The sequence below is a fragment of the Gossypium hirsutum genome, chromosome A07, assembly GCF_007990345.1.
Source record: "Gossypium hirsutum isolate 1008001.06 chromosome A07, Gossypium_hirsutum_v2.1, whole genome shotgun sequence".
In the NCBI taxonomy this organism is placed as follows: Eukaryota; Viridiplantae; Streptophyta; class Magnoliopsida; order Malvales; family Malvaceae; genus Gossypium; species Gossypium hirsutum.
In genome coordinates this window covers 7670132-7742220 of record NC_053430.1, presented here as the reverse complement: position 1 = coordinate 7742220, position 72089 = coordinate 7670132, and the positions used below count along the sequence as shown (strand labels likewise).

Sequence of the window (72089 nt, the reverse complement as noted above, 5' to 3'; positions counted from 1 at the left end):
TTCAAACTCATTAGCCGAATACACATATACTTATAATAAGCACATATTACATCTTCTTTAAGACACATTCGGCTATGGCATAATTTCCTTATAAAACCCAATTTATCAATCCACCATCACATGTATCATTACAAAGCTTCACACTTCGCATGCTAATGACATCAAAACAATCCACCTTAACCGAAACTTAACTCATACAAAACCTATCTTCAAACCATAAAATAGGTAGAATTTAAACTAATCATCCAAATGGTGCATAAGTTTTTCCAAGAATGACATTGAACTTACCTTACTTTAGCTATCCACCTTAGCCGAATTTTCTTCCCTAAAGACTTTTCTTCCTCTTCTTTCTCTAGTTACGGCAATGGAGGAGAAAACATAGGCTAACTTTGGTTTCTCCTCCCACTAACTAGTATTTTATTAACCTTATTCATTATTTCATTTTGTAACATAAAATTATTAGCATAAAATAGTTATAATATTCTTTAATCTATAACATGGCCGGCCACTATGTCAAATTTGGCTAATTTGACATGCAAGTACAAGTATTTTCTAACATGTATTAATAAGTCACTTCAACATTTGCCTAACACATTTTTAAATTTCCTCACATAAGTCCTATTTAATAAAATTCACTTACAATTAACAAAATTCAAACATGAAATTTTCACACATGCATATATACATATAATAAGCATCAAATATGACGGTTAATTATTTTTATGACTCGATTTTGTGGTCTCGAAACCATTTTCCGACTAGGGTCACATTAGGGCTGTCACACAATGTCTTATAATGTTCTATTGATGCTGAGGCTAAAGCCATTATTGTATTGATGGAGCTTGTTTTTCACCATCTACGACGAGTGTTTGTTATTATTTTCTCTCTGAATTGTATGATTCTATTCATTAAATAAATTAATGAATTTGCCTTTAAAAAAATTGATTTAGTTTAAATGGTAAAGGAAAAAATTTTATATGCACAATATCTTCGGTTCAAATTTTATTTTGAACATTTTTTATTAATTTATAAAAATATAAATAGATAAAAACACGCACATAAACATATAACTCATTTTGCAAATAAAATAATTTTTGGTTAATGGGTGACACCATCTCAATAAAAGTACATATAATTTTTTTATATAATTATAATAATTATGACAAGAAAATATATTTATTTATTAAATGACCCTTTAGAAATTTTTTTTATCTGTATCAAAATAAAAATAAAAAATATACTAAAAGGTGGTTTAAAAAATTTACACAGATATATAACTTTTTAAAAAAAATGTTTGTATAATTATTTTAATTTTATATTTTATGATATCAACTCAAATTAAAATTTTAATAAATCATATTATTAATATACATGTTAAGTTTGACAAGATACTGATAAATACAAATTTTATTAATATTAGATTACATGACATCCATTGTGTGGGTAAAAGAAAATTTTTTAAATTATATGTGTAACTTGACCATTTTACCAATAAAGGCTCATTTCTTACTTAATTTATGGAAATGGCCCACTTTTTCATTATTTACTGGAATGGCCCGAAATCACTAAAAGCGTCTACGTAGGGGCATTTTAAAGGGAAATTCCAGCAAAACGCGTCCTTGAAGGAGCGATTTTGTCATGTCAACAAAAATGCGTTGACGTGAACGCGCTTTGTTTACATGGCAAAACTTTGATGGTCATTAAACTAACTAAAAATTCGACTTAAGGCAAGTGCACCTATGGAACAGTAGTATAGTTATGGTAAGACCAGAAATATCGTATCCACGAGGACTAAAAGTACTAGTAATTACTATCTTTTTATTATCTAGCCTAAAATTTAAGAGAATATTTTATCTAAAACTAATTATCTAATTAATTAAGATTACGACAGAGATTAAAATTGGAAAATACTTTTTGGAAAACCGATGGAGAAGACAATACCCAAGGAAGAATCCACCTAAACTTCACTTATTACCTTTGAGTTAGACAATTTATTCACTTGACTTAATCCGTAGAAATCTCTGATTTATGTTAATATCTCTCTCGAGACTAAAACAACTGACTCTAGGTTGATTAATCAAAATCTCTTTCTAATTAAAAACCCTATTGTCGCATTAACTCGATTTGTGGATTCCCTTATTCCATTTGACTCTAATCCGACAAATTTAAGTCGTCCTATCTCTAAGATTGCATGCAACTCCGCTTAATTATGAATGATATACTCTTAACAGGGACTTTTGCTCCACTGAATAAGCACATCAAAAACCTGAATTAATATTCTGGAATATTAAAGCAAGGGTTAAATTCACAATTAAGAATAAGAACAAGTATTTATCATATAACTCAAATAATAATAAGATCCGTCTTAGGTTTTATCTCCCTTAGGTATTTAGGGAGTTTAGTTCATAATAATAATGGAAAACATCTCAAAGTTTGGAAAACAACAAAACATAAAAAAACCTAAAGAACTTCTAGGAAATTGGATGGAAATCTTCAGTCTTGATGTAGATCCTGCCTCTGAGGTGATTCTGATGGCTGTCTTTGAGTATTTTTTACTTTCCTCTCTTCCTCCCTCTAATCCTCTTCTAAGGTGTTTATATAGATTTTCGAATGCCCAAAATTAGCCTTTTTCAAGTAGAACTAGAGTTAGGCTCGACAGGGACGCGGCCGTGTGCCATGCCCGTCTCAGGCCGTGTGCAACTCTGACTTGGATTAATGTCGACACGGCCATGACACACGGGCGTGTGGTCTACCCGTGTGTCACGCACGGGCGTGTGGATCACCCGTGTGGAAGTTCCTAGGCCATGTGAAACACTGATTTAGGTCTAATTTGTCCGTTTTTGGCCCATTTCTCATTTTTTTGTTATCCTAAGCTTTATTGAGTATAAAACATGAAATTAAAGGATTATGAGCATCAAATTCAATGAAACCAAGGAAAAATCATCCATAAATATGCCAAGCATGGGGTAAAAAAATATGTATATATTATGGTTTATCAAATATCCCCACACTTAAGCATTTGTTTGTCCTCAAGCAAAATCCTCAACTTACAAATAAAATAGATCCTTCTTAACTTATAATTCTCATTAATAATGTTCGAAATAATCCAGAAGTAATCATACATTAAGAGCTTAATTATAAGAACATTAAGTTTCAAACAATCCAAATTGAGGATTTCAATCATAAAAGCATATCCCCTTTATCTAAGTAATCACCTTTAATTCCAAATTGACAAGGTTGACATCCTCACTAATGATTTACTCAAATCACTCAAAGTGTTTAAGGTTTAATAATTAAGCACTCAATAGTTAAACATGAAAGGTTATTACTATAGGCTTGCATGAAAATCAAATCTCTACCACTATGATGAAATGATACACAAATCAAAAGGTCTTTAACTGGGTTGTAATGGGGCTTCGATTAAAGTTATGGATAAAGGCTGCAAAAGAGGGTTAGAATCGAGATTAATTTAATAGATTACCAAACTTAGAAAAAAAAACAAAGCTAATTATTGAATTACAAACAAGTGCCAGAATTAACACTAACCAAAACTAATGAAGGGAGCTTTTCTCTCAATACAATAACTTATCCAAGCTCTTTAGAACAATATGTAATTTGAATGAATATACGATTTTTCTTTTAAGAATAAGAACAATAATGGAAAATACATAATAAGGAATAATTCAACAACTGGAATGAACGAAGATAATTAGGTAACTAATCAAATTAAATCTTGATAAAAGGGAAGTCAATAAAAAGGGAGAAATTCTTAATGAATCAAAAAGGGATAAGTCGTAGGTTAAAATAAAGGGGTAAAGTCGAGAAATAATAGTTAAGGCTCAAAAGGGTTCACTAGGGGTCAATTATGTTGGTAGGCTTTTTATGGGGTAAATGGGTTAGAACCTAAGTGCCTTTATCATTTTAGTATATCAAATCAAATGTGTGGTCTCGACATGTATAATCAATGCAAGTTCTAGAATAGCAAATCACTGTTGACATACTCATAAAAACAATCAGTGAGCAAGAAAGATATATGCTCTAAAAGGCTCAAAATCTCACGAAATTTGTAGGTATTTGATGTCTATCTTGTAAATTCAAAACTTCAAGATCATACCTCGATTCAGGGAAACAACCTAGAAATTTTAATTCTCAAAAGTCAACTTATCATGCTTGATCCTCTAGTGTCTTAAAGCTTAGACAATCAATGCATAGTTACTTATGATTTAATTCAAAACATATCAAAAAAAATTATAAGTCAATCAAGATTCATTCTAATAGTAATATGAGGAAATTATTTGAGAACAAGATAAAAATTCAGGTCTTTTTCTGATAATCACATAAATAACCTCCCCACACTTAAGATGTACATTGTCCTCAATGTACAGAGATAGATAACAGCAATATAAACATAATATCAGAAGAGAGAGAGAGAAGCAAAACTGCCCTGAATTTGGATGTAATCCTTGAAAGAGAGGAAACAGGTTTAGAGGCATTCAAAGTAATGTGTATGTGACATGTAGATAGAGGTGAAGGTGGTGGTAGAGGTTGGGTTCCACAATCACGGTGCCCAGCGAAGAGGTTGTCGTGGTGGTTGATGTCGTGGTGGCTATGGTCGTGGTCGAGCAGGACATGGCAGTCGTGGAGGATTGTTTGTTTATTCTTTAGTAGTACCCATCAACTGAACCTTTTGAAACTGCGATGCCATCAAGAATTTTTTAAGGATTTATATGTATAGGGTTGTTATGGTTAATAATAATAAAATAACTAGATAAAAGAAAATTCAAATTATACTAATAGAAGTTTTGTAAGGAAATGATAACGAAAGTGCAAGATAAACATAAAAATAAAAATAAAAGAAAAAGAAAAACAATTTGAAAATTAGATGGACTTAATAGTCCTCGTCGACAGCTGGACCGTGAGGTGGTGGTGCTGGAGGCGATATGTGAAAATGTTGGCAAATTTGTTGTAGCGTCACCTCGATGCTGTCGAATCGCTGAGTGCAATATTGCTCAAAGTGACGAAAGTGGTCAGAAACCTCAGACAGTGAAGTAGCCGTATGAACTGGTCGGTGACTCGGTGGTGGCTGTGAAGGTGGGTCCTCCTGAAATGCAAGGATATCATCAGAAATATCCTCGGTGTCCTCCTCATCAGTAGCTCGTGCAATTCGATATTGAAGAAGGTTGAACCCACGATGACGCTCAATCATTCGCATATGGAACATACTTTGGATACCCTATGGGGACATCTGGCCAATGAGAATGAGCAATGAATACTGCGCCACTATATTCAGGAGCCCAAAATATCGCGCTAGACGAGTCACATATGTGCCAATGTTGATGACTCCCTTTCGGTGTCATTCTGTCTGGTGGCGAAAGGCAAGGGCAACAAAGTAAGCGAGATAAAAAATATGCCCATGGCTCATGCTCCACAGGAAGTATGCGTCATGAGTGTTGACGACGCCGGTGCTCTCTCGCTTCTCTGTTAATGTGTGTGCCAAAAGGGCGTGGAGATAGCGCAAAGTTGGAGCTAGAGCCGATGCCTTTGAACGGCTAGGATCATAAATGCCTGTAGCAGGGTGGAGGTCGACCCAATACGATGAAGGTGAATGATGGATGTGGCGGACGTGGGGGAAATGGTCTATCTCTATAAGCTCGTTGGTATAGAGTCCTAAGGCAGCTCCAAATTTGGGGACACTCAACTGTCGTACTAGACCGCCAAGGAGGAATTAAACTGTTCCTGGGTCGTCGTATTCCGCCATCACTGTCTGTAACTGAAAATTTGAACCGAGTTCCAAGGTGAATTCCAAATATGTCGGCTCGATGATATCAAAGAATCTATCCCACGGAGCTGTGGCAAGGAGGGCCCGTACCGAATCAGCTAGGTGGACTTTCTTTAGTACGACCCAACCGATGCAACGCCCCACACCAAGAGGTCGGGCACGTAGAATATGAAATAGTTCTTCTTGAGGACCTGGTGGGAATTGGAGGAATGGGTGTCGTATCTCGGTAGTGGGACCCGAGAAAGATGCCGCTCCTTTTTGTTTTTTCGAGGCAGGAACCGCAGCTTTCTTGCCTTTTGGGTTCGTCATAATGTCTGCAAATAAAAGACTAAGTTATCAATAAAATAATCCCCACACCTGTAAGCCAAAAATCTGGGTAGTCCAAAATAATAAATTGGTCAAAAAATAGCATGGACAAATGATCAAGCATGCCAAAACTAAATAGTGACACTGCATAGGAATCAAAGGACCAAAGGAATAATGATAAATCTTAGTGAGAAAATAGTACTGAAAAATAAACAAATATCAACTAAAAGACAAATCAAGTTATTAGTAATAGAAATATGAGAAATAATGATAAAGAATACCTAGGAACTGACATAGACAACTTATGTTAGACATAGAAGTAGTAAATAGATGAAGAAACAATGAAACAAAGATGAAATCAGATGATAATACAAAATATGGTGTGGTAGAGTAGAAAGAAATGAAATCCATGGAAACACAAAAGACCAAAAATGAGTGAATGTAGTATTATGCATAGGTCAAGCACTATTAGCAGTAAAATGGAAAATCACTAAACAAAAATAAGAATCACAAGCATAAATATTATTAACAGTGTAAAGAATAACCAAAAATAGTCAAATGAAACAAAAAATAAAATAAAGATAGTAAAAGAAATGAAGATAATGGAGAGAAAAGGATGGACAAACGTAGTGGTGCTTGGTGGTGCTCGGTGTGAGAGTGAGGTGGTGCGTGATGAGAGGTGGAAGGGTTGAGGAAGAAGGAGAATGGGGGCTTGTTGAAGAATATGATGAATAGTGAAGGGTAAAGGGAGAATTAGGGTTAGGGGGATTAAAAAAAAGGGGGTCACGGTCGTGTAAGCCCTGTTTTAAGCCACACGGTGGTGGCCCTCGCCCGTTGGTACGCTCTCAGCCCATGTTTTTCGTGAAATTCGTAGTCAGGATTGTACACGGTTGCTTCGACACGCCCGTGTCCTTAGGCCGTGTGGTGCACACGCCTGCATCGCACGGCCGTGTGTACGATCGTTCGCTTCTCCGAAGCTCGTGTTAGGTTCACCACGCCCGTGTTCATGGCTTATGCTTATGGTTTGATGCTTCAAGTCAGTATCGCACACGGCCTACAGAAATGCCCTTGTGTTTATGCCGTGTGACCCACACGACCACATTGTAAGGTAATGTGGTGCTCGCTTCGTTTCTTCGACGCCCGTGTCCAATCCAACACGCCCATGTCAATTAGTCAAGATTGTGCATGGCTTTTGAACATGGCCGTGGCCTACTCTCGTGTTCTATTCTGACTTCGTCTATCGTTTCAAATTTTAGGCAAGTTTTCACATGGCCTCAAGCATACCTGTGGTACAGGCTGTGTGTCACCCACGGCCGCCTCGCACGACCGTAGTGATTTATAGTAGGCCGTGTCTCTGCTGATCTTTTTTGGAAATTAAGATGTAGTTTTACCACGGTCTAGGACACGCCCGTGTCCCTTAGCCGTGTTGTGCATACGGCCATGTCGCACGGCCGTGGCTATTTATCGCAGCCCATGTGTCATCCTATCTTGAGAAAAATATTTGTCCTGTTTTAGCACAGCCATGGCCAAGCCCGTGTCGCTTGCCCGTGGGGATTCCACGGCCAAAAGCATGCCCGTGTGCTAGACCGTGTATGCTGAAAATACCTGCAATCAGATTATAAAACAAAAAGGAAAAAAAACTAAGTTATTTAGTGGGGTTAGTGCTCGGGTTGCCTCCCAAGAAGCGCTTATTTAGAGTTTAAGCTTGACTTTACCTAGTAGGTATGTTTATTCAGGTTCGCAGAACCGTAGCTCCTCTCCCTTCTCTTTGAAATCCTCACCGTTATAAAGTTTAAGTCGATGTCCATTTACCTTAAAAGCGCCTTGAGTTGGGTGACTTACCTCTACTATGCTATATAGAAAGACGGTTTGAACTACAAAAGGACCTGATCATCGTAATTTAAGCTTCCCCAGGGAACAATTTGAACCTTAAGTTTATAACAGGACACGATCTCCAACTTCAAATTGCTTGTTTTGCTTTAAACGAGCATCATGGCGGCGCTTTGTTATTTCCTTGTATATTCGTGAATTCTCATAAGTAGTAGCTCAGCATTCATCTAACTCGTTCAGCTGCATCAATCTCCTTTCACCTGCGAGTTTGGGATCAAATTTTAGAAATTTTATAGCCCAGTATGCTTTATGTTCCAATTCAAACGGTAAATGACAACTCTTCCCATAAACAAGTCTATAAGGGGATGTTCCTATGGGTGTCTTAAAAGCAGTTCTATAGGCCCATAAAGCATCATCTATTTTCTTTTGCCTAATCCTTTCTATTTAACTCTACATTTTTTTTAGAATGCGTTTAAGTTCTCGATTAGCGACTTCGACTTGTCCACTAGTTTGAGGATGGTAAGGGGTAGCAATTTTGTGATAAACTCCATATTTCTTAAGAGTTTTATCAAATTAAGTATTACAGAAATGAGTGCCCCTATCACTGATGATTACTCTAGGTGATCCAAATCGAGAGAAAAGTTTCTTAAGGAACTTCACCACTATTCTAGCATCATTAGTAGGTAAGGCTTGGGCTTCCACCCATTTAGATATATAATCAACGGCTACTAATATGTATTTATTCTCAAATGAGCTAAGGAATGGACCCATGAAATCAATACCCCATACATCAAAGATTTTCACATGAGAGCATGTACGTTTGGGGCATTTCATTACGTTTAGAGATATTACTTGTTCGTTTGCATTTATCGCAAGTAGCAACATACCGGTTGGCGTCTTTGAATAGTGTGGGCCAGTAAAAACCTAATTCGAGTGTTTCATGTGGGTCCTAATTCCACTGTAATGTCCCTCAGTCGGTCCTGAGTGGCAATACTCTAAAATTTTAATCGTTTCTGTCTCTGTAACACATCTTCAAATTACTTGATCTGCACATATATGAAAAAGAAAAGGTTCTTCCCAAAAATAATTTTTCACATCAGTAAAAAATCGCTTCTTTTGCTGATGTGTCAACCTTTTTGGTATAATGTTAGCGGCTAAATAATTTGCAATGTCGGCAAACCAAGGTTTCTTAGAGTCAGAGATAGCAAAAAGTTGTTCTTCAGGGAATGAGACATTTATCTCATGTTCGTTCAGTTCATTGAGATGTGGGTTTTCTAATCTGGATAGATAATCTGCTGCAGGATTTTCTGCTCCTTTCTTATCTTGAATTTTTAAATCGAATTCCTGCAACAATAAAATCCATCTTATTAGTTGAGATTTTGCATCTGTTTTAGTAAGGAGGTATCGAAAAGCTAAGTGGTTAGTGTAAACGACCACTTTAGATAATATTAAATATGGTCTAAATTTATCGAATACAAAAACCACAGCCAATAATTCTTTCTCGGTCATCGTATAATTTTCTTGTGCAGCTGTCAATGTTTTGCTAGCATAATAAATCGGTTGAAAGTGCTTATCTTTTCGCTGTCCAAAAACCGCTCCTACTGCAAAATCACTCACATCACACATTAGTTCAAAAGGTAAATTCTAATCAGGTGCAACTATAATTGGAGTGTTAATTAATTTATCCTTAAGATTTTGAACGCTTCTAAATAATTCTGACTGAAATTGAAAGGTACATCTTTCTCTAGCAAATTCGTTAAAGGCTTGGCTATTTTAGAAAAGTCTTTAATAAATCGTCTATAAAATCTAGCATGACCTAAAAAACTACGAATAACCTTAACTGAATTAGGGGGAGGTAATTTCTCAATAGTTTCAACTTTTGTTTTATTAACCTCGATTCCCTTACTAGAGATTTTATGGCTTAACACAATTCCTTCACGAACCATGAAGTGACATTTTTCCCAATTCAGTACAAGATTTGTTTTCTCGCATCTAATTAAAACTCGTTTTAAATTTTTAAGGAAAAGATGGAAAGAGTTACCGAATACCGATAAGTCATCCATAAATACCTCCATGACGTCATCACGAATTCATAAAAAATGGCCAACATGCATCGCTGAAAAGTAGCAGGGGCATTACATAATCCACAAGGCATTCGTCGATAAGAAAACGTACCGTACAGACATGTAAATGTCATTTTCTCTTGATCCTCAAGAGCTATCAGGATTTGGAAATAACCATAGAGTCCATCTAGGAAGCAATAATACATATGTCCAGATAATCTTTCCAACATCTGATCAATGAATGGTAGGGGAAAGTGATCTTTTCTTGTGGTATCGTTCAATTTCCTATAGTTGATGCAGACTCTCCATCCCATGACTGTTCGTGTTGGAATTAATTCGTTCTTCTCATTGGCGACGACACTCATGCCTCCTTTCTTAAGAACAACCTGTACAAGACTCACCCAGGAACTGTCAGAGATAGGATAAATAATTCCAGCAGCTAGAAGTTTAATTACCTCAGCTTTTACAACGTCTTTCATGTTAGGATTCAACTGTCTTTGCGCTTGCACACAGGGTTTGAATTTATCTTCCATTGAAATTTTATGGGTGTAAAAAGAAGGGTTAATCCCTAATTGCGTGATATTTGTAACAGGTTTTAAAGATTTATAAATAAAACGTTCTTAAGACTAACTTATTATCATAATTAAGGCAAGTGTACCTATCGAACAGCAGTATAGTTCAGCAAGACGGGATTGTCGAACCCAAAAGAACCACGAGTACTAGTATTTACTTCCTTTTTATTATCTAGCCTAAAAATTAAGAGGTTTGGTTATCTAAACTAATTACTAACTAAGAATGCACAGAAAGAAAACTTGAGAAAATACTTTTGGGAAAATTCGATTGATTGAGACAATACCTAAGGAAAAATCCACCTAGACTTCACTTGTTATTTGACTCTGAATCAGATGATTTATTCATTTGACTTGATCTGTAGAAATCCCTAAATTATATTATTATCTCTCTCGAGACTAATAACATCTAACCCTAAGTTGAATAATTGAAATCTCTTTCTAATTAACACCATAGAATTGTATTAACTCGATCTATGGATTCCCTTATTAGGTTTCACCCTAATCTGGCAAAATCTTGTCACCCTATCTCTAGGCGCGCAATCAACTCCGCTTAATTATAACAAATTTACTCTTAGACAGGGTCTATCCTCCTCTGAATAAGAGCTTAGCTTGAATCAATATCCTGGAATATCAAAACAAGAATTAAGAAACAAAAAATTAAGAACAAGTCAAATATTTATCATACAATTCAGATAATAATAACAAGATCTGTCTTAGGTTTCATTCCTCTTAGGTATTTAGGGGGTTTAGTTCATACTTATGAAAGACAACATCTCAAAAGCATAAAGATAACAAAACATAAGAAAACCCAAAACTCCTGAAGGGACTTGAAGGGAGATTTTCAGTCTTGATGATGAATCCAGCTTCTAAGATGGATCAATCGGCTTTCCTTGAGTGATTCCTTGCTTTCTACTTTGCATCCCCCTTCTAAGTGCCTCATCAGGTGTTTAAATAGGCTTTGGAATGCTTAAGAGCCCTCAAAATTACCCTTTTTCAAATTGGACTAAACTTGGGCTTGGCAAGGACACGCTCGTGTGACACGCCTGTGTGCAATTACTTAAGGTCGTGGTTAAGGCTGTTAAATGGGCGCAGGCGTGTGATCCACCCGCGTAAGTTGAAATTTAATCCTGCCAAAGGGACACGGCCATGTGACACGCCGGTGTGAGAAAGTCCAGGCCGTGTTAATTTTCCACGTGGGTCCATATTCTTCGTTTTCGGCCCGTTTTTCGCTCTTTTTACTCTCCTATGCTCTCCTAAGTATAAAACATGAAGTTAAAGGATTAGGAGTATCGAATTCACCAAGTTTAAGGAGAAACCTTCCATAAATGAGCTAAACATGGGATAAAAATATGTATAAATTATGGTTTATCAATCCCTCTTATGTCAAAAATATTCCAGGCTATGGCTTTTTTATGCTCATTTAAAACTTTGAGTAACTCGTCTTTTTCGGTTGGCTGTAAATCTGATCGCGTGATTCGTAACAAGTAATGAATATTTATAATGAAGATCAAACCTACACTAACTATTATCACGATGAAAAGGCTAGCGCACCTATCGAACAATAGTATAGTAATGGAAAGACCGGGATATCGTACCCAAGGGAACCAAAAGTATTAGTAATAACTATCTTTTTATTATTTAACTTAGAAATAAAGAGGGGTTATTTATTAAACTAATTAACTAAACTAATTAACTAACTAAACTAAAGCAAAGAGAAAATTTCGAAAAAAGACTTTAAGAAAAGTAATTGATAAAGACGACACCCAAGGAGGAATCCACCTAGATTTCACTTGTTATCTGACTCTGAACCAGACGATTTATTCACTTAACTTGATCCGCGAGACTCCCTAACCTATATTATTATCTCTTTCGAGACTAATAACACCTAACCCTCAGTTGAATTAATCAAAATTTCTTTCTTAATTAAAACCCCTAGGGAAGCAGTAAATCAATCTATGGACTCCCATATTAGGTTTTACCCTAATCCGACAAAATCTCGTAACTCTATTTCTAGGCGTTCGATCAACTCTGCTTAATTATGCCAAATCTACTCTTAGACAGAGACTTTTGCTCCTCTGCATAAGCACATCAAATCATGAATTAATACCCAGAATATTAGCTCAAGCATTAAAACACATAATTAAGAACAAATCAAGTATTTATCATACAGTTCAGATAATAATAACAAGATCCATCATAGGTTTCAACCCCCTTAGGTATCTAAGGGGTTTAGTTCATAATAAAATAAGAGTACATCTCAAAAGTATGAAAATAACAAAACATAAAAAAAACTCTAAAACCCCTAAAGGAATTCTGAGAGAGATCGTTAGTCTTGGAGTAGCTCCGACTTTTGGGATGGATCATCTGGTTTCCTTCAAGTAATTCCCGACATGTGGTTTTGTTCTCCAGAAAAGTTCTAGAAGGGAGTGGCCCATTTCTAAGTCATACTTAGGGTGTTTATATAGGCTTTGGATTGGCTTTCTTCCTCCCTAAGTATCTTTTTCCGTGTAAAATACAACTCTTTAAAAAAGGGACACGCCCGTATGCCACAGCCGTGTGACGTGATTGCCAGGTTGTGTTCGATCTGTTAAATTACACACGGTCGTATGGGTCAATGGCCAGTCCGTGTGAATCATGAAAGCCTTGGTCGACACCCTCGAAAGACACGGGCGTGTGAGCTGTCCGTGTGGCAAGGCTTAGGCCGTGTCATCTTCTTGATTTGGTCCGTTTTGTCCCTTTTTGGCTCATTTTGACTTTTGGTGCTCTCTTGAGTACAAAACATGAAATAACTGGATTATGAGTACCAAAATCCATAAATCTAGTAATAAACATCCATAAATATGCTAGGTATTTAGGGTAAAAATATGTATAATTTTGCGTTTATCAAATACCCCCACACTTAAGCATTTGCTTGTCCTCAAGCAAAACTCTTATTTACTGTTAGAATTCATTCCTCTCAATCAAATAGTCATTACTGATAATGTTACAAGTTATTCCACAGAAAATCATACAGTGAGAATTCAACTATAGGGGCATTAAAAGCCTCAAACAATTTAAATCGAATATTTTGATAATAAAATCATAGGTAATCCACTTCCTCTAAGTAATTAACTTTAGTCTTAAATATACAAGAGATGGCATCCTCACTAAAGATTCACTCAAATCACTTAAAGTTTTAAGGTTCAAGATTAAGCAGTCGACTGTCTAACATGAGAAGTTATTACTATAGGCTTGCATGAAAATCAAATCTCCACCACTTGTAAATGATATGATACACAAATCAAAAGGTCTTTGCATGGTTGTAACGGGGTTTAGGTTATGGGTATGGATACAAGCCGAAGAGACAAATGTTAGAATCGAGATAATTTCAATATATTACCCCACTATCAAAAACTTAATTACTGAATCACAAGCAAATATCTAGAACTATATTACATGAGCTTATGACAACTTTAGCTTGCTGAGAATTACAATAATAATACTGAGTTTTTTTTTAAGAACAAATCAAGTCAATACAATATAGAAATCATACTTCCTGATTCAATAACAAAAAATGATGAACATAGTAAGGTAACAATATTAAAAATAATCCCGATAAAAAAGGGAAAATTAAGTAAGAGGATTTCAACAATAATGGGTTAATGGGTTAATGATGAGGGTTAATTAATAAAAAGGGTTAGTAGGCTCAAGGGGGTTTACTAAGGGTTTAATTATGTGGGGAGGCATTTTGTGGAGTAAGTGGGTTAAATCCTAAAAGCCTTTGTTATCTCAGTATATCAAATCATACGTGTGATTTCGACATGTATAATAGAAGTAAGTTCTAGAATAACAGTTCAATGTTGACACACTCAAACCACAAAAGAAGTGAGCAAGAAAGAAAGCTATATGCTCAAAAGGCTCAAAAATCTCACCAAAAATTTGGGTTTTTGATTTCATTCCTGTATACTTAAGATTTCAAGATAATACCTCAATTTAGGAAAATAATCTAAAAATTTTAGTTTTCAAAATATCAATTTATCATGCTCGATTCTCTAATGTCCTATAATCAAATAATCACGCATAATTCCCATGGTCTAATTCATGACATATCAAAAATAGTTATAGATCAATCAGAATTCATTCGATCAATATTATGAGAAAATCACTTAAGCACAAGATTAAATTCAGGGATTTGAGAATAATGCAAAAAGTTACCCCCCACACTTAAGATGTACATTGCCCTCAATGTACAAAGATAGATTATTCAAAATAAAGAAAATCATAAGAGGGAATGAGGTGAAACTCCCTGTTATATGGATGTGGAGCTTGATTCTGAGGCTGGAGTGTTTGGGGAAAGTGGTAGCTCCCACTGTTATTAGCTAGATGAAGAAATTAGGTCGTTGAATATGGCACTCGTGAGGTATTGTTTCCCATTTGTTTCCTAATTCCGTAAAATATTCCTAGCAGCTTTGCTTAGAAGTCTGTAGAATCATAAAGAGCTTATTAAGAGTTGGTGTGGAAGAGAGTGTAGTGGGATTACTTGTTAGAGATACCAGAAAAATGAAGAAAGTAAAATTTACTAATATAGATATGTATTTCAAAAGAAAATAATAAAATTGAAATGAAAATAAAAATAAAAATAAAAAGATAAGAGGATTCAATGATCCTCGTCAGTGGGGCCCTCAGGTGGTGGCGATGGAGTGGCGATGTGGAAGTGCTGGCACAGCTGCTGCATCATGGCCTGCATGTCGTCCATCTACCTGTCACGTCACCGATCTCGCTCGTGAATCATCTCGAACTGTGCTGTGCAATACTGCTCAAACTGAGCGAGTAGGTCAGAAAGGTGTGCCGATGAAGTAGCCGCATGAACTAGTCGCTCCCTTAGTGGCGTGGTAGAAGGCTCCTCGTGCTGTGGAGGGACATCATCAGGAATGTTCTCTAGATCCTCCTCGTCAATGGCATGAGTGAGACGGTATTGGGGAGGATCGGTCCCACAGCGGCGCTCAATCATCCTTATGTGTAACATAGTCGTGATGCCCTGTGGAGACATCTGACCTATCAGTGTAAGCGCTGATGACTGGGCCACGGTGTTGAGGAGGCTGAAGTGTCTGGCAAAGCGCGTTACGTAGGGGCCGATAGAGATTACTCCCTTCCAATATCGCTCGGTCTGATGGCAAATGACGAAAGTGATAAAATATGCCAAGTCAGTCACGTGTGCATTCGTCATACACCATAAATAGTAGGCGTCATGGGTGTTGACGACGCCGGTGCTCTCTCTCCTTCCGGTCAAGATGTGTGCTAATATGGCATGGAGATATCGTAAGGAAGGGGCGAGACCTGAGGCCTTCGAGCGGCTGAGGTCGTAAGTGGAAGAGAGTGGTGCCAAAGCCTTCCAGCACAAGGAGGGATAAATGTGGATATTGCATGGTAGTGCATTCATGTCCTTTTCCTCCATAAACTCATCGGTGTAAAATCCCAGAGCGACTCCAAACTCTAGGACACTCATCGCGCAAACTAGACCGCCTAATCGGAAATGAATGGTGCCAAGGTCATCATTGTTCGTCATCACCACCTGTAAATGAAAAGTAGAGCATAATTCTAAAGTTAGCTATAAATAAGTAGGTTCGGTAATAGTGAAGAACCGCTCCCATGGGTCTGTGGACAGGAAGGCGCGGATGGCATCAGCTAGTTAGACTTGCTTTACGACAACCCAGTCAATGCAGCGACCTGTAGTGAGGGGTCGCGCGCATAGTATATGAAATAGCTCCTCCTGCGAAGCTTGCAAAAACTCAAGGAATGGGTGCCGAACTTCGGCTGTAGCACGTACCGAGGAACAACCCGATCCCCTACGTCTTTTTGAGGATGGGACCGCAGCCTTCTTGCATCTCGAAGATGGCATAATGTACCAAAAATGGCTGTAGGGTGGCGAGCACGGGCGTGTGGTGTGGGTGTTCAGCTGTGTGGAGGAAAAATGAAGGGAAAAGAGAAGGGAAAGTGAAGATTGATGCAGGCGGAGTGGATTTGAGGGTGGTTTGGGGGTTGGGAAATTGAGAATTTGGGGAATGGTGGCCGGAAAAGGGATTAGAGAGTGGGGAGTGGGGAAGGGAAGATTTCGGCTAGGGTTTTGAAATGAAGAAAAAAATGAACAGTGATTTGCTTATATAGGAGAGGTGCACACTGTCTAGGCCCACGCCTGTGTACTCTGAAGGTGAGCCCGTATTTTTTGAATTTTGTAATTTAGGTCGTGCTCGGCTACTATCCCACGCCTGTGTGTCTGGGGCGTGTGTGGTACACGGCTATATTGCACAGCTGTACCTAGCTTTGTTCGCTTCTCCCATGCCCGTGTGTTAGGGTACTATGCCCGTGTATTGTTGTCCACGGCTTATAGGCACAAACGTGTCTTACGCCCGTGTCGAAGAAACAAAATCTAGCCTTGCCCTTGGCATGCCCGTGCTTTTCTATTCCTATGCCTGTGTTCACCTATCAAGTTTACCCACGGCCATGTCGCATGGCTGTGAAGATTTATCACATTCCGTGTTTGGGGGAAATCATGTCCTGCCTCCACACGGCCGTATCGCACAACTGTGTTTCTTCCCCTACTTGGCCACAGCTTTAGGCATGCCCTTATGTCTGGCCGTGTGTGCTAAAAAACTTTGCAATTCAAAGATAAATCTAATTATTTAAAGTGTTAGAAATAAAAAATAAAGAAATCAAAATATGTTAGTGCTCGGGTTGCCTCCTGAGAAGCGCTTATTTATAGTCTAAGCTCGACTTACCTCTCTAGTGAATGGTCAGGGTGGTTCGAGGAGCTCGTACTCCTTATTCCTACTATCAATCTTATCAAAATAAGGTTTTAAATGGGTGTTGTTTACCTTAAAAGTGCCGAACTTTGGGTGACTCACCTACACCATACCGAATGGAAAAATACTAAGTACCATAAGAAGGATTTCCTCATTCAGTGTAGCAGTGACAATATGGGGATCTGCGGCATCTAGTAAGACTTTATAGCCAACCTTAAGTTGATTAGAAGAGGTATCGGGCTTGTTTTGGCGTAGTTTCGGTTTATCATGTGTTCTCGGTTTGTGTTCTCGCCACTCATCTAGCTCCTCTATTCGTAGCCTTCGTTCTCCATGAATGTGCCCTCTATCATTTCTGGAACATGGCTCGTGAACTTCTTTGAACCTTAATTTCTGCAAAGTCATATTGTCAGTTTTAGTAGATTGGTGTGGACTATTACTTTCAATGTTTGATGTGATGCCAGAATTACGAGCTTGAAGGGTGATCGTTTCGTCTCCCACACGAAGTGTAAGCTCACCTGTGCCAACATCAATAATTGTTTTAGCAGTTGCTAAAAAGGGCCTCTCTAAAATCAAAGGGGTTTTATTATCCTCTTCTATGTCTAGAATAACGAAATCAACGAGAAATATGAACTTATCTACTTTCACGAGTACATCTTCAATAATACCCCTAGGGAATCATATAGTTTTATCTGCCAATTGAATGCTCATCCTAGTTTGTTTAGGCTTTCTAAGACCTAGTTGCTTAAACATTTTGTAAGGCATAACGTTAATACTAGCCCCTAAATCAGGTAATGCATACTTATATCTAAACTACCAATTAACAAGGAATTGTAAAACTCCCTGAATCTTTCAATTTGTGGGGTAACTTATTCTGTAGAATAGCTGAACAGACTGCATTTAGCTCCACATGCGACGTTTCGTCCAACTTCCACTTATTTACTAAAACCTCTTTTAAAAATTTCATTGCATTTGGCATCTGTGACAAAGCTTAATAAACGGTAAGTTAATATGTAATTTTTTCAAAAGTTTAAGGAATTTACCGAATTGTTCGTCTGAGCGGTCTTTCCTTGTCACATTAAGGTATGGCACACGAGGTTTATATTCGACAGTCACTGGTTTGTTTGTATTTTGATCTACCTTATCTCTCCCTTTGCTTACCACTGTTTCTTGCCTCGGCTCTGGTTCAGGCTCAACGACTCCTTCGTTATTTTGGATATTAATTGCGTTGAGTTGTTCCCTTAGGTTAGGTTCGGTATTACTTGGAAAACTACCTTGTGGTCGTTTGAAGATTAGTTTGGAAAGTTGGCCTATCTGAGTTTCGAGCCCTTGGATCGATGCTTGTTGATTTTTAAGTGCTGTCTCGGTATTTTAGAAACGGGTTTCTGACATTGATATGAATTTTGAGAGCATCTCCTCAAGGTTTGGTTTCTTCTCTTGTTGATAAGGTGACTATTGAAAACCCTGAGGATTTTGTGGCTTTTGATTCCCTTGACCACCCCAGGAGAAATTTGGGTGGTTCCTCCAACCTACATTATAAGTATTACTGTATGGGTTATTTTGAGATCTAAAGTTATTGTTACCCATATAGTTGACTTGTTCCTCTTCGGTTGTGAGATATTCTGTATGCACACCTCCTCCGCTTGAGTCACACCTTATTACTGGATGTACCTGCGTAGAACTAAAAAAATCATCAATCTTTTTATTGAGAAGTTCTACCTGATTTGATAGCATAGTAACTGAGTCGACGTTCTAAACGCCGACTGTTTTTGTTGGCTTAGTCCTCATGACTTGCCACTGATAGTTATTCAGAGACATTTCTTCAATACATTTATAAGCCTCTTCAGGTATTTTTTTTGTTTATGGTTCTGCCAGCAGCTGCGTCAACCATTTGCCGAGTCGAGGGATTCAGACCATTGTGGAATGTTTGTACTTGCAGCCAAAGCGGTAACCCATGGTGAGGGCACCTTCTCAGTAAGTCCTTGTATCTCTCCTATGTATCGTAAAGTGTTTCTAAATCCATCTGCACAAAAGAAGAGATATCATTGCGTAATTTAGTCATTTTAGCAGGTGGAAAGTATTTTAATAAAAAAATTTCGGTCATTTGCTCGCAAGTAGTAATTGACCATCGTGGTAACGAGTTCAACCACTGTTTAGCTTTGTTCCTTAATGAAAAAGGAAATAACCGAAGACGAATGGCATCATCAGAAACGCCATTGATTTTAGATGTATCGTAAAATTCCAGAAAGTTTGCTAAGTGAGCGTTGGGATCTTCATCCTGCAAACCATCAAACTGAACAAACTGTTGTATCATCTGAATAGTGTTAGGTTTTAATTCAAAAGTATTTGCAGCTATAGTAGGTCTAACTATGCTAGATTCAGTTCCTGTTAGAGAAGGTTTAGCATAATCATACATAGTACGTGGAGCAGGATTTTGATTAACCGCAATTGCAAGAGGTAGCTGATTGCCTTGGTTTTCAGCCATATCTTCGGTTGGGGGTTGAGTATCGTCTTCTTGCTTGTTCTCTGTGTATCGTATGCTGCGTCTTATCTCTCTTTGATTTATACGAACTATACGCTCGATTTCTTCATCAAAAAGTAATGGTCCCGACGGGTTTCTTCTAGTCATAAACTATAAAAACCTACCAAGAGAAAGAAAAAGTAAATTAATAAATAAAAATAATAAAAATTAAATTAAATTCCAAGAAAATAAATGGCTAAAGTAATAAAAATTTAGCGTTCCCAATATTTTAGGTCCCCGGCAACGGCCCCAAAAACTTGACCGCGTGACTCGTAAAGGTAATAAATATTTATAATAAAGATCAAACCTAGACTAACTATTATCACGACGAAAAGGCAAGCGCACATATCGAACAACAGTATAGTAATGGCAAGACTGGGATATCGTACCCAAGGGAACCAAAAGTACTAGTAATAACTATCTTTTTATTATTTAACCTAGAAATAAATAGGGGTTGTTTATTAAACTAATTAACTAAACTAATTAACTAACTAAACTAAAGCAAAGAGAAAATTTGGAAAAAAAGACTTACAGAAAAGTAATTGATAAAGACGACACCCAAGGAGGAATCTACCTAGATTTCACTTGTTATCTGACTCTGAACCAGACGATTTATTCACTTGACTTGATCCATGAGACTCCCTAACTTATATTATTATCTCTTTCGAGACTAATAGCACCTAACCCTCAGTTGAATTAATCAAAATTTCTTTCTTAATTAAAACCCCTAGGGAAGCAGTAAATTGATCTATAGACTCCCATATTAGGTTTCACCCTAATCTAGCAAAATCTCGTAACTCTATTTCTAGGCGTTCGATCAACTCTGCTTAATTATGCCAAATCTATTCTTAGGCATGGACTTTTGCTCATCTGCATATGAACATCAAATCATGAATTAATACCTGGAATATTAACTCAAGCATTAAGACACATAATTAAGAACAAATTAAGTATTTATCATACAGTTCAGATAATAATAACAAGATCCATCATAGATTTCAACCCCCTTAGGTATCTAAGGGGTTTAGTTCATAATAAAATAAGAGTACATCTCAAAAGTATGAAAATAACAAAACATAAAGAAAACTCTAAAACCCTTGAAGGAATTCTGAGAGAGATCTTCAGTCTTGGAGTAGCTTCGGCTTTTGGGATGGATCGTCTGGCTTCCTTCAAGTAATTCCCGACGTGTGGTTTTGTTCTCCAGAAAAGTTCTAGCGGGGAGTGGCCCCTTTCTAAGACATACTTAGGGTGTTTATATAGGCTTTGGATTGGCTTTCTTCCTCCCTAAGTATCATTTTCTGTGTAAAATACAACTCTTTAAAAAAGGGACACGCCCGTGTGCCACGGCCGTGTGACGTGATTGCTAGGCAGTGTTCGATTCATTAAATTGCACACGGTCGTGTGGGTCAATGGCTAGGCCATGTGAATCGTGAAAGCCTTGGTTGACACCCTCGAAAGACACGAGCGTGTGAGCTGCCTGTGCGGCAAGGCTTAGGCCGTATCATCTTCTCGATTTGGTCCATTTTGTCCCCTTTTGGCTCCTTTTGACTCTTGGTGATTTTCTGAGTACAAAACATGAAATAACCGGATTGAGAGCACCAAAATCCATAAATCTAGTAATAAATATCCATAAATATGTTAGGTATTTGGGGTAAAAATATGTATAATTTGGCGTTTATCAAAATTTGAAGCACTAATTACTGGTAATGTGGAATTATCTCTAAGAAACGCATATTCTAAGTGATCTGGTAATTTCTTTAATTCCAATTTAGGCAGTTCTTCAACAGAGGGTTTTAATTTTAATTTATTATTTACCTCAATACCCTCGTAGCTCTTCTGTCTCAATGAAGGTTCATTGGAATTTAGTTCATCTTTTATCTTACCTATCTCAAAATATTCATCATTTACCTCCTCTCATTGGGCAAGACACAGTTCCAACATGTCCTTATGTACGATTTCCTGTAAAAATTCTTGAGTAGCATGATCAATAGAGTCAATAAAATAACATAAGTCATCCTATTCCCTAGAAAGTCTCATAGCATCATAAATTTTAAAAATAATCTCTTCGCCACCTACTCTAAGAAAAATTTTACCATCACCTACATCAATAACAACCCTAGCAGTGGCTAAAAATGGACAACCTAAAATTAAAGGTACCTCAACATCCTTATCCATGTCTAGTACAACAAAATCAACAGGGAATATAAATTTATCTAATTTTACAAGTACGTCATTTATAATACCCCTAAGATATTTAACAGATCTATCAGCTAGTTGAATACTCATCCAACTGGGTTTAGGTTCCCCTAGACCAAGTTGTTTGAACATTTTATATGGCATCAAAGTAATGCTAGCGCCTAAATCAGCTAGTGCATTCTTAACATTCAAACTACCAATTAAGCAAGGAATAGTAAAACTTCCTGGATCTTTCAGTTTGGTTCGCAGTTTATTTTGGAGTATAGCCTAGCATTCCTCGTTGAGTTCCACTGTAGACAAATCTTCAAACTTTCTTTTATTTGGTAGAAGCTCCTTTAAAAATTTTACATATGTAGGCATCTGCGAGATAGCTTGAGCAAAAGGTAAATTAATATGTAATTGTTTAAAAAGTTTGAGAAATTTACTGAATTGTGTATCCATGTGGTCTTTCTTCAACTTCGCTGGGTATGAGATTGGTGGTTTATATTCCCTCAACACTGGTTTTTCATTGTCTTCTGGTTTTTCCTCCTCACCTTCTATTCTGTCAGCTTCTGGTTGCAGCTTCTTTTCCGATTCAGCTAACACCTTCCCACTCATTAATGTAACTGCTTACACATGCACTTTTGGATTAGGTTCGGTATTGATGGGTAGGCTCCTTGGTGGTCTCTCTGAAATCATCTTAGGCAGTTGTTCTATTTGATTCTTGAGCCCTTGAATTGATGCTTGTTGATTTTTAAGTGCAGTTTTAGTATTCAGTATTCTCAAGGTTCGGCTTTTTCTCTGGCTGGTAAGGTTGTTGTTGGAAGCTTGGAAGGCTCCTTGGCCTCCCCATGAGAAATTTGGGTGGTTCCTCCAACCTGCATCGTGAGTGTTACTATAAGGTTATTTTGATGTCGAGGATTATTACCCATATAGTTCAATTGCTCGTTCTCCATGTTGGGACCATAGGGTGGATATTCTGAATTGTTTAATCCATCTCCACTTGCATCGCACTGCCTTACTGGATGTACCTGCGTAGAACGAATAAACCATCAATTTTTCTATTTAAAAGTTGTACCTGATTGAAAAGCATAGCAACTGAATCGACGTTAAAAACACTGGCTGCCTTTGTCCCTATGACTTGCCACTGATAATTATTCAGTGACATCTCTTCTATGAACTCATAAGCCTCTTCAAGTTTTTTGTTATTGATAGTTCCACCAGCAGCTGCGTTGATCATTTGTCTAGTCAAGAGATTTAACCCGTTGTAGAAAGTTTGAACTTGTAGCCAATAGGGTAATCTATGGTGAGGGCACATTCTCAATAGATCTTTGTATCTCTCCCATGCATCATACAGTGTTTCTAAATCCATTTGCACAAAAGAAGAGATATCATTCCATAATTTAGCCGTTTTAGCCGACGAAAAATATTTAAGCAAAAAATTTTCGGTCATTTGCTCCTAAGTGGTGATTGACCCTCGAGGTAACGAGTTCAACCACAGTTTAGCTTTATTCCTTAATGAAAAGGGAAACAACCGAAGCCGAATGATATCGTAAAAAACGCCATTGATCTTAAAGGTGTCGCAGAATTCTAGAAAATTTGCTAAATAAATGTTAGAATCCTCGTCCTGCAAACCATCAAACTGAACAAACTGTTGTATCATTTGGATCGTGTTAGGTTTCAGTTCAAAATTATTTGCAGCAACAGCAGGTCTAACTATACTCGATTCAGTTCCTGTGAAAGTAGGTTTAACATAATCATACATAGTACGAGGAGCAGGATTCTGATTTACTGGATTTGCAGCAACCACAGGAGGTAGCGAATTATTCTAATTTTCAGTCATCTCCTCAGTTATGGTGTGAATATCGTCCTCTTACCCTTCTTCTATGTATTGTAGGTTTCGCCTTATTTCTCTTCGGTTTCTGCAAGCTGTGCTCTTGATCTCACTGTCAAAAAGTAGAGGTCTTGACGGGTTTCTTCTAGTCATAAACTATAAAAACCTACCAGAAGTAAAGAAAAGAAATTTTAGTAAATAAAAACAAAATTAAATTGCAATAAAAATAAAAATGGCTAAAGTAATAAAAATTAAGTGTTCCTAATATCTTAGTCCCTGACAACGGCGCCAAAAACTTGATGGTCATTAAACTAACTAAAAATTAGACTTAAGGCAAACGCACCTATCCAACAGTAGTATAGTTATGGTAAGATCGAAAATATCGTATCCACGAGGACTAAAAGTACTAGTAATTGCTATCTTCTTATGTCTAGCCTAAAATTTAAGAGAATGTTTTATCTAAAACTAATTATCTAATTAACTAAAATTACGACAAAGATTAAAATTGGAAAATACTTTTGGAAAATCGATGGAGAAGGCAATACCCAAGGAAGAATCCACCTAAACTTCACTTATTACCTTTGAGTTAGACGATTTATTCACTTGGCTTAATCCGTAGAAATCCCTGATTTATGTTAATATCTCTCTCGAGACTAAAAACAACTGACTCTAGGTTGATTAATCAAAACCTCTTTCTAATTAAAACCCCTGTTGTTGTATTAACTAAATTTATGGATTCCCTTATTAGATTTAACTCTAATCCGATAGATTTATGTCGTCCTATCTCTGGGATTGCATGCAACTCCGCTTAATTATGAATGATCTATTCTTAAACAAGGACTTTTGCTTCACTGAATAAGGACATCAAAAATCTGAATTAATATCCTAGAATATTAAAGCAAAGGTTAAATTCACAATTAAGAATAAGAACAAGTATTTATCATATAACTCAAATAATAATAAGATCCGTCTTAGGTTTTATCTCCCTTAGGTATTGAGGGAGTTTAGTTCATAATAATAATGGAAAACATCTCAAAGTTTGGAAAACAAGAAAACATAAAGAAACCCAAAGAACTTCTAGGAAATTGGATGGAAATCTTCAGTCTTGATGTAGATCCTGCCTTCGAGGTGATTCTGATGGCTGTCTTTGAGTATTTTCTGCTTTCCTCTCTTCCCCCCCTCTAATCCTCTTCTAGGGTGTTTATATAGACTTTTGAATGCCCAAAAATAGCCCAAAATTAGCCTTTTCTGAGTAGAACTAAGCTTGGGCTAGACAGGGACACGGTCGTGTGAAGGTGCTCAGGCCGTGTGCAATTCTGACTTGGATTAATGTCGACACGGCCATGACACACAGGCGTATGGTCTACCCGTGTGGAAGTGCCTAGGTCGTGTGAAATACTAATTTAGTCCAATTTTTCCGTTTTAGGCCCGTTTCTTGCTCTTTTTGTTATCCTAAGCTTTCCTCAGTATAAAACATGAAATTAAAGGATTAGGAGCACCAAATTCAATGAAACCAAGGAAAAATCATCCATAAATATGCCAAGCATGAGGTAAAAAAATATGTATATATTATGGTTTATCAGCTCCTTCATGGACACGTTTTAGCCCGTGTTTTTTACCCTCAACTATCACCCCAATGATCATTTAAAATTTTGATCGTTGGGGAGTCCAATGTTAAAAAAACCTATAAAACCCCCTCCTATTTTTTCACACAAACATTTCTTACAAAATTCTCGAAAAAGCTCTCAAATTTCTCCCTAAATTTCTCAAAGCTTTCTTTAATTAATTATTTCCTTTAATTTTTTTTCTAAATTAGTATTATTTTTTTATAATTTCAAAGATATTTGATCGTGTTAACAATGACTAGAGAATTAATTCGTCTCAATCATAAACATATCTCAGTCGAACAAATAAAAATGGTAATGGTTAATTTCAATTTTTGAATATTATTTAATATTTTTTTATTTATATAATATTAATTAATTTTTATTTTATAATTTTTTATAACATTCTGTAGATCGGGTGTTACAATGTTATATTCGTAATATGTCTGGTCTTCTATCACCGTTGATAGAAAAATACTTAGGGGAAGCGGGTTTTTGACACGTGGCCAGTATAGGCCGGGGGTGCAAGTTAGACCCGAAACTCATCAGCGCGTTCATAGAGAGGTGGAGACTCGAGATGCACACATTCCATCTTCCATGCGAAGAGTGTACCATCACTTTGGAGGACGTGCAGTTGCAATTGGGATTGTCAGTGGATGGATCCGTACTCACCGGGTCCACTCAATTTGCTAATTGGGGAGCCATATGCTACGATATTTCGGGTGCGATTTTGAATAATATTTATGAATGTCAGATCGAGATGGGCTGGTCACGAGACACATCCTAGAGCCAGGGAATGATTCGACTAACGTAAAAAGAATACGATATACTCGGGCATACATCCTTGAGATCATTGGAGGTTATCTAATGTCGGGCTTGTCACGAAGCCTCATATATATGAGGTGGCCGCTGAAACTCGTTGATTTTAGAGCAGCTGGCAAACTTAGTTGGGGGTCTACCGTGTAACAACCTAGTTTAGACCTTAGTCGGAACAGTGGTTTCGGGACCACTAATTCGAGTCAGAAAAATATTTTAATATTATTTTTGGTGTTTGCAGTATGTGAATTAATATGTGTGAAATATGAAAATTTTGTCGTTAATAGCTCAATTTGATAAAAAAGACTTAATCGCGTAAAACGCAAAAGTTGCATTCTATATGTTAAAAGTGCCAAATTTTTTTGGCTTATTAAATGGGAGGTCCTTATGTTGTAATTATACCATTGATAGTAGAATTTGACAAAAATGACCATTAAATGAATGATTTTAAAAGGTTATAAATAAGGTTAATATGGTAAATAGATTATTAATGTTATATTAAATAAAACTAAAACTAATGCCAAAATTAGTCCATTATCATCTTCTTCACACCAAAAATCAAAAGAAAAGAAAGCTATTGAAGAATTTTAGGGTTCATCTCTCATTTTCTTTGATTAAGGTATGTATTGAGTTCGGTTTTTGATGATTTCTACGTTTTTTGTTATCGTTACTTTGAGTACTAGCTAGCCCATGCCTTAATTTTGGAAATTGTTGATGATTTTGTGAAATTCCATTGATGAATCCATGAGTTTTATGATGTTTGGTGATGAATTATGCAAGTTTGGTGTTTGATATACATGTTTTGTAAAGTGATTTTTGACAAAAATGTCAATTAAGAATTAAATTGGGAAAAGTGTAAATTGATGGGTTAAATTGTGAAATAAATGAGAGTTTTGGGCTGCTAGGGACCTATAGATAATTCGGCTAAGGCATGATTTTGATGAATTTTGTGTATTTGGTGTTTTGTGTAATAAGGACTAAAATGTTAAAATGTGAAATGTTAGGGGCTAAAGTAAAAAAATGACCAAATGTATATTTTTGGATGAAATTGAATGAATAGGTGATTAAATGAGTTAATTTCGAATACATATAGATCAAGAAAAGAGAATCTCGGACTTAGATCGAGGCAAGAACAAAGTACTCGATTAATTGGCTAGTTTCATTATTTTTACGACCGAGGTAAGTTCGTAGATGTTAATTTCATTATAAATAATGTTATATGCATTAATAATTGCATAAAATGTATTTATGAGATTGTGGATAGTGATTTAATTATGAATCCTACTATACGGAAGTGTTCGACAACAAAATAGATAAGCAAAATTTCTCGTTTAAACATTAAGTACAAAAATGATGGCAATGAAATGTCATTAAGTTAATATATTGGCTTCGAGCTATGATATCGGCACTTTGGGAGCGATAAATACCTTAATTTGGCTACGGGCCATGGTATAGGTACTTTGTGAGGAATTACCTTGATTTGGCTATGAGCCATGATATAGGTACTCCGGGATAAGTTACATTGATTTGGCTACGGGCCATGGTATAGGTACTTATTGATTGTGATCCTTAAGTATCCGATTTTTATTCTAAATGATCCAATGGGTAAAAAAATGACTTGTTTGAGAAAAAGGTTAGTACGATGTGGTACAGGTATGTACGAAACCTATTTGAGCATTACAATCAGTAAGTTAAATGAGATGTTAATGAATTATGTTTTGAGACATGATAAGAAGGTTTGTGTAAATGAGATGTTGTTTTTGGTAATGTGTATATTATAGAATTGTATTTATTTGATGAATTGAATTACTTAATTACGAACTTACTAAGCTATGAAGCTTATTGTGTGTTATTTGTCTATGTTTTTTTTATATAGTCAAAGCTAGCTGGAACTCCGGGATCGACAGGAGCATCATCACACTATCGAACAATTGTTGGTACTTTTGAAGCTTGTATATTTGGTATATGGCATGTATAGACTAGTGTCATTTTGATATATTTTGAGCTATGATGTTAGCCAAGTGATTTGGCTTGTTAATGATGTAAATGTTAGTGTGTTTTAGCCATTTAAGTTGGCTTAAGTTATATACTTGATAATTGATATATGTGGTGTTTATAATGCCTTATATATATGTTGGTTTGTTTTGGTATGTTTACTTTATTTATGGATATAGCTAAATGCATATTGTATTGGCATGTTTTAGTTGTTTAAAGACATATTGAAATGATGTTATTTTGGTTGCTATGTTTGCTTGAGATTAGGGTGGCAAATTGGCTTTGCAAATAGCCTATTTTTGTCGACACAAGCAGAGACAAGGGAGTGTGTCTCAACCGTGTGTGACACACGATCATGTTACACGGCCGTGTGTCCCCTGGGGTAGTCTTACAATTTAAAGTCAATCTTGAGCACGGCCTAGACACATAAGCGTGTCTGGTGGCCGTGCGAGGTACACAGCCTTGGTGGTACACGGGCATGTCTCCGACTGTGTGGTACAAGTCAGTATGTATGCCTTGTTTTCACACGACCTATGATACGGGCGTTTTTGGTAACTGTATGAGTCACACGGGCTGTTCAAGCGGGCGTGTGACCTGTGATTGCATAATTTTTCTAAGTGTCCGAAAGCTTTTATATGTGATCGGTTTAGTCCCGAACCACTATTAAGCATGTTTTAAGGTTTCCTATATCTTGAGCACGGCCTAGACACATGGGCGTGTCTGGTGGCCGTGTGAGGTACACAGCCTTGGCACATAGGCGTGTGTGACCATTTCAAAGGGTACGCGGGGTAGACACACGGGCGTGTGGTTAGCCGTGTGACCCAAGTCAGTTTTGACCACGGTCAAGGCACATGGGCATGTCTTCGGCCGTGTGGTACAAGTCAGTATGTATGCCTTGTTTTCACACGGCCTATGACACAAGCGTGTTTGGTATCCGTATGAGTCACACGGCCTGTTCACGCGGGCGTGTGACCTGTGATTGTATAATTTTTCTAAGTGTCTGAAAGCTTTTATGTGTGATCGGTTTAGTCCCGAACCACTATTAAGCGTGTTTTAAGGTTTCGTATAACCTTGTAAGGAACAATGTGAATGTTTGTGAATAGTTTACGATAATGAATGCATAAATTTAGTAATGCCTCGTAACCCTATTCCGGTGACGGATACAGGTTAGGGGTGTTACATACCGTGTTGGAATCATTGTACTAGGAGATGTGCGAGGTGACAAAACCAAATAAAGCCAAAATCGGAGGTTTCCTATCACTACGACAATTATGGGCTCGATTTTATTTTCTATTTTTATGTCCTCAAGTGAGCCACCCATATAATTCTCACTCATAACGGGGTAAAATTTATATTAGATTTTACAATTATTATATAGATTTAAAATATAATTTTATGCTAAAAATTTATTTAATTAGGTGGAACCATTCGGCGAGTTATGTTAAAATACCTACCGCTCTTGAAGATATACGGCTTCTATTAGACTAACAGTCGGAAGCACATGTAAGTATTAAATGAAATATATATACATAACATAGTCATTTCGTATTTAGTATTTAGTATTATATATATAACTAATATTTTTATCACATTCATATAGTTTCAATGGACACCATATGAGGATCCGGCAATTCAGACAGTAATTTTGGATGAATTCTTTCAAAATCCAAACATTTGGCATATTAAGGTCCCATTGGTCAACTATGCTACTGTCGAGATACACTAGACATATAGAGTGTTATGGCAATTAAGATTCTGACAACTAATTCCCGTGACACCTGAGGTGCTCGATAATGAGCATAAAATTGACTTACAGCAATCGAATATGTATTGGCCGGTATTCTTCTTAGAATATATTAAAATTATTGGTATGATCATATACCTACTCGTGAATCGATCATCGTTCTAAATTTAGCGTGCGTGCTAGATTACATGCCATGGTTTAGGATCCATGGCAAGCCATATTTGCTCTCGGAAGAGTAGATGCATTGGCAAATCCGTGTTCAAAAGGAACGACGAGGCCCTTTAAATCTAAGGAGAAGGGATGAAAGGACGTGCCCATCAACAACGCTTACATAATCACCAGGCCCAACGCCTCAAATGACGACCCTCACACCACAGCCTCTTCAAATTATGTCAGGTTCATATCTTAGCCCTTATATGTATCCTAACCCTTATATGTTTCCTTTTCCTAGTCCTATGCCAGTTTGGAATACATGGCCTGATGCATCTCCTTTCCCGATGACTCTAACTCAACCGACGATATATAGGTCATCGTCGTAGAAAGGATCGCACGAGGCACTGTCGGGGAGCTCATCTCATTTCCAATCCCCATCGCCTTATGAGATTCAAACACCTCCGCCGTGGGTGATACAAATGCATTTGTATTCTTTATTCTATCAAGGCAGGTCATCCTCCCAACACCCACAACCCCCCCCGGAAACTGAACCAAGAAGGAATCTAGCATGTAACAGTCGACCAGCCCCATATGGCACTGATTCTGACTGGCACATGCATTGATTTTTTAATATATTTGTACAAACTATTTTTTATTGTTTCATTTAATAAAATAAAAGTTGTTTTGAATATTTTAATAGTAAATTTGTACCATACATAAAGGTACCATCAATTTGTACCAATAGCTTGCAGTACACAAATACGTCCCGATATTACTTAAAGCTCTAGAGCAGATGCTTGAACGCTTGAACACTTCTTCTTTCTCATCTGAACCCCTTCATCGTCTTTAGGTTCGGTAAGAACAGGATTCGGTTTAGAAAATAATACAACTTTTGTACCATCGGGGCCGGGCTCTCGAGGTGGATCCACATAGGACTCATCATCCAACCCACCACCATCTGTAACGTACGAGGTCCCCTCACCGATGGACGTCATAGGGAGTACATCATCCCTTCTTGTGGACATTTTGTAACGTCCCCAATTAGATGTGGATTGCCAACCACTAGAAGTTAATGTCATTTTCCAGTACGTATTTCCAGCATCAAACATCGACCCACTGAGGTGCATATCCCATCCACTAACAGAGTATTATGTAGGAGTTGTGTATTCCATACTGCTACCAAACACGGGCGTTTCGTGTTCTATCTCCCACTAACGAAGTGTCGGGCAAGGGTCGTGTATTCCTCTCGAATAGTAGTAGATGTTGAAGTCGCAAATACTTCATTTGGCAATGAAAATTGTACATATAACTCAAGATAGGGTAATCCACTAGCGAGATGAGTCTGCACTATTGCCTCCAAGCTACGACCACATTTGATATCAAATTAGTCATATCTAACAGGATCAATCGAAACATAAAATCGATACTTAATAGACGAAACTCTCATTAGCGTCATTCCGAAGATTTTGCATCTAATTCTTTTATGAAGTTCTGTTAAATCTATATTCTGGTTAAAAACTAGTTACGCTGTGTTCTTCGATAAAAAAATAATGTCGTTCTCGGTGTCACGGACCTCACCATCATAGTAAATAACAGCACTAATACGTTCACTCATCTTCAATTTCTATTCTGGTTAGCCTTTCTAATTTTTCTTGCTGTAACTTATGTTACATGAGAATGAAATTTGGCTCATTTATAGCCTAAGGCCAAGCACGAACTACTATAGAAAAAGAGCGCCTATGTGGAAGCTTTTTTCAGTAATTTTACTGACAGTGCATCCTGCTTGAAGCGATTTTGACACTATTTTTTCCAAACTATCTTCTCAAAACTATTTTTTCAATAACTACTATAAAAAAAAGTGTTCACGTGAGAGCTTTTTTCAGTAATTTTGCTGACAGTGCATCTGCTTGAAGCATTTTTTACACTATTTTTTCAAAACCGCCTTCTCAAAATTATTTTTTCAAGAACTACTGTAGAAAAAGAGCGTCCACGTGGGAGCTTTTTTCAGTAATTTTACTGACAGTGCATCCTGCTTGAAGCGTTTTTGACACTATTTTTTCAGAACCATCTTCTCAAAATTATTTTTTAAGAACTACTGTAGAAAAAGAGCATCCACGTAGGAGCTTTTTTCAGTACTTATACTGACAGTGCATCCTGCTTGAAGCGTTTTTAACATTATCTTTTTAGAATCATCTTCTCAAAATTAATTTTTTAGAAACTACTGTAGAAAAAAAAACAAAACCCTTCTTGTCAATATAATTTTTTCAAGACTTAACCCTAAACCTTTTTACAAAAACCCTAAAAGCTAAACACAAAATTATTTATTTAAAAACCTAAACCCTAATTTATTTAATTTTCTTAAAAATTTTAAATCCTAATTTAATTAATTTACTTAAAAACCTTAAAACCTAATTTAATTAATTTTTAAAAAAAATCTACACCCTGATTTATTTTTTAAAACTCTTAAACCCTAAAATAAAATCCTAAATTATTTTAACAAACCATTAATCCTAAAATCCTTAAACCCATAAACCCTAGGCAATAAACATGCAAATAGCTCTAACCTTAGAAAAACACGGGTTAAAACACATCCCTTAGGGAGCTTTTCCCATGTCAGCAAAACGCGTCCATGTCAACGCGTTTTTTGCTTACATGGAAAAATCGTTCCCTCAAAAACGCGTTTTGCAGGAATTTTCCCTTAAAACACTCTTACGTGGATGCGTTTTAGTGTTTTCAACCCAATCCAGTAAACAATGAAAAAGGTGGCCCATTTCCATAAATAAAGTAGGAAATGGGCTTTTATTGGTAAAATGGTCTTATAGCTTTACCTTTATGTGAACTATTGAAAAAATATATATCTTTATAACAATATCAATTATGATGTGAGTATGGTCACATCATGTAACTTGACAAGAACGATTCGAGATTGACCTAAACTCGAAGAGTCCAAATGTAAGAAGAAATCGTTCAAAACTCATGCAATGTTTGTCTGTGGGCTTTTTGAGGTCAAATCTTCCATCTCATTTTACTTATAATTCTACATCTTTTATTAATTTTTATTTAGTATGAGTAGTTAATATGTGTCTTAAGTATTTTTAATGCTATTAGCTTTTAATTAAGTTAGTTGTTAGTTTTAATTACGTGTTAAATACATCTTGAGAACTAGTTATGAATTAATGTCTTGCATTATTTATCTGCATCTTTAAATTGCATTATATGTTTTACATTTAATTATGTCATGCATTATGTAAATCATTTGTTTATTTAGTTTGCATATTCATTAAACCTTACATTTAAGCATCTTGTTTGTTCATTTAGTTAAAGCATGAGTTAGTTTCATAAGTGTGTGATAGTTTCATAAGTGTGTGAAGTGTGTTTGTTTTGGCTATTACTTTTTATGCATAAGTTATAGTATGCTAATTTTCATTATAAATAAGATATTTTAAGTTGAATAAGAATATAAAAAGCTGTCAATGCTCAATAACTAATTAATTGTCTTGTACGTGGCTATTCATATGGATCAAGAATGACTCTTCAAGTCTTTTTCGGTTTCAAGCACTTAAAGTTCATTATGGTGGCTGTTCAAATAGACCAAGAGTGGCATTTCAACTTCTTATCAGTTTTGGTGCACTTAAAGCTCAATCATTATAATACCCTAACCCATATCCGTCACCGAAATAGGGTTACAGAGCATTACTAGCAATTTCAAAACAATTACAGATAATTCAGATCAATTACTATTCATTTTTCCAAGATTATTCATAACGTCCCTTAAATGGATTCTCGAGGCATAATATGAGTATTAAAATCGATTCGGGACTAAATCAAGGGCTGAAAGAATTTTTCACGAAATTTTAAAAATTTTTCAAGATACAGGGCTCACACTTCCGTGTAGCCCAAGGGACACGCTCGTGTGACCCTAGGACACGCCCATGCTACAAGCCATACAAAATTATGTAGCTCTCTGTCTTGTGCCACACGCCCGTGTGCTAGGCCGTGTTGTTAATTAAAATTTTCAAAATTAGGTGCAGGTTTCACACGGCCAAGACACACACCCGTGTTCTAGGTCGTGTAGCATGCACAGCTGAGACACACGCCCGTGTCTCTGCCCGCGTGCTCAATTATGAGCATTCTGTTTCTCAAATTTAAGGTGCAGGGGATACACGGCCAGATTACACGCCCACGTGTATGGCCGTGCGTCACACACGGCCATGTCTCCACCCGTGTAGACGAAAATAGGCCATTTCAAGGCCACTTGTCTCACCCTTTCCACAAACAACCTGCACACAATACTTTCACATACCAATATAATCCAACCAAGCCACCAATTCAAGCCAAAATATGTATAAAATATGTTATATCATCCCATACACATCAATATCTAATACATACAAACACATCTAAGTCTCATAATCTCAATTCAAACTACTTCATTATCAAACCAAACCTATACATGCCATATAAACCAAAAATGTATAACAATATCTACCCGAGTAATCTGGATAGTGTGAGTTGATGTGTTGATCCGATCCTCTGAATACACGTTAATCTACAAGAACATTAAACACACAAAGGTAAGCTTATAGAAACTTCGTAAGTTCATAGGCCTAAAATATAAATCTTACCAAACCATTTATAATTAGACATTAAATAGAGCATATTATTAACATTGCTTGCCAACCACAACTTTAATCGATTAATTCACTTATTTGAGCTCAATATCAATAATAACTTAAGTTCTTCTACAATACTTTCATATAAAACTTACCAATTATTGCCAATCAAAGAACGACTTACAGATTTGAGTATATCATAAACAGAAGCCTGAAGGCTACACTAAAACACATAAGTGTTAAACTGAAACCCATAAGGGTTGAACGAAAGCTCATAGGAGTTGAACGGAAACCCATAAGGGTTAAACTGAAGCTCAAAAGAGCTGAACTGAAACCCAATTAGGGTTAAACTGAAACTCATAAGAGTTAACTGAAGCTCATGAGAGCTAAACTGAAAGCAAACACTGAATTTCGCAACAAATGCTGAATCTCGGTTTACTTGGGTAATTTTTCGTCAATTTTTCCTTTACTCAATCTCGCGTTCTATTAATTTGAACTTTTGATCTAAATTTTCATATTTTTATAATAATTGCAATTTAATAATAAACATATGAGGTAATACATTATATCATTTATAAATTAACAAATAATCATGAGAACTCAACCATATGAACTTACCTGGGGTAATATGCAAAAGTTGTAAAAAATTCAGGGACTAATCAGCTATTTTCTCTTTTCCACGACTTTCTTTGAGCTCTTGGTCTAATATAAAATTTTTCGGTCATTAGAATCTAATTCAATTCTAATTCACTTCACAATTTATGTCCTTTAATTTTTAAAATTACACTTTTACCTCAAATTTTATATTTTTTACAATTTAGTCCCTAATCAATTAACCCATCAATTGAACTAATTTTTCACAATTAACACATTATTCCATAATTCTAAACTACTACACAACATTTTGTATTCGAAATTTTAGCACAAAACCCTAATTCTTAACTTTTTCACAATTAGGTCCTAAAAATCAATTTCTATTGAAATCACTTAATAAAATCATCACATAACAAAATTAAAGCTTCAAATCCATGTTTATTCATCATAAAATTTCGGCACTTATCCATGGAAACTTTCAAAATCACTCATAAAATCAAAAACTAATGAATTCAATAGTTAGACCTAATTGTAAAAGTATCAAAATCACAAAAATTACAAGAAATAACCAAGAATTGAACTTACTTGTAGCAAGAATATGAAAAAAACAGCTTAGAGGGACTCTTTAATGGCTGTTTTTTGGTGGAGAAACATGAAGAAATGTCTAGATTTTCAATTTGGTCATTAGTTTTATTTTTAATTCTAACCAAATTATCATTTTGCCCTTAGTTTACACCAAATTTTCTCTATTTCTTCTTTCCACACGCCGTCCAGCCATTGCCCATGTGTCTAATTCCCTATTTGATCCTCCTTTAATTACCACTTATGCTATTTAATCATTATTCCTTAATTGACTAGTTTTGCACCTTTTTCACTTTAGTCCTTTTTGATTAATTAACTATCAAAACGTTAAAATTTTCTAACCAAACTTTAATATTAATTCACTAACACTCCATAAATGTTTATAAAAATATTTATGGCTCGATTTATGAAATTGAGGTCTCGTTTCCTTGTTTTCAACTCAATTTACCTAATAAATTCTTTTAATTCACAAATTTCACTAATTCAAAAATACTTCTAAAATCTCACTTAAATAATAAATATTAAATTATTGAATTTTAAAACTCACTCATCGGATTTAGTAATCTCGAATCACTATTTTCGACAATACTGAAAATTAGGCTGTTACAATCATGGTGTCAATAAAAGAGATGAATACACAAGCATTAAGGCATTTGGTTTTAAAGGAGATGAAAGGACTACAAAACAACACAATTAAGGAACATTAAGCCTTCATCAAAGTGAAGAGACATGACTTTTCAACTACACATGAATCAAGTGAAAAGACATGACTCTTTGGTTGCCCACTATGAGTTATAATTGAAATTAAATGTTTATTTTAATAGCTAGTTGAATGCTTGAAAAGCCCTTTATAGAAATTCTAAAAGTCATTTTGGAGGTCTATAAATTTCGGCCTAAGTTACTTATGTAAGGTTAGACCATAATGAATGAATATACATTTTGTGAGATTTTTCTCTTAAGTTCTTAATAACATACGAACTGAACTTATTAAGGCTTATTGCTTGTGGCGTTCTTCTTTCTTTTCTATACCTTCTGTTCTTGTTTCTTTCATAAACAACGGGTTGGGGTCTATTCGAATTTAATTTCTTGTTTTCAATTGTTTGTCGTATAGAAAACGGGTCACGTTCTATAACGTTGTTTCTTTTCTCGTACAAGCCTTTATTTTCAATATTCTTATTTTATTTCTTTCGAGTGACTTGTAATTTCTAAATCTAAGTTAATTTGTGATACAAATTTGGGCAAAAATCATATTAGTTTATTAGTGTATATATAAACATTAGACCAAATTCAAATATAACCAGGGGTGAAACCATAAATTTTTTTAGGGGATGATATTAAATTGTAATTTTTACGATAGTAAAAATACAATTTCACCATTTTAATAGTATGCATCTTTATAATTTTTAAAAGATAGAAATCAAATTTTTATATTTTTAAGAGAAGTTAAAATGTAATTTTACCTTTATTAATTTAAAATTTTAAAAATTTTAAAAAGATTAAATGGAAAATTTTTCATTTTAAGGATGGCGGGGTCTTTGCCAGCCCCCTAATTTCACCCTTGAATATGGCTCGATAACTTATTTATAGGATTGCTTAATAATTTTATTTTTAATAGATTATTGTGAATCGATGAATGAAAAAATTTATATAATAAATATATTTATAAAAAAGTTTGATGCAAAAAATAAATGATGTTTTAGTTAAAATGATAAATTTGAGATGTTGAAAACTATAGTATTTTATGTTCAAATGCTGTTAAGCGCGTATTTTTTTTTTTGAGATTTTATATAAGAATAATAATATTTCTTACTTTGTAAATGTAATGAATTTTTGATAATTTCACAATTAAGTTAGTATCACCCATCAATCAAGTCAATCAAATATATCTTTATACTTATAAATATATTATATTTGAAACAGTGAAACTCCAAAAAGAATAATAGAATAAATGTTAAAATATAGCATAAGTTTCTGTACTTTCGTTTTCAAAAATTTAATCTAATTAAAATTTCAAGCCCAATTAGTACACTATTAATTTTTTTTTGTTAAATTCATATCTTTACAATATTATTTCTTAATTACATAGCTATTAAATGAATATTTTTTTATTTCAAAATCTGAAAATAATAAATTTAACAATAAATTTAATAGTATTGATGGTTGGATCTAAATTTTGAAATATGAAAAAAATTCCTGAAAATGAAAGTATAAGAAACTAAGGTATTTATGGCATATTTTAAACTAGAATAAAATGAATATCTAAAACAATTTTTTATTTGGAATATTTAATTAATAATACACATTTATATTTATTTATTTAAAAACTAAATAATATATCCAACCCATACCTTCTGCAATTTGCAGCCTGCCAGTCGAAATTTCTATTCTCTGTGGGTCAATCAATCTTCACTGATGCATTATTTTTTAATTAAATTTTACTTTTCTTTTTCAGAAGTAGGAAGCAAACATGATATCGATTTCATAAAATTAAAGTTGAAAATGGCTGTCTCTCTCAATCTCAACCACAGCTCATTTCACCCCATTTGCCAAAATAAAAAATATTCTTTTCAGTTTATCCCTCTTTCTCTTTCAATTTTCTTCGAAAATAAACAAATGGGTCTTTTTGGTTTGCTTAGTTCCATCAACTGGGACTCTGAGTTTTACCCACAGCTCACTGATTTCGTTTACCTCCCTTTCTTTGCTCTTTTCTTCCTTTTTGTCAGGCTTTTCCTAGACAAATTTATCTTTGAGGTATTTCAACTTTTTTTTTTATTTTTCATGTTTTCTTTAACTGTCATCGTTGATCATTTGTAGTTTATGGTGGAATTGCTTTCCATGGAAGAAAAGAACTTGAGTTGACTTTTGGGGGGTTTGACTGTGCTATAGGATTCTTTTTTGTTTGAGTGAATTAGGGTCTTAGGCCATTTTTGGTGCCAACTGATTGTAGTTTGATAATATATGTTTGGCACTTTCCTTAGACTTTGAGCTCTCTGTTAAGAGTCCCATCTTGTGTAGTTCATGTGTGGATTTTCTCGGCTTTATTCGGGTTCGGGTTAGTTGGGTAGTTAATTAATAGTAGAATTATATAATTTAGTGCTTGTAATTATGGATTCTTATTGGAATTGTTAGTTAGTTGTTAACTGGTTGTAGAATTATTTATTTTAGTGCTTGTAATTATTGGTTCTGATTGTAATTGCTAGTTAAGTTAATTAGTTGTAGAGTTATTCAATTTCGTGCTTGTAATTATTGATTCTGATTGGAATTGTCGATTTAAGTTGTAACTTTGAATATATTTCTCTATGTGTGTGTTTGTTTGATGTATAAAAAGAACACTGTTTAGATAATATTGGTTAAAATGACTCTATAACTCTTAACTTTGAGTTGAAACTTAACTTTTGGGAAATCGGGTTTGAACCATAAACTGCAATGATGTTCATAATGTTCTTAGTAGTTCATAAATAATAGAGATTAATGAATGTCCAAAACTTTTACAATCATATTGGGTTTTTCTTATTTTTTTTGTACTTAATAGAAATCACAATTCTGCACATTTCTCAACTTAATAATTTTCTTTTCTAGTTTTAATGGACTTGGAATGACAATCTTTGATTAATTTTTTCAGTTCTGTTCAACTCATGTTCAAAATCAGTTTGATTTTGTTTAATTGTTTCACCTATTTCTTGTAACGGAGTTAGCTTTCTGGGGTTTTAAGTGATAAGCATTGTTTTCCGAATGCTAACATGAAAATTTGATTATAAGAACAAACTTGTCTGTTTCCATATGATCATTAACATTATGGTCTGAACTGCCTTGTTCCAAAGTCCATTCGCCATTCAATTGAAAATGATCGGCAAGGATGATTGCTGTGATACTTAAAAGCATCTAGGCCACATCTAGGAACCTTTTCTGTAATCGGTTTGCTTATGTTTGAATGGTTTTAACAATATCATGAAAGAGTAACAAAATATTACTGGTTCCTGGTAAAAATTATTGAAACCTACATTTGTGAATGATGGTTCTACATCTTATCTTTTGCTATTTACCTTTTCTTTTTCTAAAGTTTGGTTGATGTTAAGTAGCTGTTAATATTTGGTGCAGAATTTAGCTAGGAGACTGGTCCTTGGTAAAGGCCACACCTTACATGATGTTCAGAAGCATGATAACAGGAAGAAACTCAATAAATTCAAAGAGTCAGCATGGAAATGTATCTATTTTTTTTCCTCAGAGTTATTATCTATATATGTTGCCTACGGTGAGCCTTGGCTTACCAATAGCAGGTACTTTTGGGAAGGGCCTGGAAAACAGGTTTGGCCTGATCAAAAAATTAAGTAAGCTCACAAACTCGTGTATAAATCATTTTCTACAAAATCATGTAGTACTAACTTTTGATATTTGACATGTGAGGCTTATGATTTGCTTGTTTTTTATGCTAAGATTGAAGTTAAAAGCATATTACACATATGCTGGCGGGTTCTATATATACGCCCTATTTGCTTTGATTTTTTGGGAGACAAGACGTTCAGACTTTTTGGTGACCATGGTTCACCACATAGCAACTATAATTCTCATTGTTCTATCTTACGTATGCAGGTATTTCTGAGTTGAGTTTATTTATGATTGCTTATCAAGGATTAATCAAATTTCGGCTTAAGTAAATATTCCATCCTTTTTGCCTTTTAACAATTTCATTCTGCCTCTTGCAGGTTTGCTCGTGTAGGTATAGTTACTTTAGCCCTTCATGAAGGGAGTGATGTGTTCCTAGAAACTGCAAAGATGTCAAAATATAGTGGCTTGGAATGGCTTGCTAGTGTTGCATTTGTTCTTTTTGCTCTCTCTTGGACCATTCTACGCGTGTCGTTATTTCCATTCTGGATAATCCGGAGTACAACGTGAGCCTTTGTCTCAGCTTATCTGAAGCTTTTTAAATATTTTTGGGTTTATCTCTGTATTTGGTGCCTTAGTTTATAACATCCTACAGAAAACGTTTAATGATTTGCTTGGTGTGCCGATAATGGAGACCTTTCACTGTCATTGGAAAAGTCCCTAGTTCATCCTCTTCCATATTTAATGTTTTGCTTTCTTTGGTAGGAGGTTAATCCCTTGCTTTTTTATTTCCTTTTCGAATTTACTTTTGACAGCTATGAAGTTCTTTTAACATTGGATAAGGAGAAGCACATGGTGGATGGATCTATATACTACTATTTGTTTAATACTCTTCTTTTCTGCTTGCTTGTTGTTCATATTTATTGGTGGATCTTGATGATACGAGTGATTATGAGACAAGTCAAATCCGGCGGACAGGTTGATGATGTTCGATCAGGTATGAACCTTCTAGCAATGCTTCTAAACTGCCGGTAGGCTTAGAAACACAATTTTAGGTAAAGAAAGAAAATTTAATGAGAATGCACAACTTTTTCTTTCTTTAGCATCGTTAGGGGAAAGGAATAGATATCCAACATCAAGAATAAGGGAAAATGATTTTTAAAGTCTTAAGTAACCTTTTTCTAGGCACATATTTATAGATTCAAATATGTCAGAGGTCCGTGTACTCTTCACAGACAGAATTTAGTCCATGTACTTTTTTTTTCATGAATTTAGTCATCAGCTTTTCAGATTTCAAAATTTAGGTCTAATTTTTAACACTGTAACTTTTTTTTTGTTTGTTTAATTTGTTGGTTGACATTTTGAAATAAAAAAAAATTCACTTTGTAGTAATGTAACTAAAAAAATGGGTTGTAATGAACTCGAATTTAACAAAAACATTTTAACAGTGTTAACAGTTGGACTTGTTTTGAAATCTGAAAAGTAGGACTAAATTCTTAGAAATAAAAGTATAAGGACTAAATTCCAAATTTATGAAGAGTACAAAGACTTATATGGCATATTTTAACCGTATTTATATGTTCAAACTTAATAGGTTAGGGTTATTGTTGTTGGAAAATTGTATGTATTTATATGTTCAAACTTGATAAAAGGTAGAGTTCACCCAAGAAGAGACCGAAGTTTATCTTCGATGGCATGAGATTTGAGAAAAGGGATAATTATTCTGCTGATATTATAAAGCCATTTAAGCAGCTCGTTTTGTTTATATTCCTAGTGAAGTTTGTTTTGGTTGATGAATTAGGACAAGGACATTTATTACATTATCTTATGTTGGAATTCCTTAAATTAAGCAGATTTTCTACCTTAGTTCTAGGAATTTCCTTGTACTAACTGAATGTCCTGGTGTTCTGCAGATTCTGAAGGCGAGGATGAACATGAGGATTGAATATGAAAGCGTGCAAACCACTATATTTACTTGTTCCCCAAGGTATTTAGGAAATCATAATTTTCAATACAAATGTAATTTTCTTTCAATTCTACATATTTCCTATTATTGATGAAATTAATGCAGTGTTGTACCTTTCCTTTTTCTCTTTCATTTTTTTTCCTCGTACACACAAAAGGTGACGAAAGGCATGGTCATCTTTTTATTTATTCATTTATTTCTAGTTGTAAGTTGAATATATGTTCAATCTTGAGGGTTGATGTTGTTTATCCATACTTCTTAGGCGAAGAAAGTATATTGGACTTTACCTTCCATTGTCATCCTAGTTTGAGCTCTCACCATGCCGTAAGTTGCTCGATTCCTTTTCTTTATACATATCTCTTCTTTTGGGGCGTACAAAGAAAAAGGTATTGTAAATTCTAGGATTCTAACTTCAAATTTGCTTGATGCCACCTTTATAAGAATATTCCATGAATCAACTGAGTTAAACCCTGAATTCTTCTATTTGCTTCTGTTGCTGAGATTTGGCATCGTATCATTTTGTTTCTATTGACCTTTCTTGGAGAATACTGGAAGGTCTTCATTTGGTTACTTTGGTGTCTTGGATTGTTGTACTAATGGTTCCGTAGAGTGTTTAAAAAGCACCAAGGCTAGCCAATGGCAGGGCTCAAACTTTTAATCTAGCTAGTTAGATGAATCCATGAATCTTGACGAAAAAATGGGTGAAAGTACCAAGGAGGCCTTTGTATTAAAAGTTAGAATGTCCTTTTACCCTAAAAAATGTTATTTTCATGTCGTATAAGAGGGTATTTCATAACTTATATACTCCCCATTGTCTTCATCAGTCTTTGTTTTCCACTTCTTTCCATGTTCTGGGTAAGTTATTATAGTTTTTGTTTTCCACTTCTTTCCGTGTGCTGGGTAAGTTCCTGTGTCTGTTTTACTATCCATGAAAACCTTTCGAAATTCAGGACTGCATCTTCCAAAACAACCCGTATCTTAAGATTCGAATCTAAATTCTCTCTTTGAAATCATCCCAAAATCAAATTACCTGATTGTCTTAACAAATATATGTTTATGGCAGCATCTCCGTTGAAGCTTGATTATACATTAGAGCATAATATGAAAATATAATCTTTTAACATATATAGAATCAATGTACACGTATCGGATATTCACTCGATATTGCAGAACTAAATGACTAATAGCTTAAAAATTCAGAAAAACACTGGTATATCTGAAACATTAAACTAAATGGAAAACACAAATTATTGAGGTTTTTCTATCAAATCGAATCATGAATGTAGAAATCTGGACGTCAATAAATTACAGAACATGACGTTATATAGTTATCGACACAACTAAGACATCTAAGTCCAAACCATGTAACATTACTAAAGAACTGCTATTGCTTTGATAAACGCTTTTCACTTCCGGAAGTATTTCAATGGACTTAACTTGTATGCATTAATGGCTGGAATGCTCTAATCTTCGCACCCCTATATGGTATCACTGTGAAAACTTTGAGATCAACTTGTCTACATGAATTATGATATCATCTAGCTGTGGGCGAACAGCAGCCTGAGGCTGAAGCATCCATGTCACAAACTGGTGAAGAGCTTCCGGATATGGTGGTTTAGGTCCAGCTGGCCACTTGATCTGTGCATTTATAATGGCCAATTGTAGGCTTCCTCCGGATTCTCCAAGTGCGTACTCAAACGGAGATACCCCATACCTACAACAAATGGCAATTAATAACATAATAACTACATAATGCAAACGGTTTATGGTTTCTTTAGCTTGTTTCTGGATAGCATTTACATTACATCCAAGATGCAGAGAGACACGCATGTAACTCTGAAAAATGATTTCATTCCAATACTTTAGGAAGGAAAAGATGAAACTTCAAAAAAAAGGGAGAGTTCGATAAACAAATCACAACTTCATGTGATTATAAAATGAAAGTTGGAGGACTGTGAAATTACAGAACCAAAAAAAGGAAGAGTTTGTAAAATGAAAGCAAACATTGTAGAAGTGCATTTATAAGTGTTACTTACATTATTGCATATAAAGTGCATCCCAACGACCAAATATCAGTTCTCTCATCAATATCAGCATCGCTTGGGCAATCCCACAACTCAGGAGCTCGGAAAGGTGCTGAACAATGCTCAGATGCCCATTCCTACATATGAAACCAAAATCCACCATCAGTATTGTAGAAAAGGCACTGAGCTGATATACAGAGAAAGTGTCTTAAAATATTCTATTCAAACTCAGGCAACGTAAGCAACACAATTGGAAGTGCTATATGTGATAGGAGAGTGTAGTGTAAAAAGACTTGGAATTGAAGAAAAATAAAGAAGAAATAAGTACCTGAAGCTGGAGTGCCTCAGAACGAGAGCGGATTTGTTTCCTTGCAGGACGAGCACTACCGAAATCCATCAATATAGCAAGTGGTGCTTGCCCTTTTCTTCGGGTTAAAATAACATTTCCTGGCTTGACATCATTATGTGCATATGGAGGAACAAGACCATGCATATGTTTCAGCCCTGCACACAGCTGCAGATATAATTTGGTCCGGTTAAAATGCTTACAATTATTTCTAATCAGTTATAACATCCATAAATCCGAAAAATACAAAAAAGGAAGTCAAGAGGGGATCCTAAAACATTAAATGAGCAAATATTATAACATTGAAGCTAGATGGTAAAGTCTAAGCAAAATCCATGAGATACATTTGATTACTTGTATCGCATAGTTACCAATTTTTTTTGAGAAATATTATAACATGAGGAATGGGATTGCATAGTTCAAAACAATAAGATAGTTTTACTCACCTGCCGAAATATTTGAAGAACATCTGAGGTAGAAAAGAATTCCTTTTTAGCTTTCATAGCATTGGAATTGTCCAGTAATGTTCCATCCAAATGAACAGGAAATAACAAATATGCTTCATGATTCCATGATCCTTCTTGTGTAGGCTAGCCAATGAAATGAAATTGTTTTAGACAAACACAATTTTGCATTAAAAGTCCTTCAAAAGAAGAAGAAATGAGCCATCAAACGAAACACAAGAGCATCTCGAAAATTGTTCCCATTTTAAGTTTTACACCAACCTTAAAGGTAAATGAGCTGATAAATTCAAAAACGTTTAGGACATAAGAGAATAAGGTATCTGAATAATTACCTTAATGGCAATAATAGCATGATCAAGAAGTGAAAGCAGATTAGGGTGACTAAACAAGGATGAAACACGGATCTCCTCACGAACCAATTCCAACTGCTCATTATTCTGAACGAGAACTTTTTTCATTGCATAAGTTCCATCATCTACAAATGCAACCCAAATTTAAGATGTAAATCCAGATTAAAGATGCATAAATCAGAACCCGTTAGGCAAGCAGTCAAACTGTCATAGACCAAAGACAAGATTCGCTATGAAGTATGAAATTCTATGTCCAAGGCCTTCGTTTTTTACAACATAACTGAGATCAAAGATTAAAGTGATATCCATAATTTGAGGTCTATAACTCCAACAAGAGTTTGATAATCACATAAAGTTCCACCTACTTACCTATATGAATTCAATTTTATGAGATAATCATACTACTATTGTGGCAAAGAAGAAAAAAGAGCACACTTTTAGAGATCCAAGGCTAAATAATAAGCCGAAATAAAATAACCCCACACAATTTACCATAAATCTTCATATGAAATACCAAAGCTAGCTTCAATTTTCCTTAGGCAAGAGCATTCAGTAGCAGTAAGTTCACAAAAACTCGATTAATTTACAACAAAAAGAATCACTTAAAACCCTCCAAACAAAAGTAAAAAAACAGAATCATTTAAGACCAAGAAGCGAAGGACCAAATTAAAAAAAAAACCCAAGATTTAGAAAGAACCAGATCATTGAAAAACCATTGAAATAGAGAAAAACCCAAATCATAAATTCCTCAGAAAAAAAAAAGATTAAAAAGATGAATTTTTTAAGGGGACGAACCGGAAAGATGAGAAGGGTCCTTGACTTTTTTGGCTAAGCCAACAGATGAAGCTGAAGAGGCGTCGGATATGACTTCCTTCACCAAATAGACATAAGCGAATCCACCTTCACCCAACTGCCTCACGATCCTGAACCTGTTGTCATTGATCCAAACGTCCCCTCCACCATTTACGGCGTCGTATAAAGCATTCAACCCTGAAAATGAACACCCCATTGTTCTTTTCTTTTCTATCTTCAACTAAAAAAGAAAAAAAAATTCCTTTTAGATCTTCAAGCTATCATTTTTGTTATTTGAGTTTAGTCAGGTTTTGAAGCATTAAGAAGCTTCTTGTGTTTATTAAGAGACTAATTTTGTACTGGATCTGGGTTGAGTTTGACACTCCAAATTTTCATTCTTCCACTCCGCTGTTTGTGTTGCGATTGGCTACTGTCAGTTTGACTCGACTGCAGACATGAAAAATCTGGCTGCCACTTACTAACGCTGTTATTTTGAAATTACATTTGAGTCCTTGTACCTTGTGGTGATTTTAGAGTATATCTGATTTAATCCGATCCGTCCATTTGGCTGGCTAAGTAGAGAGACACATAAGATGAAAAAGCTTTTATTTGGCTCTTAGGCCTAAAAAAAATTGGATATATATATTTTTGTTAATTACTCAATGTATTTTGTAAAAAGTTGTAGATTTAGTCTTTGTATTGATAAATTTTAGTACTATATTTTTTAACTTTTTTAGTTAAATTCAATTATTAGTCTTGTACTATGTGTACAGTTAGTCCGTAGATTTAGTCTTTGTATTGGTAAATTTGTCCTGTACTTTTTTTGGTTAAATTCAATTATTAGTCTGGTACTATGTGTACAATTAGCCCATTGCCTCTAATCGGATCCTTCTAAGTCCTCATATTTTTTATATTTTAAAATTTCAGTATTAATACAAATGACAATTAATAGTATCTATTAATTAAATTTTTAGTAAGTAATATGAAAATAATAAACTGACACGACATTATATTGACGCATCAAATTTTAGAAATAATAGAATTTTACTTGATAAATTTAACAATTAATATTTAGTGCAGACTAAAATTTAAAAAATATAAAAATTAAGAAAAAATAAAAATATAAAGATTAAATTCATAACCTTTACTTAAAAAAAAAGAGTAATAACAAAATTTAATCTTTTCAGTGCAACCTGGTTATATACATGGTATTTAAAGATTTGGGTTTAAGGTCATACCATTGAAAGGTAAGACGTATCACACACAATTGTATTTGTCGACTGAAGTCCCATTCCATTCAGCCATACCCTCAAACATCTTACCATATAAACTTTCATGTCACAAAATTATATAATATACAAATTCTTCATACCCACGTAAATGCCATGCTATCACACAGACTTCATTTATGTATACAAGATAATCCTAAAACTTAAAATTGCATATAATTATAGCAAGTTAATATGACCGTAATTCGATGCAGAATTTACCTGTTTGTAGAATAAAGATTCAATACATTAAGCATATCTCTATACTTAATAGTGTTCATATGATTTCTAAATTACCTCAAATTTAGCTTTAAAAACAAATCAATATTGTAAATGGCCAATTTGCCCGGGCCCACTAGAAACCAAAATATATACAAAATAAGTAAATAAAAAAAAATTAAATTAAACTAAACCAATACAACAGTCCAGTTTTATAACAAACCTAAACCCAGCTACATAACCCAAGCCCAATAACTAAACTTAGACCCAAATTTAAAACCTGACCCAAACTTACAAGGCTCGATAGGCCCAGAACATTAAAACTTCAGAAACCCTAGCAGTTCCCACTCTCGCGCCGCAGCCAAGCCTCAGCCCTGGCCTCCGTACCCTCCAGCAGCCACACACACGCGTCTCCGTACGCCAGCCCAGCCCCGTACCCGAGCGCCAACGCACCTGTACCTGCGAAGAAATGGACAAACCACAGCAGCAAATACATACAAAAAAAAAAACGACAGCAGAGTAGCAAATGGAAAGGAATGAAAATTGTATTTTTATTATTCTTTCTTTTCGGCTATAAAGACCTCAAAAATCAGTGTATTTTGGTGACGAATGCAATATATACACGCATATTACACACTCAAACGCCACATAAACACAGAAATACACATACAAAAACAAAAGCAATAGAAAACAATCGATTCTTAAAGGTGATTTTCCAACTGAAATCTCGGAGGCGTTCCTTTTTTTTCGGCTTGATATTTTGTTTATTTGTTGTTTTTTACTCTAAGGCATGAATAAAAAAGGGAAAAGAGGGAGTTTATCTTGAAAGCACGCCGTGGATCTCCTCTTGCTTAGTTAATATCGAAGTTAAGAGGAGATTGAAAGGCTGAAAGGTGTTCTCTCCAGTCTAAATCTGTTGACTGCTGCTAGGGGAAGGAGAATTGGCAGTTTCAAAGGGGATTTAGGGTTTGGAAAAGAAGAAAATGGATGGGGGTTCGGCTGAACGGGGTGTTTTGTTGGGGATTTTAAGGGAGTAAGAAACGGCACCGTTTAGACCAATGATAATGGTCTCAAACGACACTGTCTAGGCCACCCCCTTTATGCCCGATCCGCGCGCCTTTGCGGTGAAGGGTTATTTTCCATATCAGTCCCTCCCTTTCGCGCCGTATTCAAATCAGCCCGTATTCTTGTTTTGTTTTTTATTAATTTAGCCCTGTGATTTACACTCGTTTGCAAATGGATCCGCGCTTAAACGCAGCATTTGGGATTTGGTATATTGCCAGTTTTAGTCCCTATCTGTTTTCGTGCATTGATTATTGGTCCTTTTATTGTTATTGTTTTATTTTCGAATTGTCCCTGCTGTTTTAGTTTAATTCCAGTTAAGTTTTCTTTATTTTTTTTGTAGCCTTTTATTCTTGACTATTTATTCGTGCATTTTAAATAACTTTGGTGATTGTTACTATATTATTGTAAATTTGTTTTTGTAATGTCATCTTCACGCTTTGTATATTTCATAAAAGTTTTTTATATACATTAATATATATATATACATATATATATGTACATATGTACTTCGTATCAAAGTTGGTTTTATTTCATATATATATATATTAGTATCAACCTTATATTATTTTTATACATGTGATTCCTTAAATTATTTTCTTCTTGTATTTTATTATATAATCCTACAAAATACATCTTTTAAATTATTATTATATATGTATATATATTCGTCGATACCTATATTTGATCTATATATTATTAAACCCATATATTTTAATATATATTTTTGTTATTCAAACATGCTTTGTATATATGTTTTACATAAAATTTGAGTTATTTTATATCCATATTTACATGCATTATTAAACTTACATTTTATATACATAGTTTCCTTTGTACATAAGCACACTTTTAAGTCCATCATAATTTTTAATAAAATTAATTCAATTTTGAGTACGTTTCTATGGTATTTTTTTTAAAAGCAATCATTTTTAGTTTATTTATATGCATAAATATATATATATTATGATAAAATCAATCCATTTTTTTTATATTTTAATTCCATGTTATTTTTATATATAATTTCTTCAAAATTCACTCACACGTGTATATGTACATATAGCTACATGCTTTATACCCATTATCCTTTCACATCTTATGTATTATATAGATTATTCTTATTGTAGGGATATTACCAACTTTAAATAAATTTTTTATGGCTAAATATCTAGTATTTTGGTTGATCCAAATGTTTTTGAAACACCTATTAAATTTTTATTTTTTGTATGTATATACTCTTAATTTTTCTTTTATAAGTTATTTCAAACTCTAGCATATATTATTTGATTATTAGTCCATCATTTTTTTAGTCCATTATTTTTGTATCTTGTTGATCCTATATCTTTTGATATCTCATGTGTTAATTATCTTCCTGATATTTCTTGTATATTTGCTACATCATGCTTGCTCATTTTTATATGTTACCACATCAATTATTCTCCATGTGTTATTGTAATCGAGTTACTCTTTTTAGATTAGCCCTACTTAATTATTAGTTTATTAGTGGATCATATCTCATACATATCCATTATCCCATATCATCATTTTTCACTTGGTTTGCGAAATGTGGTTTTTTTTATAAAATTCAAATCTTTATGATTAATTTATCTGGTTTCAAAACGCATTAATACGTTTTAAGCTAGTTTTATAACTATTCATTTAAAAATTCTTTAAAACGAAGACGAGATTTGATATTTGGCAATTTGCGGAATCGTGCCCTAACGTGTTGGGTTGCAATTTCGCGTTTGCTCAAAATAATCGAATATCCCTTCAAAATTTCACTTATGTCTTCTAAAAATCCTTTAAAACGAGGGCGATGTTCGATATTTGACAATTCGCGGAATCGTGCCCTAACGTGTTGGGTTGCAATTTCTCGTTTGCTCAAAGTAATTGAAGATCCCTTTAGAGTTTCATCCATATCTTTTAAAAATTCTTTAAACAAAGGCGATGTTCGATATTGGGTAATTCACGGAATCGTGCCCTATCGTGCTGGGTTGCAATTTCTCGTTTGTTCAAAATAATCGAAGGTCCCTTTTGAATTTCACTCATGTTTTCTAAAAACTCTTCAAAACAAAGGAAATATTCGATGTTTGGCAATTTAGGGAAACGTTTGGCAATTCAGGGAAATGTGCCCTATCGTGCTAGGTTGTGATTTCCTGTTTGTCCAAAATGATCGAAGATTCCTTTAGAATTTCACTCATACTTTCTAAATTCTAAAATAAGGCAATTTCTGATATCTAGAAATTCGAGGAGTCGTGCCCTACTGTGTTGGGTTTCGATTTTCTCGTTGGACTAAATAATTGGGCATCCTTTTGCGGTTTTCAAAGTATAAATTTTTGGAAGTCAAAATTTGTCATGTTTTCGAGGGCATAAAGGATCATGTCCTATCGTGCTGGATGTGGCACTATATTCCTCTTAAGCAAGAGAATTTTGATAACCAACTCGGGTTATTCAAATATTATCAAAAGGGACCACATTTCAAAAATATTTTTAAATCTTAGACATAAGGACAGTATTTAATCGATTTGGTACCAATTTTGGGCGTAGTGAGGGTGCTAATCCTTCCTCATGCGTAACCGATTCCCGAACCTGTTTTCTCAAAAATTCATAGACCAAAATTGTTGTTTTAGTAAACCAAAAATGCTTTATTAAAATAACCTCATTCTTAGGTGATCCGATCACACCAAAACAAAAGGATCGGTGGCAACTCCATATTTCTATTTTTCAAAAGTCGATTTCCCTAATTTTTTTATTGAATTTAAATTTTTTAAATAAAAAGATAGTTTCGACAAATATATAACATGTATTTATTGGTTATAAAAATTTACAATTATTTCAGAATGTGTATAACGTTCAAAAATAAACGAAACATCTTAACATAACTCTTATAATTATTGCAATATATTTTTTCAACTTAGACATATAATATCAAATCGTTACATTAATTACACATATAATATTCTTTTACTAGTATCTTGTTTAATAACATTATCCATTTGTACTCGATTAATATTCTTTTATCTTATACCATTATTCTATACTTCTCATACTTTCTTTAAATCTTATGATTTAACCATCAAATGATTATATAATTGACTTAATGTACACTTTAGGTATTTGAAGTATACACATTTTCCCATTTTAATCCTGAAATATACACATATTATCATTATGAAATTTATACTATCCACCACACCATTTGCACAAAGTGTATGCTCATATATTGTACACATTGTTATTGATTTTTATTAGCATTTCAATCATATTCCATCTCTATTCTCACCAAGTTTAGTAGTACATTTATCAACGTTTCTCTTTCAATTCATTCATCATACATACATACAAAGTCCCAAAATGCTTTGATACATGCATTTCAATCAATATGGAACAACCTTTAATAAATCAAGTCATTACTAGTGCTCATGTACAAATATTCAATCAATATGTTTATTAGCTCAAGATTGATTGCTCTCCTCTATTTTCCCTTCAATTCATAACAACACAATTATACTTTTACTAACAAATTCATTCATCAATATCAAATCAATATATTCTTTTCTTTTTTCAAATTACTCATTATACTTGCATATATAATATCATCATACTATAATACATGTCCCTTTCAATCAAACAACCATAATTCTTCTAGTTACTATTAACTCAATATTGTTCTCTTTCCCTATTGGCTTTCTTGAGTGTTTTTAAAGTATGCTCAATTTCCCAATCACTAGGTAACAAGACCCTATCTCTTCTATGCATACAATGACAAATACCCTACAATAGAATTAAAAAACCATAACCAATATCCTGAATACAATTATCAATATCTCAATAGTCTAACAAGAATCAATTTGCAAGACAAGGTATATTCCAAACAAAACAAAGAAATTTGCCAAATTGACCAATCTTAAGCTAGGTGCTAAGCAATTCTTCCTCCTTTTGAATGATATTGGATTAGCATACGTATAGAAAAAAAACCAATTATTTAAGTAAATAATAGAAAAAGGAAATGTCCTAAGAGAAAAAGTCTATGTCGAACATACATATAGCATACGAATACAACAAAGATGACAATGTATTAAAACTACTTATCTTTAAAAAGTACCTAAAGACAACCATAAGTGAAGTCCATTGATAAATTATTATAGCTTTGTGTGTGTAAGTCTGTAAGAATGGTGTTTATTGATACAACCCGTATCTTCTGCTGCAGAAACTGAAAGCCACAAATCGAACGACTTGAAATTTTGTATTTTTGGTTAAAATATCAGATAGCAGGGTGTTGTTGAGTAATGCAATGTATATTTCCACCTCCCAAAACAATTTCTCGAGCACCCTCAATTCCTACAACCTGAACCAAAACAAACAGCGGCAAATGCAGCCAAAAGAACAATATCAGCTTTAGCCTTTAGCTGTTACTGTAGCAATTCAAGCAAGTCTAGCCTATTTTGTCGAAAACAATGTTACTCAGACTTGCCTTTAGCTGTTACTGTAGTAATTCAAGCAAGGCTAGCCTATTTTGTGGAAAACAATGTTACTCAGACTTGAGTGGAAGTGTTCGATTCGAGTATGTCTAATTTACCTAAGTTTTCCTTGTGTATATGGAGGGTCCTTGGAGGATCATATCTTTATACTCTTACCCGAGTATGCATCAAACATAGGTATTTTAAGAAAATAAAGAGTCAAAGCAACATAGGTGGAAAAAAACCAGTAGCTAAGGCCCAAATAAAAAGAGAAGTTACTTGATTGAGCCTTCTATATATCTTATACAAGTCATCACCATAGAATTAAAGATTGAAAACTGTAAGTTTAGAACTGCTAGCTTTAAATTCCAAGACTAATAAACTCAGCATATGGCATTAGGTATATTATACCGGTGAACATGAGACACTATTATGCTTTTAAACCCGGATGTTATCCGGGTTTCATTTACCTCATTTCGGTATCAATCTTAACCTTGCCTCTAATCTTCTTAGGTTGCTATCTTCACAAAGAAATGAAACTTTTGTACTAATATTATCTCCTAATTTACCACCGATTACACAAGATTCCCAAGCAGTGATTGTAAGTTAATTTTCCATTTTTACTTGAATAACTAAAATGGAGTTAAATATTGCATCCATCATGGTTCTACTACTAGCATATGTTGAAAAGAAATACTTGCTTACTTCATAGTCCGGAAAGGTTTGAGAAAGGACAGAAACAGCTTCGTCATCTCGCTTTTGGTCCCCGAATTGTGGCAAGATGATCGCTCCATTGGCAATATAGAAGTTTACATAAGAAGCAGCAAGTCGTGTACCAGGAAGTCTTGCTTTAGCGTCACCATCCTGTTGTTAGGAACATCAAAGACCAGAAAAGAATGCACAATAAACCTCTTTCTTCTTTGGCAAGTCATGTACAGTTTCATTCGGCAAAGCTATAGTCAATATGTTGAATCTATATGGACAGTGATGCAGAGTCATGGAAAAAGAAAATCCTTACTTGAACAAGTCCATCAGCTTCTTCATCTGTCATATAAAGCGGCCCAGGGACATGGAGTTTGACTATTTCTAATTTCCGACCACGGGCATCTTTTTCATTCGAGAGAACAGTGAATGCTTCCATGGAACGTTCATATTGAGGGTCCTTTTCATCATCAATCCAAGACAACACAACAACACCAGGCTTTGCAAAGCAACACAAATTATCAATATGACCATTCGTATCATCATCACCTGTTGGAAAACAAGAAGATACTTTAATTTTCAGTGTACGTATTAAGTGCTTAAAAGCTTGACAGATTTGTTTGAGATAGTAGATAATCGATAAATGCTGCGGGGCTACAGCGATCCTCCAAGGATATTGTTTAATATTTTAAAAGTGATATTGAGTAAAAAGTTCGCCAGAACCGGTTTTGCCATTCAGATATGAAGATTTGCGCATTAACAAACAACAATAGTGCAGTTCTCTAATGAAAAACCATTCTAAGTTTAAGAAGGTTATAAATTTCTTGATATACCACTGAGGATTGCCCCCAAAGGAGATGAGAAAATTAGACATGTATGAATCATAGTGACATGAAATGATAATCCCCAGACTCGAAAAGAAACAAATTTCAAGAGAAATTTGAGATACATATCAGATATGAGATAAAGACAGAATCACATACCATATAATCCACGAGGCAGCCAGATAACCTTCTCAACACCAAGATATGCCTTAAGTTCATTTTCTATTTCTTCTTTAGTCATATTTGGGTTCCTGTTTTTGTTCAAAAGGCACTCCTCGGTAGTGAGGCAAGTTCCTGAGGGGGTAAAAAAAGTAAAAGATGAATAAAAGCTGTAGCTTACTAGACTTCCATCTTTCTATGCATCTAAAATAATCTACATCAAGCATTGCAGATGAAACTTTTTAATATTATTAGATGTGATGAGAAAGAAAAGATCATCTTTTCAAAAAAGCATCATATAAAAACACTCAAACATGTCTGTTTGCATAGAAGCAAATGAAGGGTGAAAGAGAAATCCCTTTCAGTTATGCAAGTATCGTAGAAAAGAGTCCTTAAGCAGCCTTAGCCAACAGTTTTGACACAGCAAGCTTATCAAAGAGGATAAGTTATTGGTTTCTCACCTTCTCCATCTACATGTATACTTCCACCTTCAAGAATCATCGTATGAGGAATTCTAGGAAGCCTCTCATTTCCCAATATCTACAAACAATCAATGACTAAAGATAAATTTCCCAACTGAACAAGTAAATAAGTATATCACCAACACTAACCTTCCGTGCCACAAGAAGGTCAAGACTCCAATCTTCATAACAACCATCATCAATCCCTACGAAGATCACAACTGATTCCTCTCAGTGAAGACAAATACGAGATAAACCCATAAATTAACACATAATGACTACTAACACTTTAAAACTGTCAAATTCAAGGCCAGACTCTTGTGACCAACAAATAAGCAATCAAAGTAAAAAAATTTACCCAACATTTTCCCCAGCTTTTGCTCCTCCTTATACTAAGTAAGATCTAAATTTCTATCCATATGTTAGGGCATGTAGTTTTAATAAAGAATCAAAATCTACTGGTGCATCTCCCGTACTTAATAAACACTTCAAAGGATGATATTAGATTATGTTAGTTGTAGTACAGATGTGATACTAGCTCGTTGTTAAACCATCGTTCGATATTAAAGAGATTGATTCATAGAGGCACATTAGGTTGCAATCATGTCAAGTTTATTCTTACCTCCCCAGCTATTAAAATTCCAATCTATCCCGGCAACTCTGTGCTTGTAGTTATCAGAAATCACTGCTCCTTTCTTTACAACAAACTGCAAGAAGGAGAAAAAAATAAATAATTTCAAATATTTATGACAGAAGACAAAGTAAGATCATAAAGAATAAAAGGTGCTCACAGTTGGTCCAGTATCACGAAACCAAGCATCGTTCATGCTCATTTCAAGAACCCTGACATTTGGCGGTAACAGAGTTCGCGCATTCTCCCACTGTGGATAAAGTTAATAAATTCATTAAAATTCAGCTCAAAACAATACATACCACATGTGAAAAACAGATTACAAACCTGAGCAGCACTTGCACAGACGGTCACAGGTTCGAACTTTGAGATTGTAGCCGCAACCCTAGCAAAAACACGTTGGGCGTGTTTCGCATTGTCTCGCCAATTATCAGGACGTTCCTGAAAAACAAGCAGTTTCAAAATTGTCAAACTCAACAGACTCTAAGCATGAACATAACATCAAACACCATCTAATCTTCTAGCCATAAATGGATCATTACACAGCTAGATGAACAATAATTTAGCAGCATAACCAAAAATGCATGTTGAGAATCATTTATCATAAATATGAAGCTATACTACCAATAATAAATGGCTGCTAAGTACTCAGTTACAACAGCATTTTGCAATAACATGCATCAAATTCCTAGATCATGATTAAACAATTTCAAAGCCTTTGAATAGAATACTAACAAATGCAATAACAGACAAAAACCCAATCCATTGAAATGAAATTAGAAGAGGAAACCATGGAAAAATAAGGCCAAAAACATAACAAGAACAAACAAAAGGACATCTTTCGATTCTGATTCATACCCATCAAAGAAGAAACGAAAACAAACGTTTATTTACCAACAAAACAAACACTTTTCGTCAAAAAAAACTGAGTTGAATCAGTAAGAAAAAAGAAGAAGAAATAATACTAACAGGCCAACCCATCCAGCACTGTAAATGGGGTTCCCATTCAGCAGGCATGTGGTAACCAAGAGAAAACGGCGGCGGTTTCATCTCCATCTCTGACAGTTGTCACGCTATCTGCCTATATCCCTCTAAACCAAAGCCTTTGGCTTAAACAGTTTGTGTGTGTCTATATTTATATATAATGGAAGGAGTGAAAGTGACTGACGGCTGATACAGTTTGTAGAGAGAGATATACAGTTTGTAAAGTTGCGTTATTTTGACAAAAAGAGTCCGCCCAGAATATTTGACCCTTTTTACTTTCTCTTATTCGTTATTATCGGTACCTTGGTAAATATAGGGTCTAATTTCGATTTTGGACCCTCAGATTTAATATTTTTACTTTAATTTCATAAAATTTCATCCCTCTATTTTTATAATATTTATTAGTAGGTCCAAATTGATAAGAATGTGAAAGTTTATAATGTTTATCAGTTTGGTTATAGTAATAATATTATAAAAATATAAGGCTAATTTATATTAAAGTAAAATTCAAAAAAAAAAATCTCGTATTTTACCAATGTCAAAATAATGATAAGAACACTTGACAAATTAGATGATGAAAGTTACAAAATAAAATAAAATGGAGGTACTAAGATGGGTACTAAGTTGAGAACCATGAAAATTGCTAAAATTTATATAAATAATGAATAAAAGAAAATGAAGCATAATCTATGGAAATAAAACCAAAGCTAAATAATAGAGTGAAAATAAATAAATTTAAATAAAATAGAAAGTGAAATAAGAATAAAAAATTTTAAAAAATCTATAGGAATTGAAAAAAAATGTAAATTAAATGGAATGTGAAGACAGATGAACTTAGGGAGCAATTATATTTGGTTGAAATTTCAAAATTTGAACAAAATCAATAATAGCAAGGACCAAATGAAAAAAATATCCCTTGCAGCGACCCCACTCTGCAACACTAAGGAGCACAGAGGGCTGCTCGCCAATTTCCCAATTCCTGTTACCATCAAAACAACAAAATCAAACCGATTCTCAATCCTTTTTCATTTTTCATAATTTTTCTTAAAATTTCATTTTCTTTTCCTCTGGTCACTAAATTATTCTTCACGGCCTCCACTCGAAGAACCCCGTTACTATAAAAACAACATAATCAAACCAATTTTCATTTCTTTTTCATTTTTCATAGTTTTTCTTAAAATTTCATTTTCCTTTCCTCTGCACTGCCTCCATCATAGAACAACATAAGGTGTTGGGGATTGACCCGAAGGTAAAGAAGATCAAACATAAACTTTATGTAAAAAACTTCTCTAAAAAGGGTAAAAATCACAGGCTAAGGAAGCTTCATTAATTTAGCAAACCAATGAAGAGTACAAAGTTTTCTCAAAAACTCTCCCCAGAACTCTTCATCAAATCTTTCATAAGAGATATTCTATTAACACTCTAAATAGTACAAATACCCCTTAAGGTTAAAGTCCGAATATGATTAAAATAGTCCTACATTAATTAAAGTTAAACTGGGAAAATATAATAGAGTTTAACTAGGAAAAAAGATTTGGTTTATGTGGGAACACGCCGTCACATCATGATGTTATTCATCGGCTCATCGTGACGCCGTCTGTTGCATCGTATAGACATTCTTCGTTGTGATGTTGGGCCTGTTTTGGCTCATTTTCGGTTACTCGTCGATTGTCTTTCTAAGTTCCTGTAAAGAGTCTGATAAATGTGAGGCATACCCCCACAAATCTCCACCTTAACTAGTATTTAACACGCCTTCTTTGCCAATGTCCGTCACAGGCCTAACTTGATCTTTGCATGATATTAACTGAGTCCAAGCAGTGCTTGAACTATGAAACTAGAAGAGTTTTAGTTTTTTGAGCTACCAAATCCAAGTTAACTCATATATGCTTCCCATAAACGCAATGCTTTGTCTTTCCAACTCCTGCACCCAAAAGAGAACCTCTTTTATTCAAAACAATCATACAATTTTTGCTTATATGACCAAGTTGTCTATGCCTCAAACGATTCAATTTTGACTCATTAACAAATGAGAAAATTGTTGTTTTACTAGTCACTGTTGAACCTTGTAGAACATACAGACTGTCGGTCTTTCGATCTCTCATCAAAATAGGAGCTCTACAGGATACCTTAATATCGTTTGACTTGATGGCGATTATATAACCCTTCGAGTCTAAATTTCCTAAGGAGATGAGATTTTTTTCGAGTCTCTTTGAAAGTTTCATACGAAGGAGACAAAAAGCACAATAATGGCATAGTATGATCTTCATCATCGATGTTTACCTTGACATTCTTCAAATCATTCAAGAGAGTGACAAATTGACTGATGCGACCCCTAAGGTTATCACATTCGTCCATGCAGTTCGTGCATAGGCGTTGTTTTAACACCAATCGATTTGCTAGAAACTTTGTTATATAAAGGGTTTCTAATTTTCTCCATAAGGCTGTTGCTGCTTTCTTTGTAAGCACCTCCTGTAACACATTGTTTGTGAAGCACAATTAACACATTGTTTGTGAGGCACAATTGAATTGTTGAAAGAGTCTTCTCATCAAGCTCTTCCCATTTTAATTGGTCTAGATTTTTGGGCTTTTACCCAGTAACGACATTTTTTAAGCTGTTCTGAACTAGAATTGCCATCATCCGAACTTACCATAAACTGAAATTTGCATTCCTATCAAACCTCTCGATATCAAATCTTGTTGTTGTCATCTTAGATTAGTCGATTTTGGAATTCAAACCAAGCTCTAATACCAGTTTGTTGGAGATCAACTCATATAAACAATGAAATATAAAAGGTAGAGAAGATCAAATATAAATTTTACGTGGAAAACTCCTCCAAAAATGATAAAAATCAAGGGCAAAGGAAGCTTCACTAATTCGGCAAACCAACGAAGAGTACAAGATGGAGAAAATAACTCTAAAAGAAGAAAACCTAAAACTCAAAATCTGAATACAAAGCTCTCTCAAAAACACTCTCCAAAACTCTTCATCAAATCTCACATAAGAGATAGTCTATTAACTCTTTAAAATAAGGTTACAAAGGTCCTTTAAGTAGGCTAATATTAAAGTCGTAATATGACTAAAATATTCCTAGATTAATTAGAGTTCAACTGGGGAAAGATAGAAGAATTTAACTAGGAAAAAATACCCGATTTATGTTGGAACACATCGCCATGTCGTGACGTCGCTTTTTGACTCATTGTGACATCGTCCATGGCATGATCCCGACATTCCTTGTCATGACGTTGGGCCTGTTTTAGCCCTTTTTCGTTGCTTGTTGATTGTCTTTCTAAGTGCCTGCAACAAGGTTCTTCAATTTTCGACGACAACGGTGGTTGTAAATTAGGAAATTTATTTATTTTTATACAATCAACCATTTCTAAAACAACCTCATTTGTCTACCAAGATTTTGTCTATTATAGAGAGGTGGTTGTTATACACCTATAACAACATATTCTTATTGAGATAATCATTGTAAACATATCATAAAATTCATATTCATGTTCCATCAAATAAAAAAGCGAGAATTATGTTAAAAAAGAAAAGAAAAGAAAGGGAGAATCAAATCAACAAAATTAAAAGACCAATAACATAGATGCATGTGTTATTGCTTTTATACTCTTTCACGTATTTAATTATAAAATTCATAAATCTAGCAAGTTCAATTAATCAATATAAGTTATTAAATTAAATTAATTATAATTTATCATATGTTATTAAATTCAAGTAATCAAGTTATAAGTTTATGATGTTTCAAATTCATAGTTTAATATTTAATTAGGAAACTTAATAATTTTATTGAATATTATTTTCATTTAATAAAATATGCTTAACAGATTTTTTTCATGTGAAACTTAATCATTTTAATGAAATAATATTTTAATTAAGATATTTTTTATTTAATAAATTATAGTTAATAGGTTTGCTTATATAAAATACCTATAAATTTACTTAAAATTTTAAAATATATACTATTATAGAAATTTAATTTACACTTCGTATTTATAAATGTTTTTATAAATAAAAAACTATTATAAAATGTTAAAATAAAACATAAAAAAATCGATTCTACCAAAGAATTCATTATATTTATATTTTCTATTATTGTCTCTTATGAGTCTCGAACTAAAAAAAACTTTTTTTTAAAAGGAATAAATTTCAAAAAATTTAAACCCAAGCATTTTTAGTTTAATGCTTCTTCCTTAATCACCCGACCACTCAAGTACTGCTTCTATTTTGTGTTAACAAACTTTATAAAATCTATTTCCACCGAAAAGAAGAAAAGAAGGTTAAATATGTGGTTTTTTTTTATCATTTATGAAAATAATTAAAGTGTCAAATTTTATACGAAAATGATTCGTTTTCTACAGCGCGTATTGATGTCAATTATCTTACAGTCGACACCACCTTTCATCATCCCAAAATGATTGTCCGATAATTGTTCTGTCTATAAAAAATAATTTTTTTGTGTTGTCATTGTGTTTGCTAATGTATATTTTTAAATACACTTTTAAAAATACTAATATTTTAAATTTTAAAAAAATATATATGTTTTAATAGATGTCAACCTTTTTGGTATTGGGGTTGTCGTTATTGTTGGAATTACCGTTAATTAATGCATTAATTAAATTCCATTAATTAATGCAATTAAAGCTGTAAATGGGCATAAAATTGCCACTGGAAAGGCGGAATGAGTTTTATTGCAATTAAATTCCATTAATTAATGCAACTTGTAGCGACGTAAAAAATTTGGCTTGATCGCTAATTGTGGCGATTTAGTGAAAACTCGAAAACTGAAGTTTGATTTTAAAAAAAAAAGGAGTCGCCACCGATCCTTTTTATTGGTGTGATCGGACACCTAATAAATCATCTTTTTGAAAAGAAAATTTATCCTCGAACAGAAAATGAAGACTAAATTTAAGCCTACGTGAAAACCAGAGCAAAGTAGGGTTTGGGAGTCGATTACGCGCGAGGAAGGTATTAGCACCCTTGCAACGCCCAAAATTGGTGTCTTGTAAAACAAATGTTGTCTTAATTTTCAAAATTGCAAGTTCAAAGTAACATTTAATCGTGATCCGGTTGAAAAGACGAGAGATTTTAGTTTTTTTTTAGTTTTTTTAGAAGGGCATACCGTTTTAACATGAGTCGATAGATGTTCACCCAACATAGCGATGAAATCGATGACTTAATGTTAAATCGGTACGTTGCCTTAATTATTGAAATCAATTAGAAAACAAGGATATGATTTTCGAAGTAATGCAAAGCAAAACTGATGTGGAATAAAAATAAATAAATGAAAGAGCTAGGTGTATATTGAAGCAAATAATCAATGTGACAATGATAATAAAGATGATAGAGATATATATGACATTAAGCGCACTACTATAATTAAACATGAAATAGAAACAATGAATACATGTATATACATAGTGAAGATGTTAAGAGTATGTACGTAACATAAGAATGAAAAAGGTTTACATAATAATACTAATATGGGTACATAATATATACACATATATATAACATATTTAAAATGAACATATACAACATACATATATAATAGACACACACTAATAATAATAGTAATAATAGTAATAATAAGAAGCTATATACATAAATAATAAAACATATATTCGTAATTATAATAACAAGGATTAAATACAAACATAAGATAGTACAAAAATATATAAATATTATGGGATTTAAAAAAACATATACATGAAATAGTAAAAGAAATACATAACAAATAACATAAAGATATATGTATGAAATAACATAAAAATATATGAATAGTATGATATTCACAAATATATACATATTATAACCCTTTTTTAGAATAATATAATTAAATATACAAAAATAATATTATATACACAAAAATGTATATATACACATATGGTGAAATATATGTACTAATATTAATAATAAGTATAATCGGAATAAAAATAAATACAATAATATATACTTAATATGGTATTAAAAATACGTATATGTATAATAGTATTTCGGAGTATGTACATGAGACAATATAAAATATATACATGGAAATATACAAGAAATATACAACTAATAACATTAAGAATATATACATAATATAAATATAATATATACAATATACACATCTGATAAAATAAACTATTAATATGTACATATATATCTATATACACATTAAGTAAAAGTATTAATGCTAACAATATTAATAATAAATATAATAATAGATATATATGCATATAATAGTAAGAAACGAAACATAAAGAAAATATATATATAGCTAAATATAATATAATAATAACAATATATAAAAATAATAGTGATAACAATATTACATATATAACATGATTAATATTTAAAGTTGAATTAAATAGCAAAATAATATGAAATCTAAGGTAAATACGAAAAATAAATGAAAAAGGACCAAAATTGGATTAAAATCAAAACTTTGGGGCTAATTTTTAAAAAAATATAAAGGAGAAAGGACCTATTAGAACGCGCATAAAACTGTGGGGGACCAAAAACACAATTAATCCTCCCCTCAAAACATAACATAGCAAGAGGGACTAAATCACAAAGCGCTACATACTTTGGGGCCAAATTAAAAAAACCATGAAAGATTTAATTACAACATATTAAAAAGCGGAGGGGTTAAAGGCGCAAATAACCCCTCCATAAAAAACACGAGGATCCTGAACGGGTTTGGATCTGGTCGGTCGGGTAGGCTCAAAACGACACCGTTTTGGGGCTAAAGAGCAGCCCCCAAAACGACGTCGTTTTGGAGGGCTATATAAGGCCTAAAATTAACAAAAAAAAAGTCATTTGGTGTGAGGGAAAGAAAAAAAAAGAGAGAGGGAAGAGAGAAGGGAGAGAGAAGGGAGGGGGGAAGAGGATTTCCGGCAGGGAGCCCGGCCACCGTCCGGCCACCTGATCCTCGCCGGCGCCGGCGCCGGCCACCGTACACGGTGGCCGGAAAGGTAATTTCTTCTTCTTCTTCTTTTTGCTATTTATCTATTTTTTTATTTTTCTTTTATTTTTCTGTATTTAAATGCCTAAAATGAAAAAAAAAGTCACCTTCTTTGTCACTGATCTGATTCGATTCTTGGATTTTCTCCTGTGTGCTTGAATAACGACTTATATGTTTATTGAAATCTATAACTCTTTTTTTGGTTGATGTTTACAAAGAAAAAAAAGGAAAGGAAAAAGAAACCCCATTTTAGTTTTCTATTCGGCTTTTATAGCCTGTTTTGTTACATACTTTATTATTATTTTTTGCTATTCTTGCTTCTGCTTTGCTTGTCTGTTGTTTTTCCAGGGTATGGCCAGTGCTGGTGGTGGCAGCCGGTATGGCAGAGGGGTAAGTGGCCGATGGGACATTGCGGCGCAAGTAGGGGGCAAGTGGGGGGTTTGGTTGATTAGGGTTTCTGTTTGGGTTTGGGGTTGTAAGTGGGCTAGGTTTAGGTTAGTGGGTCCGATGGATTTGGGTTTGGTTGTAAATGGGTTTGGGTAGGTTAATTGGGCTCTCGGGTTTGGGGATTAAAAATGGACAAATGGGTAATTGGGTTTAGCTGAATGTGATTGGGCTTTGTGGGTTAGTTTAGGTTTGTAATCGGCCCAAAATTAGCCTGTAACACAACTAAAGCTGTAAATGGGCACAAAATTGCCATTGACAAGGCGAAATGAGTTTTATTGCAATTAAATTCCATTAATTAATTCAATTTTAGCTGTATATAAGAATAAAATTGCAGTTGAAAAGACAAAATGGGTTTTAATTGCAGCAATGAATGGAATTTAATTACAATAAAAATTTCATTCCAAACACTTTAATTTCTTAAACTTCTAATTTTCATATACAAATTTTGGAAGAGAATAAAAATATTTTTATATTAGGTAAAGTACATTGAAACCATAAAATTGAAAATTAAATTTATCAACTCAATTTCTTTTATCTTTTCGAGAATAATTATTTTAGTATTTTTTCTAACATATCCTTTCCTTTAACCTTATTCGACTCTTATTTATTTTACAATTAATTAATCTTATTACTGTTATAATTAATTGTTATATTTTTCAAGTCTATATTTTTTTTACTCATACATCTGTCTTGCCTTCTTCTTTTCCTCTTTTCTTTTCATTTTTCCTTAGCTTTTTTGAATCAAGCCACAATGTTGAATAAATCGATGTTGGTCACTTCAAGAACAGGCAAGCAGCGGAAAACACTATGTAGTGATAACAGCAAATAGAGGAAAAAGACACTAGTAGTGGAGGAGGTGCGATTAGCAGCAACAAATATGGCAATGCCACAGTCTTTCATCAATGATAGTCTTTAGCTTTTTTAAAAGTCAAAAATCAAAAACCACACTGGTCCTAACAAAAAAAAAAAAACCACATCGATGCAGACAACGAAAACGCTGACATCAAAAAAGGAAAAAATCATTTTTAAAAAAAAATTTAAAATACTGTTAGCAACATGAGCACCGACACCAAAAAATAGAATATTTAAAAAAAAATTGAATCAATGCCGGTAACATGAGCGTTAACACCTATTTAAATATTATTTTTTCTTTTTTCTTAAATCCTAAAATACCAATATTTTTAAAATGTATTTAAAAAATACATACCAATGCTGACAAACACAGTGCTGACACAAAAAAATTCATTTTTTATATACTAAACAATCATTGAGAGATGATGGAAGATATACCAACTATGAGATGACCAGCACCAAAATGCACAATAGAAATATATCATTTTCATACAAGCTTTTGCACCTAGATCATTTTAGTAAATAATCAATTTATTTGAGTCAGTTTTGAAAAGAACCTAAATATGTTGTTAACCTCTTTTTGGTGAGAAGCATAAAAAGTTCCTCTAAATACCTAAACAGATTTTTTTGGTAAGAATCAACAGCATAAGGTGACTTCTAAAGTTCAGGAAAGTTTTGACTGGAATAAACCATAAAAAGTTCAAAGCTTGAAGGAAATGAAAATCCCCACATCCCATTCTCTATTCTTAATATAGTTATTTGAAAATAATTCCACTTATCTGTAAAAAAATTGTGAAATTTTGTGAAATGATTGAAAAAAAAAAGGAAAAAAAAAAAATTGAAGCAAAGCCATAATATGAAGGTGATGACTGATGATGATGTTAAAAGGAGTTGAACGATGGTGACGAAGAATATAAAATTGTTCTTATATACTTGTTAAAAGTTTTAAATGTTTTAGGAGTCCTAGTGTCAGCTTCTCATAGGCTGACAATGCCACATATGCAAAAAAAGTAACAGTGTTAATTCTTAGGTTAATTTACCATTTGGTACCTATATTTAATTTCAATGTTCAAATTAGTACACAAAACTAATAAATATTTAACACGTATGCTCTTGAAATTATAACATTCACACTTAACTGGGAAAAAAAACCCCCAAATATCAGATTAAAAAAAACTTATGTATAAATTGGGACAAAAAAACTTGGGTAACAAATTGAACATTCAAGCCAAATATAGGCATCAAATAGCATATTACCCCTTATTTATTTATTTATTTTTGGTTTTAACAGAATACATGTTAAGGTACCAAGAAAAAATTCTTTCAGGTACCAACATTAGAAAAGTGTTCAAGTTCAGGGGCTAGATTATGACTTAAATATTAAAAAGCCAATGACTTCACTGAATAAAACACTTAAAAGAAGCGGGTTAAAAGAAGTAAAACAAAAGGTTTTGAACAGACAGTCAAATGCCGGAGACAAAGCACCATTACCTGAGCTGCAGGAAAATAAGATTGTCAACAACAATGCTTATATGACAAGCACATCAAAATTTTTTTCCGAGTTAATTAGAAAAGGGATGATGTAAGCTCAGATACATCCGATACTATCTGGCTATAATCGGCTTTCATCTTTTCTTGTTCCTCGATGGCGAGTTCACCTTTGGTGGGCTTGGTTAGCACCAAAACACAGCATGTTGGTCTCTTAGTAGCTCCTGCTGTTGCAAGATCCTGAAAATGGCAAATGAAAACTAATCAAGCAGGGTTCATCCCTTGCATAAGCTACCGACTTAAGCTCGAAACCTGCCATTGACCCTTTAGTTGTGCTTTACTTATGTTTAGGGTCAAATTGCAGGATCTAAGACCCAATCAGCCAAATATGTGAACTATTGAGGGCCTTTACAAATATTTCACATACATAAATGAACAGAGGCTCTTTAGAGACTGTAAATGAACTTCTAAAGTTTTCGATAGTCAAGTGGATCGACCACTTTTAGCAAGCAATGCCACTAAATTAGACGATAACGAGAGAGGTCCAAGATCCGAACTTACTTCTTTTGAAGAAACATAGACATATGGAATTTCAGCCTCTTCACATAGGATCGGAACATGAGTTATGACATCAATAGGAGATATGTTTCCAGCTATAACACATAATCTGCATTCAGCAAAAAGATTGAAGAAACATGACCCTCAATGTTATAGAACAGCTATATCATATGTGAAAATTAAGGGGGAAAGGAGTATAATTTTATGAATATTAATGGTACTGATTTAGGGTTTAGGGTTTAAATGCAAAAAGAAAAAAAATCTAAAATTTGTAGTTATAACGTACAAGTATATCAACAGTTACAATCAAAACCAACCATTACAAGCACCAAATTGAATAGCTAGTTCAATCAACTAACTCAACTCAAATTCACCACAATAAATCAGGATAAAGCCCACGCATGTTGAAGATTTGAAATTGGTACCTCAAAATTTTCTAAACTTACATTTTTGAACAGATAAATAATTATCACCCCATTTACTAACTGATGTTCATAGAAAGAAAAGTGTAATTGATGCTTTTTTTTTTTTTGCTTAAATCCAGTGAAAGTAAACAATTATCTAACATGATCGTGCATTGAACTGCCCTGACAAAATGACCAATATTTCTCAGTCCATGAAACTATGTTCCTCATTCTAAATTGGCACCTAAACTTCAAATAATTCTAATTATTTCCCAAACTATCAATATTATATCGATCAAGTCCTTTAGTTACTAAAATAGTTGATTTAACTGTTAAAAGACAAAGAAAATCTTACGTGACATAACTTAAATTGAAAATTTTTAGAGGCATTCAAGAAGAATCTAAACTGAAAGTTCAAAAAAAAAAGTTTACCCTTTATGACCACGCCGAATACTTTTAACCACTTCCTTTACTCCTCTCTTCAAGCATTTGTGCTCAGATGCTACAACAATGAAACAGCAACATATTCTCAGAAAAAAGATTGAAAAATTCAAACACAAACAATCAATATTTTCACAAATTCCACTATTAGAACTTTGGGTAAAACATAAAAGTCAAATATTTTTTCTCCGATGGGAAATTTCTGATTAACAAAGAAACAAAAACCGAAAAGAGATTTTCATGAAAATGATTGATTTTGGGAAACCTTTTCGGACGAGCTTAAGGGTTTTCTTGGAGAGCTTTTTGCCAGCAAGGGGTTTTGCGATAGGAGCTATAGCTAACATCTTCTTCCTCTCCTTCTCCTTCTGCTGCGTCTTCTCTACTTCGCTATCGCTTCCCATTTCTATTTTCTTTCTCCCCAACGATGAAAATAATTGGGAGGAAATAAATGTCTATAATGTGAAGGAAAGCATACGGCGGAAATTAGGGTTTTTCTATGTTCAGGGTTTAAGCTTTGTTTGTTACCCTTAATGGGCTTTTTTCCGACATTTTTGTCCCAATTTACATAAACTATTTAATTAGGCTTTTGATAACATATGAGCCCATATCTTGATAAAAATAGGCTTTTGTTTCTATTTTCTTTACATTTGGGCTTTGATAAGCTCATGTCTCATTAGAATAAGCTTAGGTAAAAGTATTATTGGAATCAAGAATTTTATAATTGGATCGATAGTTGAATCAATTAGGAAATTGATTTAAGGTTAGGACTCAGTGTTACGTTCCTTAGGCTGTCAATAAGAGTTGATTCCGATCTCATTGTCTCTTTCTCTCTCCAAAAGTCTAAATTTGTTTTCTAATTTTTATTTATGATGAAAATATGGAGGGTTAAATTGATAGAATTTATAAATGTAGATATTAAAATTTTATTATTTTATTTTAAATTTTTACTACATATAATTGATTTATTTTTACAACATTTTTTTATGATTTTTACATTTTTATAAAAAAATTAAAGGGTATATTTGTTATTTCAACATTTAATACTTTTGGTTTTTTTAATATTTTTACAAAACTAAAAATATAATTTATTTTATTAAAGGGCATATTCGTTATTCGAGTATTATTATTATTTTTTTGCTATTACTTATTTATTCACCTTACATAATGAATCTAATATCTTTGATAGGTATAATAACGGTATTATTAGGACTACTTTAGCCCTTGCTCAAAAAGATATTAAGAGGGGTTTAGCCTATTCTACAATGTCCCAACTGGGTTATATGATGTTAGCTCTAGGTATGAGGTCTTATCGAGCCGCTTTATTTCATTTAATTACTCATGTTTATTCGAAAGCATTATTGTTTTTAGCATCCGGATCGATTATTCATTCTATGGAAGCTATTGTTGGATATTCTACACGGAAAAGTCAGAATATGGTTTTTATGGGCGGTTTAAGAAAGCACGTGCCTATTATCCAAATTGCTTTTTTAGTAGGTACACTTTCTCTTTGTGGTATTCCACCCCCTGCTTGTTTTTGGTCCAAAGATGAAATTCTTAGTGGTAGTTGGTTGTATTCACCGATTTTTGCAATAATAGCTTGGTCCACCGTCGGATTAACAACATTTTATATGTTTCGAATCTATTTACTTACTTTTGAAGGACATTTAAACATTCATTTTCAAAAATATAGTGGCAAAAAAAGTAGCTCTTTCTATTCAATAAAACTATGGGGTAAAGAAGATCAAAAAATAATTAACAGAAATTTTCGTTTATTTCCTTTATTAACATTAACAATGAATAACAACGAGCAACCATATACAATTGGTGGAAAAAAGAAATTCAAATGATTTTGAGGATTCATATCAATTTTTTAAAAATGCAACTTTTTCAGTGAGTATAACTTGTTTCGGAATGTTTACAACATTCCTTTTATATAAACCTTTTTATTCATCTTTACAAAATTTCAACTTACTAAATTCATTTGTGAAAAGGGGTCCAAATAGAATTTTATTGGATAAAATAATATATTTGATATATGATTGGTCATATAATCGTGGTTACATAGATATGTTTTATTCAATATCCTTAACAAAAGGTATAAGAGGATTGACAAAGCTAACTTGTTTTTTTGATAGGCGAGTAATCGATGGAATTACAAACGGAGTAGGCATTACAAGTTTTGTAACAACCCATTTTTCAGTGAAATCAGAACAGTGGTTTCGGGACCAAAAATCCGAAGTAAAAATATTTATTTTATTATTTATTTAAGATCTACAGTATGATAGAAAAATTGTGTGAAAATTTCGTTAAGAAATTTTATCGATTGAGAGTCCAATTTGTCTAGGAGGACTAAATTGCAATAGGTGCAAAAGTTAAAGGTGTCTAATTGTTATGAAACTTTAAATTGGAGGTCCTTAAATGATAATTAGTCCATTATACTTCATAATGGACAAAAATGGACATGGCTAGGTAAAATTTGAAGGTTTTGCATTAAAGACATTTTGGTCATTTGGTAAATAAAAATAAAACAAATCAAATAAAAGTGTCCATCTTCTCAATTTAGTCCCCCTTAGCTGAAAATTGAAGAGAAGCCATAGTTAAGGTTTTGGCCAAGCTTTCAAGCTCGATTGTAAGTCAGTTCTTGTCCCGTTTTTAACGATTTTTATATTTTTGAGATCGTTGTAACTTGATTTAGCTATTTCAAGGACTAATTTGAAAGAAATACAAAGTCTAAAATTTTACCCACGATGAATAAGTTTGTATTTTGATGTTTAATGGTAGAAAATGAAAGATTATTGATAGATAAACAACTTTTACAAGGTGATTTTTGATGAAAACTTGATTAGGGACTAAAATGAAAAGTTGTAAATTTTGAAGAAAAATTCTGAAATTTTAGGTATACATGTGCTGTAAAATTTGTAATGGAACCTTGTTTAGGCTTAGAATAGGGAGTAATTAGCACAAGTTTCATTTTCCGAGCCTAGGGACGAAAATGAAATTTTTGGAAATGTTAAGGGCAAAATAGTAATTTAGCGTAGGATGTAAATTGAGTCCGTTTAAGTATGAAATGTATGAAATTGATGATTAAATTCATTTATATAGATTCGAAAAACACAAACTCAAGGCTAGATCGAGGAAAAGAAAAATTTCGAATTAGTAGACTTTTACGCTAACAAGTGTCGAGGTAAGTTCGTGTAACTTAATCGGATATGCAATTATGTTAATTGAATGATATATTGTATGTAATGTGATTTATATAATGTGTTTTATATGTATTTCATGATGAAAAATTTATACGTGCTTGAAATTATGAAAAAGGGTTGTCCCGATTGAATGTTGAATTCTGATGATTATATGCGCTTTCCCGAACTGGATAAGGTCCTGGATTTGTTGTGGATGGGATTTAGCTCAGACGAGTAATCCCATTGACCTTGTTATAAAAAGGATTTAGCCAGGACGGGTAATTCTGATATAATTCCTCTCGAGCATACGTTGTGATTAGGGTTTAGCCTGGACTAGTAATCCTAATCGAGCTTCCCTGAGCATACATTATATAAAGGATTTAGCCTGGACTAGTAATCCTGTTAAACGACATGTGCCTCGAGAGAGTGTTTCTTGGTTAAATGCCCGAATGGGTACCTTTGAATAAGAAATTGACGAATGGTTGAATCGTACACTTCGAGTGTACTACTTGATTATTCATTGGAATTCAATGATTCAAAGGACATATAACTCTTGACTTGGCATGAAAACCTTGAGATGAAATGGTAATGACTAGAAATAATATTGTTTGATGAGCTCATCTATGTTACTTGATTTTTATAAAGAAGTTGGTGACTAACATGTTTGATTGAATGTATGTTCTTAGGCAAAATTTAACCAAATGGATAGAAACATGATATTGTATGTTTAGATTTAATAATCAGGATTGTAAGTTTAATTTCCGTTATA

The 72089-nt window shown here is 33.9% G+C and overlaps 4 protein-coding genes and 2 non-coding genes across 9 annotated transcripts; 3 read left to right on the top strand and 3 right to left on the bottom strand.

Annotated features, from left to right (window-relative positions):
* The first annotated feature begins 19275 nt into the window (after window positions 1-19275).
* Window positions 19276-19382, top strand: LOC121204450 (small nucleolar RNA R71). The gene has a single exon (XR_005899375.1). It is a non-coding gene; the product is annotated as a small nucleolar RNA R71 (small nucleolar RNA).
* A 3938-nt stretch (window positions 19383-23320) lies between these two features.
* On the top strand, window positions 23321-23427 carry LOC121204307 (small nucleolar RNA R71). Its single transcript, XR_005899235.1, has one exon. It is a non-coding gene; the product is annotated as a small nucleolar RNA R71 (small nucleolar RNA).
* Window positions 23428-38301: 14874 nt separating this feature from the next.
* On the top strand, window positions 38302-42729 carry LOC107926687 (ASC1-like protein 1). 3 transcript variants are annotated; one of them, XM_016857578.2, is made up of 7 exons: window positions 38312-38708; window positions 40056-40285; window positions 40392-40547; window positions 40661-40846; window positions 41096-41277; window positions 42194-42267; window positions 42509-42729. In XM_016857578.2, the coding sequence occupies exons 1-6, from the start codon at window positions 38370-38372 to the stop codon at window positions 42223-42225; spliced, it is 1125 nt and encodes a 374-aa protein (XP_016713067.2). In that variant the 5' UTR covers window positions 38312-38369; the 3' UTR covers window positions 42226-42267; window positions 42509-42729. The 3 variants fall into 3 exon arrangements, with proteins under 3 accessions (XP_016713066.2, XP_040973396.1, XP_016713067.2); XM_016857577.2 differs by lacking the exon at window positions 42509-42729 and having other exon boundaries at window positions 38302-38708; window positions 42194-42378; XM_041117462.1 differs by lacking the exons at window positions 42194-42267; window positions 42509-42729 and having other exon boundaries at window positions 38308-38708; window positions 40936-41277.
* Window positions 42730-43482: 753 nt separating this feature from the next.
* LOC107926689 (serine/threonine-protein kinase 16) lies at window positions 43483-46704 on the bottom strand. The gene is made up of 6 exons (XM_016857579.2): window positions 46226-46704; window positions 45413-45555; window positions 45063-45206; window positions 44599-44784; window positions 44283-44407; window positions 43483-43960 (listed from the first exon to the last, which is right to left on the bottom strand). Exons 1-6 carry the CDS (start codon window positions 46437-46439, stop codon window positions 43735-43737), a joined length of 1038 nt encoding a protein of 345 aa, XP_016713068.1. The 5' UTR covers window positions 46440-46704; the 3' UTR covers window positions 43483-43734.
* Window positions 46705-52737: 6033 nt separating this feature from the next.
* LOC107926587 (agmatine deiminase) lies at window positions 52738-57247 on the bottom strand. Of its 2 annotated transcripts, none has more exons than XM_016857472.2 (10): window positions 56978-57247; window positions 56336-56449; window positions 56169-56258; window positions 56000-56084; window positions 55528-55598; window positions 55378-55456; window positions 54917-55051; window positions 54250-54482; window positions 53937-54095; window positions 52738-53119 (listed from the first exon to the last, which is right to left on the bottom strand). In XM_016857472.2, exons 1-10 carry the CDS (start codon window positions 57062-57064, stop codon window positions 53036-53038), a joined length of 1137 nt encoding a protein of 378 aa, XP_016712961.1. In that variant the 5' UTR covers window positions 57065-57247; the 3' UTR covers window positions 52738-53035. The 2 variants fall into 2 exon arrangements, with proteins under 2 accessions (XP_016712961.1, XP_016712962.1); XM_016857473.2 differs by having other exon boundaries at window positions 55528-55583.
* Window positions 57248-66482: 9235 nt separating this feature from the next.
* LOC107926600 (H/ACA ribonucleoprotein complex subunit 2-like protein) lies at window positions 66483-68635 on the bottom strand. The gene is made up of 4 exons (XM_016857495.2): window positions 68404-68635; window positions 68130-68199; window positions 67297-67402; window positions 66483-66975 (listed from the first exon to the last, which is right to left on the bottom strand). The coding sequence occupies exons 1-4, from the start codon at window positions 68537-68539 to the stop codon at window positions 66814-66816; spliced, it is 474 nt and encodes a 157-aa protein (XP_016712984.1). The 5' UTR covers window positions 68540-68635; the 3' UTR covers window positions 66483-66813.
* Between the last annotated feature and the right edge of the window lie 3454 nt (window positions 68636-72089).

Excerpts from the sequence above, each read along its gene's own strand:
- LOC107926687 (XM_016857578.2), top strand. The coding sequence starts at position 38,370 with ATGCATTATTTTTTAATTAAATTTTACTTTTCTTTTTCAGAAGTAGGA. Across the intron at positions 38,709-40,055 it reads TAGACAAATTTATCTTTGAG|AATTTAGCTAGGAGACTGGT; the intron begins GTATTTCAACTT and ends TATTTGGTGCAG. Across the intron at positions 40,548-40,660 it reads GTTCTATCTTACGTATGCAG|GTTTGCTCGTGTAGGTATAG; the intron begins GTATTTCTGAGT and ends TGCCTCTTGCAG.
- LOC107926587 (XM_016857472.2), bottom strand. The coding sequence starts at position 57,064 with ATGGAGATGAAACCGCCGCCGTTTTCTCTTGGTTACCACATGCCTGCT. Across the intron at positions 56,085-56,168 it reads TTCGTGATACTGGACCAACT|TTTGTTGTAAAGAAAGGAGC; the intron begins GTGAGCACCTTT and ends TCCTTCTTGCAG. Across the intron at positions 54,483-54,916 it reads GCTGCCTCGTGGATTATATG|GTGATGATGATACGAATGGT; the intron begins GTATGTGATTCT and ends GTTTTCCAACAG.
- LOC107926600 (XM_016857495.2), bottom strand. The coding sequence starts at position 68,539 with ATGGGAAGCGATAGCGAAGTAGAGAAGACGCAGCAGAAGGAGAAGGAG. Across the intron at positions 68,200-68,403 it reads CCTTAAGCTCGTCCGAAAAG|CATCTGAGCACAAATGCTTG; the intron begins GTTTCCCAAAAT and ends TCATTGTTGTAG. Across the intron at positions 67,403-68,129 it reads ATTCGGCGTGGTCATAAAGG|ATTATGTGTTATAGCTGGAA; the intron begins GTAAACTTTTTT and ends TGCTGAATGCAG.
- LOC107926689 (XM_016857579.2), bottom strand. The coding sequence starts at position 46,439 with ATGGGGTGTTCATTTTCAGGGTTGAATGCTTTATACGACGCCGTAAAT. Across the intron at positions 45,556-46,225 it reads GGACCCTTCTCATCTTTCCG|ATGATGGAACTTATGCAATG; the intron begins GTTCGTCCCCTT and ends TTGCATTTGTAG. Across the intron at positions 45,207-45,412 it reads ATGCTATTATTGCCATTAAG|CCTACACAAGAAGGATCATG; the intron begins GTAATTATTCAG and ends TTCATTGGCTAG.